Raw genomic sequence first — 60,948 nt, forward strand, 5'->3', positions numbered from 1 at the left:
TGATTCATCTGACGAGTCGTTTGAGAATCATTGAAAATGTGCAAATGTATATTATGAAACAGTTTTTTGACCTTTGATCATAGGCGTAATTCTATGGGGGGACAGGGGGACACGTCCCCCCCAATATTCAAAGAAGGACAATTTGTCCCCCCCAATATTTGATCATACTGTATGATTATGCGGGCAATATCGATGTGATTGCAAATATGTCTTTCTTTCCAGCTCCGAAAATATAAAATCCCGGCCGGTCCATTACCCAAATCCATTCGACTGGCCTTACACTATACAATAACAAAACCTATTTCTCCTGAAATCCATGTCATGTTTTCCCTATACCTTTAGTAGCTCGTGCACCGTCAGTGAGTTAGGAAAAACCAAACAGAAGAAGAGTTAGGAGCGCGAAATCTGACAGAGCAGGTGACGGCGGTGTCGTCTCACATGGTGAGATCTCATATGGCAGGTGACGGCGGTGTCCTCGCAGAGAAACCGAAGTACAGTTGTAAATGTATGTTTCCATTTATGGGTATTGCCAGAGTTTTTCCTGCATAAAGAATTATAAGGCGGCTGCCTCCGTCAAATTTCGTGCCGCCTCCGGCTCTCGACAAAACTCGGACAGACAGTCACATGGTCAGATACACTTTCCCCACCGTGATGGTTCTGTTGCAGTTATAAAAATATTTAAAATAATCTAATTTAATACAGTTATAATTTTTCAATGTAAATTATTTAATTTGATTGGTAACAGCCTAGTGTCTTATTATTTTAATTGGATATATTTATCAAATTTAAGAATTTGAAATGAAAGATGGAGCATACAGTTAATAAAATTAGGGGGGAAAATGCCCTTTATAAAGGTACAAAAAACTATTCTGAGTGTTTTCAAACAGTGATGTAATGAAAAATTGACAATTTTAAGTTTGAAGGGAGTAAAGCCTCTGTTTAGGCTATTAAGGAAATATAATTTTGCCAAAAGAAGAACTTTTATTTTAAATAAATGTTCATTTTAAATCAGCATGTCAGTGTGATATGTTACCATATTATCATGCTTAACACTAAGAATTTGAATAATTGTAATGTGATGATCAGATGCAGATATCTAAATCAGAGAATATCATAGGTTCGGGCGGTTTGCGGGTGGATTATTTATTTTTAACAGTGGATTCGGGTGACTCAAAGTGCACCAGATTAATGAATTTACCTTTAAAATGTACAAAATTTTCTTCCGGGGGAGCATGCCCCCGGACCCCCCTAGAGGTACCAAGTACACAGCTGTCCCCCCCAATGTGTGATTGACAATTTCGCCCTTGCCTTTGATGCATGTCAACCTGTTGTAGGAGACTCCAAAACAACATTAGGAAACTTTAAAATAGCATAATAGGGGCACTTTAAAACCACTTCAGCTCTGTATTACTAAAACCTATTCATTTGAGCCTTTGCAAAAGAAGAACATGATCCAAAGGATCAAATGCTCTGGATAAATCAAATATAAAGTGCAACGCATGATTTTATTTAAATTTTTTATCACCCATAAGATGAAACAACTCAAGGCAAGGCAAGGCAAGGCAAGTTTATTTATATAGCACATTTCATACACAATGGCAATTCAAAGTGGACATAGAAGAAATTAAAATAATTAAAAGAAACAAGAATAATTAAAACAGTTTAGAAAAATAAAATGAAATACAATACAGTACAGTCGGACGAACAGCAGCACAGTGCTCATTCAGTAAATTCATAGCTAAACAGAAGTGTTTTGAGTCTGGATTTGAATGTGACCACTGTAGGAGCACATCTGATCTCTTCTGGAAGCTGGTTCCAGCTGCGGCTGGCATAATAGCTAAAAGCAGACTCACCATGTTTAGAGTGCACCCTTGGTATTTCTAGCTGATATGATCCTAATGATCTGAGTGATCTGTTGGGTTTATATTCAGTGAGCATATCTGCAATGTATTGAGGTCCTAGGCCATTGAATGATTTATATACCAGTAATAATACTTTGAAATCAATCCTAAGTTTAACTGGGAGCCAGTGTAAAGACCTGAGGACTGGTGTGATATGTTCATATTTTCTGGTTCTGCTCAGAATCCTAGCGGCAGCGTTCTGTATGAGCTGCAACTATCTTATGGTCTTTTTGGGAAGGCCAGTGAGGAGTCCATTACAATAATCCACCCTGCTGGTGATGAAAGCATGCACAAGTTTCTCTAAGTCTTGTCTGGAAACAAAGCATCTAATTCTTGCAATATTTTTCAGATGATAGTATGCTGATTTAGTTATTGCTTTGACATGACTACTGAAACTAAGGTCTGACTCTAGTGTCACACCAAGATTCCTGACTTGATTTTTAGGTGTTTGACCCCTAGAGAGAAGGTATGCGTTCACCTTGAGAACCTCATCTTTGTTTCCAAACGCAATAACTTCAGTTTTGTCTTTGTTTAATTGAAGAAAGTTTTGACACATCCAACTGTTGACCTCATCAATGCATTGGCACAGGGAGTCAATGGGGCTGTAATCGTTAGGCGATAGGGCTAAGTACAGCTGTGTGTCGTCTGCATAGCTGTGGTAAGCAATTTGGTTGTTTCTCATTATTTGGCTCATTGGGAGCATATACAGGTTGAACAGGACCTGTATTTTGATCAAAATGTATTTAACTCAGCATTTTTTAGACTGTGATCTCACCTTTGTCTCAATAAAAGCAGATGTCTGATGATATGCATGTGCATTACTCATTGTGTGACCGCACATACTGCATCCACCCGCTGAAACGCACAGCACTCTGGTATGAGTGATTGCGTTACTGTTTTAGGTGTTGGTTCCGATTGCAAAATTTTTCATGTTGACTTCACTTGAATGTGGTCTGACGTCTCAGGGAGGGGCTGAAGAATGTCATATATAAAGCACAATAACCGTAGAACCTGAATCTAACAGCAAACGACAACACAGCAGTATCTCATGGACGGTAAGCTTCAGTTATTTTACTATTCATGGTTGTGTTTTTAAAGAATTTACTGCTTTAATATTTTCTATGCATGTCATTTAATTTGATCAGATTATGATATGCTGCTATCATTTTTAGATATATATATTTTTTAATAATAGTTGTTTATAAACAATTAATTGCTATTATCTATTGAAATTTCTAAATTTGAAATTTCTATGATCTACATAAACATTTTGTCTTAAGTAATTAGTTATTTTTAATTATTTCTATTTTTATATGAAAATTTTTCAGCTGCCTCACAAATAATTTGACATTTGCTAATTTTTGTAGAGTTGAAGCTTCAAATTGTCCACCTGCAGCAGGTCCAGAACAAGATCCAGCACAAGACTGATGGTCTGAGCTCCAGCACTCTGGTGCTGCGCAGAGGACAGCCCTTCACCATCCTCATCAACTATGATGGACGGCCATTTGATCCACTGAAGGATAAACTGTTCTTCCGGATTGTTCTAGGTTCGTTTTTGTGTTTGTGCGAGTGCTAAAAAAAACGTGCAGCCTCATCTCACTCTCTCTCTATTATTTATCAGTAAATAATCATATTTTCCAAATTCAGTTATCCAAATCGCTTAGAATCAGCATGAATCTGTGCATTGTGAAAGGAATTCAATGAACATATATATATACATATAAACCTGGATGAACGCATTCAGTTTATTAGTAGCCTACCATTAAATAAATCTTACCTGTTTCAGTATGACTGATAAATATGCATCACATTAGGTTTATTAGTTTGTTCATTTTAAGAGTGTGTAATTCATATAGATGGAAATTTTATATGCAAACCAAATGCATAAATCTTCAATTTAGGCCTAAATGTTTTTTTGAGTGAATCCTGCTTAATTGTGCTCATGAACAGAAAGCAAAAAAAGTGTTCGTAAGATGTACTATATATATATACAGTGGGTACGGAAAGTATTCAGACCCCCTTAAATTTTTCACTCTTTGTTTGCTAAAATCATTTAAGTTCTTTTTTATTTTTTATTATTATTGTACACACAGCACCCCATATTGACAGAAAAACACAGAATTGTTGACATTTTTGCACATTTATTAAAAAAGAAAAACTGAAATATCACATGGTATAAGTATTCAGACCCTTTGCTCAGTATTTAGTAGAAGCACCCTTTTGATCTAATACAGCCATGAGTCTTTTTGGGAAAGATGCAACAAGTTTTTCACACCTGGATTTGGGTATCCTCTGCCATTCCTCCTTGCAGATCCTCTCCAGTTCTGTCAGGTTGGATGGTAAACGTTGGTGGACAGCCATTTTCAGGTCTCTCCAGAGATGCTCAATTGGGTTTAAGTCAGGGCTCTGGCTGGGCCATTCAAGAACAGTCACGGAGTTGTTGTGAAGCCACTCCTTCGTTATTTTAGCTGTGTGCTTAGGGTCATTGTCTTGTTGGAAGGTGAACCTTCGGCCCAGTCTGAGGTCCAGAACACTCTGGAGAAGGTTTTCGTCCAGGATATCCCTGTACTTGGCCGCATTCATCTTTCCCTCGATTGCAACCAGTCGTCCTGTCCCTGCAGCTGAAAAACACCCCCACAGCATGATGCTGCCACCACCATGCTTCACTGTTGAGACTGTATTGGACAGGGGATGAGCAGTGCCTGGTTTTCTCCACACATACCGCTTAGAATTAAGGCCAAAATGTTCTATCTTGGTCTCATCAGACCAAAGAATCTTATTTATCACCATCTTGGAGTCCTTCAGGTGTTTTTTAGCAAACTCCATGCGGGCTTTCATGTGTCTTGCACTGAGGAGAGGCTTCCGTCGGGCCACTCTGCCATAAAGCCCTGACTGGTGGATGGCTGCAGTGATGGTTGACTTAGTACAACTTTCTCCCATCTCCCGACTGCATCTCTGGAGCTCAGCCACAGTGATCTTTGGGTTCTTCTTTACCTCTCTCACCAAGGCTCTTCTCCCCCGATAGCTCAGTTTGGCCGGACGGCCAGCTCTAGGAAGGGTTCTGGTCGTCCCAAATGTCATCCATTTAAGGAATATGGAGGCCACTGTGCTCTTAGGAACCTTAAGTGCAGCAGAATTTTTTTGTAAACTAGACCAGATCTGTGCCTTGCCACAATTCTGTCTCTGAGCTCTTCAGGCAGTTCCTTTGACCTCATGATTCTTATTTGCTCTGACATGCACTGTGAGCTGTAAGGTCTTATATAGACAGGTGTGTGGCTTTCCTAATCAAGTCCAATCAGTATAATCAAACACAGCTGGACTCAAATGAAGGTGTAGAACCATCTCAAGGATGATCAGAAGAAATGGACAGCACCTGAGTTAAATATATGAGTGTCACAGCAAAGGGTCTGAATACTTAGGATCATGTGATATTTCAGTTTTTCTTTTTTAATAAATGTGCAAAAATGTCAACAATGCTGTGTTTTTCTGTCAATGTGGGGTGCTGTGTGTACAATAATGATGAAAAAAAATGGATAAACTTAAATGATTTTAGCAAATGGCTGCAATATAACAAAGAGTGAAAAATGTAAGGGGGTCTGAATACTTTCCGTACCCACTGCATATATATATATATGAGGTAATTTATTCATCCCATAATAAAGCATTGCAACTGATGTAATGTTTTGCAAATAAAAAAAGTATTGGTAGAACTTTATTTTACAGTCCTGTTCCCCATGTACATACTATGCAATATGGGTAAAACTGCAATATGGGTAATAGGCTACTAATGTCACATTATATGTTTTGTCATCACCTGCCTACGTCACTCATTTGTTTTCACGGACACTAATCACGTTCAGCTGTACACTCATCAGTCACCATCATTAACACCTGTATATATGTTCAGTTCTGTTTCAGTTCAGTGTCCAGAATACAGGATTAGGGCATAGGATATAATGTATGGGGATTGTGATGCTTCTGCCCACCTTAAAGGTTGAGGAGCCCAGGGTGGAAGTTGATCAAGATATTCGCAATTTAACGTCGCAAAGGCCTTAAGATTACACTCACCAAATTTGAAGAGGATCAGATAAAAAAAACTGTAGGAGGAGTTCGTTAAAGTACAACATCAGGAAATGGCGAAAACTGCACAAAATCTGAGAGGAAGTTCAAAATAGCTGACTTCCTGTTGTGTTTAGGGCTATGCTCCAAGATACTTTTTTGTAGGTATTGGGTCATTACATGTATGTACCAAATTTCATACCTGTACGTGAAACGTAGAGCCGGGGCAAAATGTAGGGGCAATAATTGAGCCATTTTGCCCCACACAATTCTGAAACCCATATCACACGTACATTTTCACCACTTCTGAAGCGTGTGCAAAGTTTCATGAGTTTTCGGGCATGTTTAGGCCCTCTAAAAAGCGATTCACTCTGGAGATGAAGAAGAAGAATAAACGGAGCAAAAACAATAGGGTCCTCTCACCATCGGTGCTTGGGCCCTAATAATAAACGGAGCAGAAACAATAGGGACCTCTCACCATCGGTGCTCGGGCCCTAATAAAAGGAATATACAGATGCATCACCCATGTAGGCTGTACAGTAGGGGGTGGTAATACTCCTGAGGAGTGAGCGGCCAGTAACAAGAAGAACAAGAAGTTGTTCAGTGTCCGGTATTGTCTATGTTATGTGTGTTGCTATCCGTTTGCCGTTCTGTTGGATCTGTTGAGAATAAAGGCCATTGCACACTGACTCCGAAATTTTCGTATGCGTTTTTTCGTGTTCGTCAGCCTTAAAATTCGTCACGCACAGAAACCTTGCACACCGAGTCCGATGCGTATTTATTAAACCTTTGCGGAAAAAAACGCAAAAAATACAAAATGGATTCGTCAAGCAGTGAGGATGATTTTGTTGCCCTCTTTCTTCTTAAAAAGAGAAAAAGAAAGAGGAAATATTGGGTCCACCCAATACTGAGATTGCGCCGAGAGGAAGGAGAGTTTCACCTTATCAAGGAGTTGCGAAATTATCCAGAGCGATTCAAAATTTACCTCAGAATGTCAGTGGAACAGTTTGATGCTTTGCTAGCGATACTGGAGCCACATATTAAAAAGACCACCACCAATTTCCGTGAACCAATCGATCCTGAACAGAGACTGGCAGTATGTCGTATGGGCACACACACACACACACACACACACACACATTTTATATATTTATTTAAGTCCACTTAAAAGACATGATTTACAGGGACATAAATACTATAGATGCAGTCAAATGCATGTACATAATCATGGACCAGTGGCATACAGCAGATCTTTACAATATTTAGCATCACTCAATTGTTATGGATACAAGTAGCACCGTCTCCGCCAGATATGACGGCTACCTATAATAGCAGACAGAGCACACACACACACACACACACACACACACACGCAGACGGCCGGCGGAAGCGCTGGGCAGACAGAACAGCTGTATACAGGTTATATTTTATACCCAAATAATACATGATTAGTAATCGAATTGGCTGCTCAATCCATTGTGGATTTTGTCGTTCGCTTGTACGGTGGCTCTGAATTGTTAAAAAACCTCTCAAAATACTGGCTGTGGATGCGAAAAACGCAGAAAATCGAACCCTATCCGAATTTTTTTATTACGGACGAAAGTTTCGTAGACAGTGTGCAAGCGTGATTGACATAACGTGAGGTTGAATATTTTTTTTAACGTGCGAAAATTTCGGATGCGAATTTCGGACTTAAACCCTGCAATGGCCTTAAACCTTTTGAATTGAATCATATACGTCTTCCTCATCTGTCTGCCAGCAACCACCCGTGACAGAATACCAGACCTAACAAGTGAACGTTTTTGTAAGATTTCCTCTTTTCAGTTTTTCGTGTTCAGGGTCTTTGTTCCGTTTTCACCCCTGCTTGCACCATGGACTTTCCGGCAGTTAAACTCATATGCCTTGAGCAGGGAAAATGCTCTCTCAAGGAACATTTAGAAAAATGTATGGATCTTGCCCATCAGACCATCAGATTTCTAAATCTAAGTTATCTGGGGAGGTTCCTCGAGGGAGCTTTGCAACATATGTGGAGTGGGTGCTGGCGTCCTGCGGATCTGCGTTCACCGCCAAGGATGCCGACAGCCTCACTCCCCATCCAGTGCCCAGCCAGAACCACCCAGACTGCGAGGATCGTTGACCTGAGCCCACCGCAGGTAACGCGATGGAGACCGCTGCGATGAATGAGCCCACGCCCACAAAAGCGACCGAGGACCACATCGCCACGGAGCCTGAGCAGTGTATGCCTGACCAGGTGTGTGAGCCGGCCGAGCCATCCATCACCGAGGGAGTGCTGGTGGACATTGAGGGTTCGGAAGTGAGCCCTGCCCACCCCCCGCTACTGAGAGTGCGTTTCTGGCAAGAACACTTTTTGCTTTTGAGTTTGGAGAGGAGATTTGTCTAGCCCCTGTTTTGTTGCCCGAACCTGTCAATCCTAACCTGTCAGTCATTTGCCTGTCTCGTTAGCCTCGCCCAGCCTCCCTCTCCCACCACCTTTCCAAACTATCCCCAACACTTTTTTGAGACTTCAGTGTCTCCCCCAGTCTCCCCCAGCCATCTGTGCCACCCAGTCATCTGTCACCCTTCAGTCCCTCGGCACCACCTCTGCCTTTAAGTAGCGTGGTACCACCTCGGACCTGACGGGAGCATCTCCTCCTGGGCATGAGGAGCCCGAGGCTTTGCCTGCAGCCTCGGTGCGCTATGCTCTGCCTCGACCTGTCGCCCTGGCTCCCACACCTGCGCTCCTTCCACCCTCGACCTCGGCGTGGACCACTGGCCATTCGGTCTCGCCGGACTCCCTCGGCACGTCGGCTCCACCGATGTCAGACATCACTTCACCTCTGCTGCTGACTTGCGGACCGTCCGCTGCTCTCTGGTCCTCCACCCCTTCTGCTACGGCTTACTCCGCCCTGCCTCAGGCTCCAACTCACCCTCAGACCTTCGGATCCCCACCTCACTCTCGGGAGGTTGTCGCTGCGGCTCCATTCACCATTTCTCCACTACCTCGGCTCATCGGCTGCGCGGTGGGCTGCATCCTTGCTGTCGTCGTCTCTGGTCAGCCCCATGGCGGCCCTCATCAGTGTTCCTCCATGGCTCCTCCCTCCGTCAACACTGCCGTGGGGCACCAATCTGGCTGTGGCCTGGATGAACAGCCATCATCCCCTGGCTCACTCCACCTTCATCACCACCCGGACTTTGTTGTTCGTCCTCCTCCTGGTCGTCTGTCCAACCCCAGAACCATCATCTGCCTGTCTTTGCCATACCTTTGCCAGCCCCCTTAACCACCCCTTCGCCACCCCCTCATCCTCTTCATCAGCCTGTCTGTGCCACCCCTTCACCATCCCCTCATCCTCTTCATCTGCCTGTCTGTGCCACCCCTTCGCCATCCCCTCATCCTCTTCATCTGCCTGTCTGTACCACCCCTTCGCCATCCCCTCATCCTCTTCATCTTATTTTCATGGCGCAAGGACGCGTATACCTGGGAGGGGATGTTCTGTCACGTTCACATTCACACTCGTTATGTTTTGTCATCACCTGCCTACGTCACTTATTTGTTGTCACGGACACTAATCACGTTCAGCTGTGCACTCATCAGTCACCATCATTAACTCCTGTATATATGTTCAATTATTAGAAAATGGAAGAAGTTCAAGATGACGGTCAATCTCCCTCGGTCTGGGGCACCATGCAAGATTTCACCTCGTGGGGCCTCAATGATCATGAGGAAGGTGAGGGATCAGCCCAGAACTACACAGCAGGTCCTGGTCAATGACCTGAAGAGAGCTGGGACCACAGTCTCAAAGAAAACCATTAGTAACACACTACGCCGTCATGGATTAAAATCCTGCAGCGCACGCAAGGTCCACCTGCTCAAGCCAGCACATGTCCAGGCCCATCTGAAGTTTGCCAATGACCATCTGGATGATCCAGAGGAGGAATGGGAGAAGGTCATGTGGTCTGATGAGACAAAAATAGAGCTTTTTGGTCTAAACTCCACTCGCCGTGTTTGGAGGAAGAAGAAGGATGAGTAAAACCCCAAGAACACCATCCCAACCGTGAAGCATGGAGGTGGAAACATCATTCTTTGGGGATGCTTTTCTGCAAAGGGGACAGGACAACTGCACCGTATTGAGGGGAGGATGGATGGGGCCATGTATCACGAGATCTTGGCCAATAACCTCCTTCCCTCAGTAAGAGCATTGAAGATGGGTCGTGGCTGGGTCTTCCAGCATGACAATGACCTGAAACACACAGCCAGAGCAACTAAGGAGTGGCTCCGTAAAAGCATCTCAAGGTCCTGGAGTGGCCTAGCCAGTCTCCAGACCTGAACCCAAAAGAAAATCTTTGGAGGAGCTGAAAGTCCGTATTGCCCAGCGACAGCCCCAAAACCTGAAGGATCTGGAGAAGGTCTGTATGGAGGAGTGGGCCAAAATCCCTGCTGCAGTGTGTGCAAACCTGGTTTAGAACTACAGGAAAAGTATGATCTCTGTAATTGCAAACAAAGGTTTCTGTACCAAATATTAAGTTCTGCTTTTCTGACGTATCAAATACTTATGTCATGCAATAAAATGCAAATTAATTACTAAAAAATCATACAGTGTGATTCTCTGGATTTTTGTTTTAGATTCCATCACTCACAGTTGAAGAGTACCTATGATCAAAATTACAGACTTCTACATGCATTGTAAGTGGGAAAACCTGCAAAATCGGCAGTGTATCAAATACTTGTTCTCCCCACTGTATATAACCCTGTACTTTCTCAGGCAAGTATACATAAGTGCACATACTATAAAATAGTATTTTGAGTGTAGGACAGATTGTTGTATGGCTTCTATAGACGTATACACTATTGCTTAACAGCTCAGAACACATAGTAAATCAGTCTTGAAAGGTTATTGATAAAAATTAATTCCTTTATGGGGAAACTGAATATTATTTTTGTGTTCAAGTCTGAACCCCACTCCACCGTATTCACCGCAGGGCCGCTGTCTGTGGAGATGCCGGTCTCTGGGTCTGGACAACCTTCTCCGTCTCAGTGGAGTGCCATTCTGGAGGGGAGCGTACCAGGCCGTACGCAGACCGTATCACTGTATAGCCCTGCATCTTCCCCAGTAGGAGTCTATACACTTCACATGAGAGTCGAGACCCGCGGGAGCATCAAATCCCATGTGCTCGGACAGTTCACGCTCCTCTGCAACCCCTGGTGCCAAGGTGAGCAGGAGGAAGAACTGTAAATGAACAATAGTATGTACCTGTATGAATTTCTGTGTTCTGTTAAACACAAAAGAAGATATTTTGCTAAACAGTTGCTGGTCCCCATTGATTTCTATAGAATTTTTTTATTTTTTTATATGTACTATGGAAGTCAATGGGGTCCAGCAACTGTTTGGTTACTAACTTTTTTCAAATTATCTTTTGTGTTCAACATAACGAAAAAACATACACATTCAAGTCACTATGATATTCTGGTCTCTAGATAGGCTATCATAAGTCTGAAGGCTTAGAAATGTATCTCCTCAACAACACACATAATTTGAGAAATCATTCATGTTTGTAGAACTCGGCATAATCTTATGCTAAGATTTACATTGGACTTATTGTATATTTGAATATAAATGAATAATTTCTGCTTTAAAATCTGATTGGTTGAGCCTTGGTCAAAGTTAATATACACACTGTCAGCTAATAAACTAAATTACATGGTGGAAATATTATTTTTAAGAATATTACTTGATATACACTACAGTCTATAAGTTTGGTGTCTGTAAGATTTTATGTTTTTGTCTCTTATGTTAACTCTTATGCATTTATTTGATCAAAAGTACCGTAAAAACAGTCAAATATTATTACAATCTAAAATAGCTGTTTTTTATGTAAATGTAATTTATTCCTGTGATCAAAGCTGAATTTTCAGCTTCATTACTCCAGTCTTCAGTGTCACATGGTCCTTCAGAAATCATTAAAATATGATGATTATCTGCTCAAGAAACTGTCAGTGACTGTAATGAAAAAGGCAAAAAGATCCAATTGCGAGGGAACAATAATGTTTATTGACAAAGCAGAAACAGATAGAGAAGCTGGTCAGAGGCGTCGTGGGCAGAGATGGAGATGAACTCGGTAATGCAGGGACGCAATGGGCTGATAGAAGTCCCGGCAGAAACAGCAGATCCTCCAGGAAGCACAGGAGACGAGAACACACAAACCAGGAACAAAGTCTCAGGAAAAAGCACTGAAGGCACGGAAAGCTTCCCAGGAGAGCCTCAACGATCTGACAAAAGACAGGACGAAACCACAGACAATAAATAGGACGCCGACATGAACCCATGAGTAAGTGAACCCATGAACTGTAACAGTACCGGTCGTTTAGCAGACCTGATGTATTCAAGGTTCTTATGATCGGTCCAGACGATAAAGGGTTCCCTTTCTCCCTCTAACCAGTGGCACCTTTCCTCCAATGCTAACTTGACTGCTAATTTGACTGCTCTCTGTTACCAATATCGTAATTACGTTCGGCAGTCGATAAGCGATGAGAAAAAAAAACGTGCAAGGGTTTATCTTGTCGTCCGCAAAAGATCGCTGTGAAAGTACTGCGCCTACCCCCACCTCTGACGCGTCGACCTCCACCACAAACTGACATGAGGGATCAGGGGCTACAAGAATGGGAGCTGAAATGAAGCAGCTCTTGAATCTCCTGAACGCCGTTCCGGTGGAGATCAAGGCAGTCAGAGGAGCGGCTAGTTGGCTGAAATTACGAATAAAACGTCGGTAAAAATTGGCGCATCTCAGGAACCTCTGCAGGGCCTTACGGGAATCTGGAATCAGTAAGTCCAGTTTCGTGAAAAGAGACGCTCCCTGCAACCGCTCGAAGGCTGAAGACATCAGTGGCAAGGGATAAGTATTCTTTACCGTGATGTTGTTCAGCCCTTGGTAATCAATGCATGGTTGCAAAGAGCCATCCTTCTTCCCTACGAAAAAGAACTCCGCGCCCGTGGGAAACGAAGAAGAATGAATGATCCCGGCTGCCAGAGAATCAGAAATATATTTCTCCATGACCTCTCTTTCTGGGACAGAAAGCGAATATAATTTGCCCTTAGGCGGAGACGTACCTGGCAGTAAATCTATGGCACAGCCATAGGGACAGTGCGGAGGGAGAGAAGCAGCCCGGGACTTACTGAACACTTCCTTCAGGTCGAGATACTCCTGTGGCACGTTTGACAGGTTCACTGGTTCCTCCTGCTACACAGAACGAGAGACAGAGGAACAAGCAGACACAAGACACGAGGCATAACAATGATCACTCCATGCCGAGACAGAGTTCTGACCCCATCCTATCTTGGGCTCTGGAATTCTATGGAATAGTTGGAGACGGTTCTGTTGTCCTGGCGAAGGTCGGCGAGTTTGCGGGCCGCCTCGCAACCCACTACCGTGCGGTCAAACACTTATCTCATCTCCTCCCTGAGTGCATGGAACGAGGAACAGCGGGGATGTTGGTTCGCTCACACCGCCGTTCCCCACAGAGAGCAGAGCGTCCAGAAAGCAGAGTCATCACCAATGCCACTTTAGACTGCTCAGAAGCGAAGGTCACAGGCTGGAGAGAAAAGAAAATGGAACACTTGGTCAAAAAGGTTCTGCAGCGGTTCGGCTCGCCGGAATACCTCTCTGTTGTCGGAATGACACGGAGCCTGTATAGCCCGACCAGTAGCGACTATCTGTTCGTCCTGCAGGTCCATTCGAACACTGTTGTTATCGAGAAATTCCTGTAGATCGGGAGAACTCGTTGAATCCATCCTTGGTCAGATCGTTCTGTCAGTGACTGTAATTAAAAGGCAAAAAGATCCAATTGCGAGTGAACAATAATGTTTATTGACAAAGCAGAAACAGATAGAGAAGCTGGTCAGAGTCGTTGTGGGCAGAGATGGAGATGGACTCGGTAACGCAGGGCAGATAGAAGTCCTGGCAGAAACAGCAGATCCTCCAGGAAGCACAGGAGACGAGAACACACGAACCAGGAACGAAGTCTCAGGAAAAAGCACTGAAGGCACGGAAAGCTTCCCAGGAGAGCTTCAACGATCTGACAAAAGACAGGACGAAACCACAGACAATAGGACACCGACATGAGATTCAGCTCCGCTGATCAGCTCATCAGTAGCGGTAATGAGCCACGCCCACAAACACACTAACACACACGCAGAGAGAGGACGAGTCAGTGAACCCATGAACCGTGACAGAAACATTTCTGATTATTATCAATGTTGAAAACAGTCGTGCTGCTTCAGAGTTTTGTGGAAACTTGCATTTTCAGAATTTTTTGATGAATAGAAAGTTCAAAAGAACAGCTTTTATTTGAAATAGAAATCTTTTGCAACATTATTAATGTTTAATGTCACTTCTGATCAATTTAATGTGTCCTCGCTGAATAAAAGTATTCATTTATTGAACAGTAGTGTAATAATATGTTAAATAGTGATGTCTTTCATTTTATAGAACTTCACCTACATACGTACAAAACCCTTAGCTGTGATAAAATCACTGTAATGCACGGCTTATTGCTTTCATTTATTATCACAAGCTCACCCTCTTCTGTTATTCTGCAGCTGATTCCGTGTTCCTGCAGTCAGAGGATCTGAGGAATGAATACATCAGGAATGACTTCGGTCTGCTGTTTAAAGGCAGCCCCGGGAACGTCGACTCCAGACCCTGGTCTTTCGATCAGGTGAGACGTTTGACTGTTGAATCTGAAGGCACGGCACTGAAAAACTGCTTCTCATTAACACCTGACACACATGTATTTTCAGTATGAAAAAGGAATATTGGACATCTGTATGAAGTTGCTGCAGTTGAGTCCTCAATCTCAAGCGGACGCGAAGAAAGATCTTCTGAACCGCAGCAGTCCTGTGTACATCAGTCGTGTGATCTCAGCTATGGTGAGGAGGATCTCCTCTTATTCTCTGCTCTCCACTCACTCTCTCCATGTGCTCCACTCAGTCTCTCTGTCGTTCTCATCAGGTGAACTGTCAGGATGATAAAGGGGTGTTAATGGGGAACTGGTCAGGAAGGTACAATGATGGTGTAAACCCCTCCACGTGGTCCGGCAGCGCAGATATTCTCTGGAAGTGGTCAGAAACACAATTCAGCCCTGTGAAATACGGACAGTGCTGGGTGTTCGCTGCTGTCATGTGTACAGGTGCGACCAGTATGAGTTCTTACACTACCGTTAGAACGTTTGGGGTCAGATTATTATTTAAAAAAAGAAAAATAGAATATTTTTATTTAACAAGGATGCATTAAATTGATCAAAAGTGGCAGTATATTTATAATGTTTCAAATAAATGCTATTCTATTCATTTCATATTCTATTCTATTCTATATGAAGCGGCACAACTGTTTTCAACATTGATAATAATCAGAAATGTTTCTTGAACAGCAAATCAGCATATAAGAATGATATCTGAAGGATCATGTGACACTGAAGACTGGAGTAATGATGCTGAAAATTCAGCTTTGATCACAGGAATAAATTACATTTTACAATATATTCAAATAGAAAACAGCTATTTTAAATTGCAATAATATATCACTGTTTTTACTGTAATTTACGGTGATTTATACAGCCAAGCTCCAAAAGAGCCAATGGCTTTGTGTTTCTCAGATTGTGCTGAGTAAAATAATCTGTGTTTGGGGGTGTAATTGTTATGTTTTTGGGTGAAGTATTCCTTTAATGGGTCACTGGTAATTGAATTAGTGCTGTTGATGATCGATATATAAAATGCATTTGTTTGTGTCACAGTAATGAGAGCCCTCGGCATTCCAACTCGAGTGGTCACCAACTTTAACTCCGCTCACGACACAAACGAGAACATGGTGATTGAGGAATATTACTCGGAGAAGGGGGAAAAGCTGCCCATCGGTCAGGATAGCGTCTGGTGAGTTACGCCTTGAAAGCTAAAAAGTCTTCTTATTATAGTTATGTTGCTAAAACATTCACTACTTTTCAAAAGTCTGGGGTCGGAAAGATTTTAAAATGTTTTTGAAAGAAGTCTCTTCTGCTCACCAATGCTGCATTTATTTGATCAAAAATACAGTAAAAACAGTGAAATATTATTACAATTTAAAATTGCTGTTTTCTACTGTAATTTATTCCTGTGATCAAAGCTGAGTTTCCAGCATCATTACTCCAGTCTTCAGTGTCACATGATCCTTCAGAAATCACTCTAATTTAATGAAAACCGTGATAATTTGTTTTTATCGGCTGGAATAGAAATCTGTTGTAACATGTCTTTACTGTCACTTTTGATGCATCCTTGCTGATTAAAAGTATTAATTTCTTCCTCCAAAAAAATCTAAACTATGTACTTATTTTTTTATGTGTGAAGTCTTTTATTGTGTTTCTTTAGGCTCTGCTCCTTATCAGGATACAGTACCTTTACAAATAAACCTGAATTTTTTGTGGTTGAAATTAATTGTTCAGTGTTTTTAATCTGACAAAATGTGAGTTAAAAGTGTTTGGGCTTTTTCAGGAACTTCCATGTGTGGGTGGAGAGTTGGATGAAGAGGCCTGATCTAGATGGAGATTATGACGGCTGGCAGGTTCTTGACCCCACGCCGCAAGAGACAAGCGCCGGTCAGTCAATGCTAATGCATTTAGAAAAATGCTTTTTATCCCTGCATGCGGATAAGACCAATTGCTACCAATTGATATGATGCTGTTGATGCTAAAACATAAACTGAATCTGTCACAGGAATGTACCGCTGTGGTCCTGCTGCTGTGAAAGCCGTTTATGAGCAGAAGGTGAACGCGCCATACGATGTGCCGTTCGTTTACGCAGAAGTCAATGCAGATGTGCGTAGAATAATCATCAGAGATGGGAAGATATTAGCAACCAGCGTTGACAAAGACATAGTCGGAGCCCTGATCTGCACCAAACGTCCCGGTCCAGCCATGCTCATGCAGGACATCACGTCAGAATACAAAACTGAGATGGGTAAGAGAAACACTGAGAAAGAATAAGAAAAATACTTACTGTTCAATAGATTTTTATACAAAAAACAACAACAACTGATTTCTTTCACATTTAGATAAAATGCCATTTATGTTCAGAAATTCTTTATCTATCTTTCCATTTTTTTAAGATGAAGTGTGTAATTCATCTAGTATCAGCAGCATCAGCAAAATATAACAAAGAATGGTTGATGTTAAACAAGACTTTGAGGAAATATTTTAAAATAAACTCAACATCAACCAAAGTCTAGTTTAATAATATTTTTTGTGTTTTTTTAATGCTGAGAAAAGTAAAAAAGACAATAAATCAAATATTTTACACATTAACAGATATCAAGATGAGATCAGACAAACGTATTTCTTACTCTCTGAACACAATTGTGTATGATCACACCAAGATAAACAGAAATAAGAATAAAAAAGAAATATATGCAAATAAATACATATATTTTTTGTAATATTCTCTTCCAGATCGATGTGGTGGAAGTATTGCTTCAAGAACCGGTACGTTTTAGCATTTGGCATTTGGCTTTTCTTCCCACATTAATAATTTTGTCGGATAAATACCGTAACCAAGTTTTGTTCTTCCCTCATATTTAAAATTTGTATTAAATATTTTCTTCATATTTTGATGTTTTAATCAAGTGGGTCATTGTCTAGGTATGCAATTTTATATAGATATTTATTATTATTATTTTACATTTAAATATTTGTTGTTATCCAAATTCTTTGTTGTTTTCAATTCTGTTTGTTGTTTATTACCATAAAATTATGGTAAGTCATTTTATCTTTCCATTTTTTAAGATGAAGTGTGTAATTAATCTAGTATCAGCAGAATCAGCAAAATATAACAAAGAATGGTTGATGTTAAACAAGACTTTGAGGAAATATTTTAAAATAAACTCAACATCAATCAAAGTCTAGTTTAATAATATTTTTAGTGTTTTTTATGCTTTTTAACAAGAGAGATAAAAAAGTAAAAATAAAAGATAAATCAAATATTTTACACATTAACAGATATCAAGATGAGATCAGACAAACGTATTTCTTACTCTCTTAACACAATTGTGTATGCTCACACCAAGATAAACAGAAATAAGAATAAAAAAGAAATATATGCAAAAAAATACATATTTATTGTTTTTTATATTTAAATATTTTTGTAATATTCTCTTCCAGATCGATGTGGTGGAGGTATTGCTTTAAGAACCGGTACGTTTTAGCATTTGGCATTTCTTCCCACATTAATAATTTTGCAACGTTTTTTGCAATCGTAATTTTGCAACGTTTTAGCATTTGGCATTTCTTCCCACATTAATAATTTTGTCGGATAAATACCGTAACCAAGTTTTGTTCTTCCCTCATATTTAAAATGTATGAAATATTTTCCTCATATTTTGATGTTTTAATCAAGCGGGTCGTTGTCTAGGTATGCAATTTTATATAGGTATTTATTATTATTATTTTACATTTAAATATTTGTTGTTATCCATCTTCATTTAAAAAAATACTCTCCTCCAGCTGAAGTTGCTTATGGCATTTAGCATTAATTTTCTAAATGCCATTTTGCCATATTTAGCAAATATTTTTTGTAATATTCTCTTCCAGATCAATGTGGTGGAAGTATTGCTTCAAGAACCGGTACGTTTTAGCATTTGGCTTTTCTTCCCACATTAATAATTTTGTCGGATAAATACCGTAACCAAGCTTTGTTCTTCCCTCATATTTAAAAAGTATGAAATATTTTCCTCATATTTTGATGTTTTAATCAAGCGGGGCGTTGTCTAGGTATGCAATTTTATATAGATATTCATTATTATTATTTTACATTTAAATATTTGTGGTTATCCATCTTCATTTAAAAAAAAAATACTCTCTTCCAGCTGAAGGTGCTTATGGCATTTAGCATTTTAGCGTTTTAGCATTTGGTTTTTCTTCCCACATTAATAATGCTCTTTGATTGTTTGAGTGATATAACAGTGATTTTTCATGTCTTGCAGTTCTTCAGGGCATTGGAGTTTCTCTCCAGCTTCTGAAAGCACCTGTAGTCGGAGAAAACCTTTCTTTCATCGTCAAAATCATTAACAACATGGCAATTCCGAAACTGTTGAGACAACAGTTGAACGCTCAGAACAAAGAGTACAACCGCGATCCCATTAGAACCTTCTGGAAGGCTCGTGATGATCTGAAGATCGGCCCGTATGAAAGTAAGAAATCTGCAACCGATATTAAAGTGCTTAAACTGAGTTAAAATGTACTTAGGACTAGTTGTTTTCCACAGTTACTCTGCTGTAGGGGTGGGCGATTTGGCAGAAATATAAAACCACGATTGAAGTAATCGCAATATTTTACAAAATTACATTTAAAATTGAAAAACCCAACCTTTCTTATTTTTAAGTTGTTAACTGGACAGCACTCATGGTGTCATGTGACTAAAATGTAACATACTACTGTGTGACACGTTTTTCATAGAATTCACACTACATACTGTTAACTACATACTTTTTTTTTTTTAAAGAGGACCTATGATGCTTTTTTACATGTTCATCTTTCTTTAGTGTGTAATGTTGCAAGGCGCAAAGTCCCTCCAGCGGGAGTTCTTCTCTATATCAGTGTCAGTGTTTCTGAACTCCCTGAAATGCCTCCATTGTAGTCTTGAGTTTTTTCCGGGGAACAAACACATCACAATATTCCTGATTTAAATAATTAATATGCAGAATAAAGGGGCGTGGCCTGGTTGAGTTAGTTAGTAGTGTGTTGAAACTGGTGGTTATGTTAAGAGCGGGACATTTTCCCAAATACACTCGAAGCGCTCGACTAATCACAACACTGATCCAGCTGACCAATCAGAGCACAGTGTACTTTTTTAGAAGGAGGGGCTTCATAGAGACAAGAACTAAACAGAGCGTTACTGACAGACTGGGAAGAGTTAAGTCAAGTCATGTGACCTTTATTTATATAGCGCTTTACATGATACAGATTTTTTCAAAGCAGCTTTACAGTAAAAAAACTGAAATTATTTAATGATGTGAACAGAGTTCATTTCGGCTGTAAAGTGGCTTTAAAAAGAAAATAGTGTCATTGTTCAGCGGAAGTCGGTTAAGTGTTGATTCAGTTCCATTGTAAAGATCATCAGTTATTAATTGAGTTAATTTAATCTATAAAGCAGTTCTACAGAAAACAGCTGCTACAATGTCAAATATGTGAAAAATATATTTTTTTAACATTCAGGCATGAAAACCTATTCTAGTAGAGCCCAAAAACAAAATCAAAACTTTGTAAAAGGGCATAATGTGGCCTTCATAAATATGGCCTTAAAAAAATAAAAAAATAAAAAGACAGTAGACACTCTTCAGTAAACTGGGATCCCTTTCTGAACACAGTTAGCATATGCATAACAAATTTCTTAGAATCTAATAACACCCATCTGGATAGTATTGGACTACATGATTTTGACTACCACAAAAATGTGTTGAAATGATTCATTAGGAATTTCACAATCGTAAGGCTGGAAGCTTTCGCTGCTATTTTGAACCAATAATCGGAACAAAAGGCAGTTGAAGGATGACATGTATAATTCAAATATTTATCTGACTCCAATATAATAAATCTGACTCCATTAAAGTTGTTGTTATTCTTTAACCTCTTATTCTTTAAAGGTCTTATTTAGACCTGATTGGGAAACGTCTCTGGTTACTCACGTAACCGTAGTTCCCTGAGAGGAGGGAATGAGACATTGCGTATGGGAAATCCATTTTCCTCGAAATGCTGAAGCCTGATTTGAATAACTCTTTTGCTTGCAAATAGCCAATGGCGCCCGCGCCCTCACCTGATTGGCTGACAGCCTCCAATATAGGTGACATCGGGCGCAAAAAACCTCAGAATCTTTCGACTGAACGAGAGCTATTGAGGCTGAAGGCTTTTCACACGACAGTCTACGTAATGTCTCGTTCCCTCCTCTCAGGGAACTATGATTACGTGAGTAACCAGAGACATTCCCTTATCGAGTCGGTCCCTCGACATTATGTATGGAGAACATATAAAACCCCCGCCGTGTGGAAGTTGGCCCAGCTCGATCGAGCCCCTATAGAGCACAAGCACTAAGCACTCAAACTGATAGCGCTAGCTCTAGGCAAGGTACCGGACCTGGTTGGAACACCCAATGTATTCTGGCACAGGGACAACTCGGCGTCAACATCATCAGTATCTCCCCGAACCCAGTTAAGCAACACTGAACTGGTGTGATATGGGGGAAAAATGCAGCAAACATGTTGGTGCTTTGAGAACATTGCCGGCTTATGAACGCGGGCATATTAAAAGGGGTCACATAACAGTTAATGTGAATATTATCAACTGCAGCTATTACTGCAGTAACTTGTCGCTGTCTATACGACCTGGTTGAAACCATGGTAGAAACACGCGCCAACCGGGGCGTGTCCTCAGGCGACTTAGTCACCCAATGGCTGCTCAGCTCACTCCTCCTGCACTGACAGAACATGTGGTGCGAACGAGGGAATGTCCAGGTCATAAAATCTTGCAAACGTGTTATGAGATGACCAAGCCGCTGCAAGACAAATGTCCTGAATAGACATACCTTTTGCCCAAGCCCATGATGACGCCAAACTCCTAGTGGAGTGGGCGCGCACCCCTATCGGACAATCTGTTCCTCGGGAAGCATAAGCTAGTTGCACAGCTTCCACAATCCAGTGTGATAGCCTCTGCTTCGACAGCGCGCTGCCTTTCTTGGCGCCCGCATAGCAGACGAAAAGCTGCTTTGAAGCTCGAAACTGGCTAGTCCTGTTCACATAAGCACGTAGCGCGCGTTCTAGTTCAGTGGGACAAAACGCTTGAATTGTAATCACCTGGGCTCTAAACGGTGTTGAGAGCACCTTCGCTGTAGCCGCCTCGCCCCCCGGAGAAAGCTCGTTATCAGGGGGTGGTTCCCCACCGAATGGCCATCTAGCATGTCACGAAAAGCGGTGATAGCGGCTACGTAGACTTACGCTGTAGACAGGGAGCTGCCAGCGTCCAGACGTTACTGCAGGAAGGTCAGAATAATGGAAATATCACAACCCTTGGGGTCTTCCCATCTGCCAATACACCAGTTAGCGAACACCTTCCATTTCAGAGCATATAAGCACCTCGTGTAAGGAGCTCTAGCTTCTGCTATCGTCTGCAGCACTCGCTGTGATACTCCGCATTGATCTGCCACACATGTAGGTCCCACAGCTCTGGGCTGGGGTGCCATATGGTGCCCCTCGCCTGGGATAAAAGGTCCCTTCTCGGCGGGACTCGCCATGGGGGGAGCTGCGACATGTTCACTAATTCCGGGAACCATGGCTGGTTGGGCCACTTGGGCGCTACCAGAATCAACGCGCATCTCTCTTCCCTGATCTTTTTCACCACTAGGGGCATTAATTTGACCGGGGGAAAAGCGTACTTCCGCCCCTTGGGCCAGCGGTTCGACAGCGCGTCCCCTCCCAGGGGAGCTGTTGTCAGCGAGAAGTACAGCGGGCAGTGGGTGTTCTCCTCTGAAGCAAAGAGGTCGATCTCCGCTTTGCCAAAGAGATTCCAGATCATATTTATAGTTTGCGGGTGTAGCCTTCACTCTCCGTGTACAATGCCGTCCCTGGACAGCATGTCCGCGCCGCAATTCAAACTGCCCGCTACGTGTACTGCTCGGATCAAAAAAAGTATCCAATCCGTCCACAAGAGTAGTGGCTTAGTGGTTCATGTAGGCGCCTTGCATGGCTGACACCGCCGTCGGTGTATGAATGTGTGAGTGAATGGGTGAATGTGAGGCTATATGTAAAGCGCTTTGGTGGCCATAGGTCTGTGAAAGCGCTATATAAATGCAGTCAATTTACCATTTACCATTTTACAAGAGCAGCTGCCTCGCTAAGCACTGCAGGGACCGCGAACGCAACCCTCCCTGGCGATTGATGTACGCCACCACCACCATGTTGTCCATTCTGATGAGAACATGACGGTCCTTCATGAACAGGAGGAAGCTCTCAAGAGCTAAACGAACCGCTTCCATCTCCAAGTAGTTTATATGCCAGCACTTCTGGTCCCCCGCCCACGTACCAAACGCTGGTCTGCCATCGCAGAGGGCTCCCCCTGAAGCATGCTCTTCTGTATGTTCAAAGACAGTCCCAGGCATGTCAGATGGGCGAGGAGTCTGTGTCTGTGTTCCTCGAGAGCGCCTCTCGATTGAGCGATGTCTAGCCAGTCGTCGAGACAGTATTCGCATCCCACTGAGCTTCGGGTGCAAGCGCTGCATTCATGCACATTGTAAATACGCGGGGGCCAGAGCCAGCCCAAACGGCAACACTTTGAATTGGTATGCGACACCTTAGAATGCAAAACGCAGAAAGCGCCTGTGATGCGGGGCTATCTGAATGTGAAAGTATGCATCCTTCAGATCTACTGCGTTGAAGTAATCCTCGGGCTGAATATGCGCGAGGATTTGCTTCACCGTAATCATCTTGAACGCGCGTTTCGCGAGCGCTTTGTTCAGTAATATCAGGTCTAAGATGGGGCGCATACCTCCATCCTTTTTCGGGACTAGAAAATAGTGGCTGTAAAACCTGCAATTTCTCTGTTCCCTGGGCACTATCTCTACTGCTTGTTTGGCCAGGAGAGAGGAGATTTCTGCCCGTAGCAGCAGGGCGCTCTGTTCTGATACTTCTGACATAATCACGCCGCCGAAACGGGGTGGTCTGCGAGCGATCTGAAGCGTATAGCCGTGTTTTACAGTGTTGATTACCAAATCTGACGCTGCTGGGAGCGTCGACCACGCGCTCAGGTGGCTCGATAGAGGGGGCATTAACGCTAACCCGCCGGCGAAGCATTGACAGCTATATGAGTGGCCGGTGACTCGTCCTCGGCTCTTTGCACGGGGACACACGAAATCACATCCTCGGGTTGCCGAGAGAGGCTTCGCTTATGTCGCGGGTAATAGTCAAGGGAGGAAAAGAGCTCTTTTGCTGAGACATGTAATGTTTTATGTTTATTGAAACAGAACACAGCAGTTTCATAACATTGACAACAACATTCTCGGGCTTCACTGTAGGTTGCCGAGGGAACTCTGTTGTCGTGCACGGCCCGCGCTCTCTTCCTCCTGGCATGAACATCAGGAACGCTGCCCCTTCTTGTCCGCCGGCCGCCCTTGGCTGCTAGAGGTCGGTTTCGTGCCGAAACGGGGCTTCCTGAATTGCCTCTGGCGAAGCGGCGGTTCAGGCTCGTGTCGCTCTCTCGCGCTCTGGGATGCGCGCCTGGCGGCCTTCCTCGTCCAGGGACCCCAAGAGTCGAGTTTGGAAGACCTGCAGAATTGCCATCGTGTGGAGGGCAGATGCTGCATGTTCAGCTGAGATATATGCCTTCTCAGCGATGTGGGCAGTGGCTCCACATGGCCTGGAAGGCAATGAGGCGGTTTTCCATCCAGGAGAAGGACACAGGTGGGCCGTGACAGCGTCCTCGACGGGAGGCGGTCGCGTGAAACCCAATTTCTCCGCCCCTTCCACTGTTGTCAGCAGCTGGGTACCCTGTGCATGGGCTCAGGCTGAGTGAGGGGAGTGCCATGAACGGGTGAGCTCCCCGTGGAGCTCAGGGAAAAAGGGCGCGGGTCTCTGAGGGGCGTCCGCCTGACGGCCCGCGTCGAGGAAGGACCCGTCCATCCACTTCCTAGATGGCTGTTCTTTGGGGGCTGCCCAGTCTAGCTCCAAGTCCGCTACTGCCCCCGTAAGAATAGCCATGAGCTCTGCGTCCAGCGAGGGTGGGGTGGCTTCTGAAGGAGCCTCAGACCACGCTTCCGGGTCGGAGGTGCTCGTGGACATGGCGTCGTCCTCACTATACCCGCGCTTCCTTCGGAGGGCGGTAACTGGCCTCAGCGTAGGTGAGAGGTTCCGATACGTGAGGGCGGCGTTGGCGTCGGCGTGGGCGACACCAACTCCTCGACAGAGTCCATAGACGGAGCTCTCTGCAGTCTCCCGGCCCGCGGCTCGACGGGTAACGGCCAGCCTTGAACGAAGGATCTTGATAGGGAGTTCCTCACAGGCTCGACAACCTGATCCTTCGAGTGCCGCCTCCGCGTGTGCTCGACACAGCACACACTGCTCGTATGCGTCCGGGAAGTCGATAGGACCACCACACGTGCGGCAAAGAGAAATTTCTTCGTTTTAGAGCAAAAATCCGCCGGAACGCGAGAGGGGATAATCCACTTTGTCCACTCTGATTGCGTGAATCCATGGTGAAACCAGGCTCCAGGTGAAGAAGAAAGATTCTGAGGTTTTTGGCGCCCGATGTCATCTATACTGCAGGCTGTCAGCCAATCAGATGAGGGCGCGGGCGCCATTGGCTATTTGCAAGCAAAAGGGTTATTCAAATCAGGCTTCAGCATTTCGAGGAAAATGGATTTCCCCATACGTAATGTCGAGGGACCGAGTCGATAAGGGAACATAGGATTTAACCTGAACGTTTAGATAACGAAAGTTATAAACTTGACTGCAATACCAAAACCGAAACCGACTGGCTGAAAACCAAAAGATGAGGCAAATGGGTGGAGATACAGAGGGGGAGAAGAACATTAACATCTTCTCCTCAATGCATGTTTAACCAATAGTACCTAGATTGTACATTAGGATACTTTAATATCTCTAAATAAATTTACCACCATTCATTTCAGTTTATAGGCTGTCAGATGAGACCAAACATGACATATGGCGCTTTTCCACTGCATGGTACGGTACGGCTCGGTTCAGTACGGCTCACTTATGACGCATTTCCACTGCATGGTACGGTACGGTTCGGCTCGCTTCGGCTCGCTTTAAATGGTACCACCTCTGTTGAGGTTCCAAGCGTACCGTACCGATACTAAAATGTGACGTGAAAACACTGCAGAACACTGATTGGTCAGACAGAATCATCAATACCAGCATCATTGTATTTACAACACGAGACACTAAACCCGCTAGATTTAAATAGCCAGTAGACAACAGCCAACACTGTAGCGCCTGTTTTAAAAGTATTTGCTTAAAAAAAAAAAAAGAGTATAAACTTAAAAAAAAAAGAAATGGCTGAATCGTGGTCAGTGGACGAGGTGCAGACGTGGTGTACTTGAGCGGATGGGGAAACACGGAATGAAAAATTCGCATTTAATATGATGATGTCATGGCAGTAGAGACGGCAACTATAACGATCAGTCCCACCCACTTTGAAGCGGTACTAACTGCAGTGGAAAAGCAACCAAGCTAAAGCGAACCGAACCGTGCCGTACCGAGTCGAGTCGTACCACGCAGTGGAAAAGCGAAGCGAGCCGAACCGTTCCGCGCCGAGTCGAACCGTACCGAGCCGAACCGAGCCGTACCATGCAGTGGAAAAGCGCCAATAGTGACATATTAGAACACACTAGTAAATAAACAGTAGAAAGCAGATGTCATGTAAAGTCTTCAGTCAGCATATTGATGAAATCCCTTGCACTAGATAGGCATTAGCATACTGTGATGATTAAAGGGATAGTTCAGGATTTTAGACATGAATCTCTATAGCTTCCCCATAAGCAGTGTGGTGCATTGACCATGACTTACCCCCGACAGCGTCCTGTGAGCCGAGCTCCGGTCCAGTTTTGGTCAAGATGAAATTAGTCCGGCAAGATTGCTGGGGTCACGGCAATAAAGCTTTTTTCTTCTCAAATCAATATGTGTTCAAAAGAGTGATATATTTGCGTCACTAAAACGTTGTCTATGGAGAGGTCAGACCTCGTAATGGCTTGGCACTATTTTCTCCCCTGTCATATCACTGCGCGCTGCCGCTACCTACAGCCAGCTGCGAGCTGCGCAGGCGCACACCACTTTTTCAGTTGTTCGGCAGTGTTTACAGCAGTGTTTACGTGCTCAGAACAGCTACACGAACGAGCTAACATAGCTACTCACCAAGAGCGATCAGTTTGTACAAGCTTTGTAGAAAATGGTGCGGACTTGTGACTATCCGGACTGTACAAACAAAGATGTGGCGCTTTCTCCTCACACATTTCAAAGATTTCCTGTGGCAGATGTTGCTCTGAGGCGACTTTGGCTCATTGCTCTGGGCTTCAATGTGAACACCAAACTGGCGAAGATAAAGAAGATATCCTTTTGGCTGTGTGTCGAAGTCAATGTTGTCATCGTCGCTGCTGTAGTCAGACATGTTATCGTTCTCTTTACGAGCTGTAAACAAAGTGACACGTGCGCGGCTCCCAGCTGGCTGTAGGTAGCGGCAGCGCGCAGTGATATGACGGGGAAGAAAATAGTGCCAAGCCATTACGAGGTCTGACCTCTCCATAGACAGCGGTTTTGTGCTGCAAATATATCACTCTTTTGAACACATATTGATTTGAGAAGAAAAAAACTTTATTGCCGTGACCCCAGCAAACTTGCCGGACTAATTTCATCTTGACCAAAACTGGACCGGAGCTCGGCTCACAGGACGCTGTCGGGGGTAAGTCATGGTCAATGCACCACACTGCTTATGGGGAAGCTATAGAGATTCATGTCTAAAATCCTGAACTATCCCTTTAAGGCCATTGTGCCACGTTTAATTCACTATGAATTAAGATTCAATATGTATACCTTTTTAAATGGATTTTTGAAGTCCTATGTCAGTAAAGAGTTCTGCCCATATTTGCTCAGCCCTACACAATCAACACAATCAACAAGCCCTGTTTGTTGTACTCCACCAGCTGTGACTGTAGAACACGAGATCTCCTTCAACAATTACATGCTGAATGAGGCTATGGAGGATTGCCTGGTTAACCTGGCTGTGGTTATAGAGGACGTGAAGTCTCAGAAGAGAGTGCTGGCTTCAGTAGAGTTTAACATCAGCAGCCCTGCCCTCAATATACAGGTATTGGTGGCCCATCATAGACATTCCTTTTTTTCAATTTAAAAGAATTATCGGTATTGGGGAAAATGTTCATATCAGTGATTCCATATATATATATATATGTGTGTATATTATATTATATTATATTATATTATATTATAGCCTATATATATACGGGTGCTGGTCATAAAATTTGAATATTATCAAAAAGTTGATTTATTTCAAGAATTCAACTTAACAGGTGAAACTAATATATTATATAGACTCCCCAGCGGCCACCTTGACGTCAATTTTACATCAACAAATTGTCAAGATTTTGACCACCATGGTCAAATGAATATGCATATTTTCATTATATTTTGTAATTATTTCCTTGTGGTTGTAAAGATGCCTAACAAAGGTATCAATCTGACATGTTTTTTTCTGGTCCCTACATCTCAGGTCAATATCATTGACATTAAATCGATGTTGATTTGATGTCAGGAAACAAGACGTCAAATTTATGTGAAATTTATGTCAAAACAATGTTGGAAATGTCGGAAAAAAGTATATTTATTACTCATTGTAAATCAATGTGACTCATTTTCAACATCTAAAAGACCTAGCCTGAATGATCTTGAAAGTTGTAGACCTAGGTCTATGTATTTTGCATGTGTGTTTTTATTTATTTAAATCCTAGCATATTTACATTTAGTTCACGTTTAAAATGACAGCAGACACTATAATTGCATATACTATAAAAGGTCAATTTAATCTGATATTGGAGCTTGATATTGAATGATATCAAAATAGCATTAAAATGACATCAACATCATGGCATCCTGACGTCAAATAGATGCCCAGCAGGCACAGGATATAGACTACAGCGTCGGTCAGACGTTGGATTTTGGTTGAAAATGAAAGTCGGATTGACATCTAAATCCAATGTTTGTTTGACGTCAAGCTCCAACATTGGGCAATCGTTCAATTTTGGCTGGAATACACCAAACAAAAAGGTGAAATGCATGGCCGTACACTAGGGCTGGGCGATTTAAATCGCCCAGCCCTACCGTACACTTATTACCAGCTTCACTTAAAACTAACCAGATTTACTTTATTTAATTTCCGGTTTAAAGAAATGATATTTTGTATTTTTAAATCACCATGATGGTGGTTAGCGTTTGCTTTAGTTGTTCTCTTGACCCTTGACTCTGTAATATAAACTTTTCTCTGGCTGTTATAATTGAGTGTTTATAAAGCACAGTTGTTGTAGCTAAAAGCGCCATGAGAAAATGAGATTGGGTAATGTTGGCTGTTTATTGATGATGATGATGATGATGATGATGATGATGATATCATCATGTAATTGCTTGAATCCCTGATCTTATTTAGTGTCTGATGCTTTGATTATATAGGACTTGTGGTTTTAACATTGTTTTATTCATAATAGAAGTCATTTGATTCTACAGCAAGTCTAGCAGTGTTGTTTATCAAAAAATATACTTGATTTTTTAAAACTATTTAGTGCACAAAAACCTTTCATCTATGGCAGTACTCAGACACACACAGACATCAAGAAACAGCATATGAATCTCAACAATGGTGACAATCAAACAAAATATCCAGATAATCAGATCAACTCCAGCTGCATAATTTATTAAAGCCGCAATGCATGCTGGGATATATGGGTGAGTTTTGATTAGTGGTACCCAGCATGCACTGCAGCTGAAACATTTCACTGATTGTCACCATTGTTGAGAGTCATACACTGATTCTTGATGGCTAAGTAATAATGTAGAGGAAAAAGTTTAATGCACTAAATGTTTTGAAAATCATTTATATTAATTAAGCAACATTGCTCTCATGCTGTAAAATCAATTGTCTTCTATTGTAAAAAAACATTAAAAACACAAGTCCTATATAATCTAAACATTAGACACTGAATAAGATCAGGGATTCAGGCAATTACATGATGATATCATCATCATCATCAATAAACAGCCAACATCACCTGATCTAAACTTCCTCATGGCTTTTTTTGCCACAACAAATGTGATTTATAAACACACATTTATAGCAGCCAGAGAAAAATTTATACTAAAAAGTCAAGAGTCCAACTAAAGCAAACGCTAACCACCATCATGGTGACTTTAAAATACAACTATTGATTAAAGCGGAAATTAAATAAAGTAAATCTGGTTAGTTTTAAGTGAAGCTGGTAATAAGTGTACGGCCATGCATTTCACCTTTTTGTTTGGTTTATTCCAACCAAAATTCAACGACTGCCCAACATTGGAGCCTGACGTCAAACAAACATTGGATTTAGACATCAAACCGACTTTCATTTTCAACCATAATCCAAAGTCTGACCGACGTTGTAGTCTATATCCTGTGCCTGCTGGGATCAACATCATGACATCTTGACATCAAATAAATGTTGAATTGACACCAAAATAAATCAGCAAAACACCATGTCAAAATGACATCAGCAGAGGTCAAAATCTTGACATCAAATTGACATCGACACTTTGACGTCAATATGACTTTCATTTTTGACCTATTTCGTGACGTAATTTTGACATCAATGTTTGATGTCATATTGATGTTAAATTGACATCAAATGCCCACTGGGTCATTACATGCAAAGTGAGATATTTCAAGCCTTTATTTGTTATAATTTTGATGATTATGGCTTACAGCTTATGAAACCCACGAAATCAAAATCCCAGAAAATTAGAATATTACATGAAATCACACAGTAATTACAGAGTAATACCATGGTCATTGAACCAGGTTATGGTTCTTTTGGCAGTGTGGGCAGGGGCAAATCCTGCTTGAAAATGAAGGAAGCATGAAGTGCTCTGAAAATGTCCTGGTAGACGGCTGCGCTGACTCTGGATTTAATAAAGCACAGTGGACCAAAGTCCTCTTTTCTGATGAGAGCAAATTTTGCATCTCATTTGGAAACCAAGGTCCCAGAGTCTGGAGGAAGAATGGAGAGGCACACAATCCAAGATGCTTGAAGTCCAGTGTGAAGTTTTCACAGTCTGTGTTGGTTTGGGAGCCATGTCATCGGCTGGTGTTGGTCCACTGTGCTGTCCACTCAACGCAGCGTCTACCAGGACATTTCCAGAGCACTTCATGCTTCCTTCAGCAGACAAGCTTTATGGAGATGCGGACTTCATTTTCCAGCGGGATTTGCACCTGCCCACACTGCCAAAAGAACCAAAACCTGGTTCAATGACCATGGCATCACTGTGTAATTACTGTGTGATTTCATGTAATATTCTTATTTTCTGGGATTTTGATTTCGTGGGTTTCATAAGCTTTAAGCCATAATCATCAAAATTATAACAAATAAAGGCTTGAAATATCTCACTTTGCATGTAATGAGTCTATATAATATATTAGTTTCACCTGTTAAGTTGAATTCTTGAAATAAATCAACTTTTTGATGATATTCTAATTTTATGACCAGCACCTGTATATATTAGGAATCACCGATATGAAAATTTTGCCCGATACCGATAATTCTTTCAAATTTCTAAGCCGATAACTGGTATATTGGCCGATAAATCAAAATTTTTATATAATTTTTGAGAGCATGATTACAAAAACAAAAGTCTCACCATTAAAAGCAATGTCCCAAGCACACAATTATAATTTTTCTCATTATAATTTTATGTAGCCGATATGCCAGACTTGCGCTGCACATGTTGCACTTTACTGTATTTTCCTTATTTGTAATGATTCTAGTCATATTTAAAGCAATTCTAAACCATCATGGCGAACAGTGCACATCTGAAGTGTCTCAGCTGTAGGAAATAATCCATTATTTATCGGCTTTAATATATCTGCCATCTTAATAACAGGACGAAAATAATAACCCTAATAATTTGACATATATATCTGCCGATACTGATATGGTGGCTGATATATCGTCCATCCCTAATATGGGTGGTGGTGGCGCAATGGATAAGACGCATGCCTTTGGTGTGAGAGACCCAGGTTCGAATCCACTGTGAGACACCAATGTGTCCCTGAGCAAGACACTTAACCCCTAGTTGCTCCAGAGGCGTGCGACCTCTGACATATATTGCAATTGTAAGTCGCTTTGGATAAAAGCGTCAGCTAAATGAATAAATGTAAAATGTAAATGTAATATACAGTGGGTATGAAAAGTATTCAGACCCCCTTAAATTTTTCACTCTTTGTTATATTGCAGCCATTTGCTAAAATTATTTAAGTTCATTTTGTTCCTCATTATTGTACACACAGCACCCCATATTGACAGAAAAACACAGAATTGTTGACATTTTTGCATATTTATTAAAAAAGAAAAACTGAAATATCACATGGTCCTAAGCAGGGATGTAGTGGAGGCTAAACGCACGTAAACGCCGTTTACGCACCTCCCAAAATTTGGAAATAGCGTTTGCCCACCTCCAAAGTGCGTTTATCCACCTCTACATTGCGTTTATCCACCTCTAAATTTCACATTATTTGAGCGGACTTTGCTTTTCCAGTGCGTGATCGCCGATCGGCACATGATTCGAGCATTTGGGCCGTTAACTACAGAGCAGAACGCGTAGCGCGCAAACACGGAGCAGAGAGCGCAGCGCGCCGAGACACACACACACACACACACACACACACACACGGAACAAAGAGACCGGCGCACACACGTAGCAGAAAACACACGCTCGTGAAGCTGCGCGAGAATGAAACTTGATCGCAGCCGCAACAGGAAATCATTAAAACGATGCAGAATTGAAAAACGTTTTATTTTTATTTTATTACAGGCAGCTGGTTTAATGTAGGGAGCATATGTCAAAACCCAACTGTACAAGAGATTCAGAGGGAATCAAGCCTGCACCAGGTTAAAGACTTTTCCCTCTACAGGGAAACACTGATCCACATTTTCTGATAGACCAAACAACTAATCAATTAATCGAGGAAATATTCAACAGATTAATCAACTATGAAAATAATCCCAAATCCCTAATTATTATGCACAAGTGCATTGCATTGGAAGCCCTGGATATAAGCCTCCCTCTCGATCTCTCTTAAATATTTTTGTTCTCTCTGTTTTGTCATTTAGTAAACTTTATAGATTTCAACCATATTATTCCTTTTTGAGTCTCTTTAACAAGAACTTAGATTAATGTATGAATTGAATAGTGATTGTGTGACCTATGATGAGGGAACAACCAGTGATACCCTTGGTAGTACCATCAAATGATAGCCTATAGCGATGTCATCAGGATACACATACACCGGTAGGCAGTGGCCCACCTTGCCGGGTGATTAAGTTGTGGTCCACCAGAATTTATAGTTTACCAACCTTACTACACCACTGGTCCTAAGTATTCAGACCCTTTGCTCGGTATTTAGTAGAAGCACCCTTTTGATCTAATACAGCCATGAGTCTTTTTGGGAAAGATGCAACAAGTTTTTCACACCTGGATTTGGGTATCCTCTGCCATTCCTCCTTGCAGATCCTCTCCAGTTCTGTCAGGTTGGATGGTAAACGTTGGTGGACAGCCATTTTCAGGTCTCTCCAGAGATGCTCAATTGGGTTTAAGTCAGGGCTCTGGCTGGGCCATTCAAGAACAGTCACGGAGTTGTTGTGAAGCCACTCCTTCGTTATTTTAGCTGTGTGCTTGGGGTCATTGTCTTGTTGGAAGGTGAACCTTCGGCCCAGTCTGAGGTCCAGAGCACTCTGGAGAAGGTTTTCGTCCAGGATATCCCTGTACTTGGCCGCATTCATTTTTCCCTCGATTGCAACCAGTCGTCCTGTCCCTGCAGCTGAAAAACACCCCCACAGCATGATGCTGCCACCACCATGCTTCACTGTTGAGACTGTATTGGACAGGTGATGAGCAGTGCCTGGTTTTCTCCACACATACCGCTTAGAATTAAGGCCAAAAAGTTCTATTTTGGTCTCATCAGACCAGAGAATCTTAATTATCACCATCTTGGAGTCCTTCAGGTGTGCTTTCATGTGTCTTGCACTGAGAGGCTTCCGTCGGGCCACTCTGCCATAAAGCCCCGACTGGTGGATGGCTGCAGTGATGGTTGACTTAATACAACTTTCTCCCATCTCCCGACTGCATCTCTGGAGCTCAGCCACAGTGATCTTTAGGTTCTTCTTTACCTCTCTCACCAAGGCTCTTCTCCCCCGATAGCTCAGTTTGGCCGGACGGCCAGCTCTAGGAAGGGTTCTGGTCGTCCCAAACGTCTTCCATTTAAGGATTATGGAGGCCACTGTGCTCTTAGGAACCTTAAGTGCAGCAGAATTTTTTTTGTAACCTTGGCCAGATCTGTGCCTTGTCACAATTCTGTCTCTGAGCTCTTCAGGCAGTTCCTTTGACCTCATGATTCTCATTTGCTCTGGCATGCACTGTGAGCTGTAAGGTCTTATATAGCTGTGTGCTTGGGGATATTTTGGGGATATTTAATTTAATTTTATCAATCAATAAATTCCTCTTGAAACAAACTTTGTTGTATTATTTTAATTTAATACTGTGAAGCTGCTTTGATACAATCTGTATTGTGAAAAGTGCTATACAAATAAACTTGACTTGACTTGACTTGACTTGACTTATATAGACAGGTGTGTGGCTTTCCTAATCAAGTCCAATCAGTATAATCAAACACAGCTGGACTCAAATGAAGGTGTAGAACCATCTCAAGGATGATCAGAAGAAATGGACAGCACCTGAGTTAAATATATATGTGTCACAGCAAAGGGTCTGAATACTTAGGACCATGTGATATTTCAGTTTTTCTTTTTTAATAAATGTGCAAAAATGTCAACAATTCTGTGTTTTTCTGTCAATATGGGGTGCTGTGTGTACAATAATGAGGAAAAAAAATGAACTTAAATGATTTTAGCAAATGGCTGCAATATAACAAAGAGTGAAAAATGTAAGGGGGTCTGAATACTTTCCGTACCCACTGTATATATATATTGAGCTCCTTTCATGGACAAAAAAGAGCCCCATTATATAATGGGTTGCAAATGCAGTTTCATGTTGACTTTAAGAAACAACACAATGTTTGTTTTGTTACTAAATTAAAGTGTTTTCAGATTATTTTTTGTAAACACGTGCATCACTCCAAGATCATAGGATATTATAAAAATAGATTTTTGGCATAATTGAATTCACAAGTAATAAAAAAAATAAAGCAATTTAATAAGAACCCTGTGTTTTCTTCCAGATTCAAAACGAGTCCTCGGTCATTATTAACACACAGCAAGTTGCCACGGTAACCTTTACCAACCCGTTCAGTATTGCAGTGAGCGGTGACCTCATCGTAGCGGGTTCAGGACTCTTGGAGGAGAAGGTTCAGATGAGGTACGTGAAGTGTTTCATTTCAGTTTTTGGAGCGATCGATCACCAAATAAATGCACATAAATAACCATGTAATTCAGTTAAATTAATGATTCGAAAAGGTTTCTCAAACACACCCCTGTCTGCCATTGGTCAGGCAAACAGATAGCTCCGCCCCAAACACACACCATTGGTTGATACGGTGTGTTGGGCTGATGCTCAAACATGTAAAACATGTAATTGTAAAAATGTACCATGGTGACCATAATACCATAGTGACTTTACTTAGATAAATAATACAATAATCATTAAAGTAATTAAAATTACAGAAACATTCTTACACTGTTTAAAAAGATCCCATATTCATCTATTTTGATTTAATAGTCACTGTGTATAGTAACGTTGGTATTTTAGCACACACATGATTCCCATGGTAAATTTAGCTCACATACCTGACTCTGAAGGGCGTCTAACAGTCGAGTACATACAGTAATATCTGTAAAGTGGGTGGGGTTGTTCCTGACATTTTTGACATCTTTATCTTGTTTATCTGTGACATCAGTTTCACTGCAGCTGTGTCTATTAAAAGTGTCAGTACCTGCACCGGCCTGCATTTCAGAAGCACTAAAATCACTGTTTATTTCAGTTTCTCTGTGTGTATTGTGTAATCATATGCATAACAGAAACAGTGTACATTAATTTGTGTGTTAAACTTGCAGATTTGCCCCATAGTACAAATATAAACTCTGAGACTTAAAGTAGTGGACCAACAGAATTAAAGTTAATCTATCTTAAATGTAAATTAAAGCCAGGATCAAAATTATGCTTTAAATGCAAGTTTTTTTGTTTGCTGCAACAGAATTATTATATAAGCCTTGATTTAATCTAGATTTAAGATGAATCCTTATTGTTTTTTTGTGTAAATCACTAACCCTAAACATGAGCAGTAGTAATAGTGATTTCCTTGTCTTGAAATGTCCTGTTCTTTATATCTCAGGCTTACGATCCTGCCTCGAGAAACCATGAGGAGGCCCATCCGTTTCATTCCCAGGATGACGGGAGCCAAGATGCTTCACGCTAGTTTAGACTTGACATATCGCTCCACCGTCCTCCGTGGATTCAAGACCGTCACTGTTCAAGCAGCTTAGAGGGAAACACCTTTACAGATGATTGTGAACACTCAGAGATGATAGCCCAGGTGAAAAGGAAATGTATTTAAATTGTGCTTTTTTGGACATACTTAATCTGGGGTTCTTCATTTGGGAGCCACACTCAGGACCTTCGCAGTCAAAAGTGAAATTGATTTTTCCCCAGTAAAATCAATGTAAAAGTTTTGTTCAATAATATTTTTTCTTTTTCTTTTTTGTATTTTGAGAGAGTATTTTATTGTAATAATTAATATTTATGCAATAATTATGATCTATTTTTTCCCATTGAACAAAATGATAATATATATAATATATATATAATTTTCATTATTTATCAATTAATGCTGTATTTCAGGTTAAAATAGAGACTAGGCCTTTAAAATCTAATTTTTGTCAGATTGGTGCCATCTGGTGAGAGCAGTGAGCATGAGTATCATAGTGTAAGTGTAGTGTAGTGTACTAGATGGATGTACAGTTCTCTGTAGAAAGGCTTGTGAATTACATTGTTGTTTTTTTCAGGTTGTGGATTTGAATATATATTAAAGGGATAGTTCACTTTGAAATACATTTTTGGTCAGTCATATAATGCAGGTCTATGGTCATTATCTCAAAGAGCATGCAAGCTTTAAGATGTCGCCTTAAAGACATTCGTTCAGTGAACTGCCGTAGACAAGGCGACATCTAGTGTATATATCTATGCACCAGTCTGCATACACGTCAGATCAGATCACTTGGACATGGCTGTGTATAAATGGTAAAAACGATATAAATACTGTTCATTTTCTCACACAAACCGCTCGTTTCGTGTCTTAGGCCATCAATGTGTACTTACGATGGGGAATTGTTTTAATTTGGACTCTGTGCATGCTGTTTGAGGTGGTGACCATAGACCTGCATTATATGACTGACAGACAAGAACGGTTTGACCTAAAAATATCAAAATTGAAACTACTGCGGAAAAAAAGACACCTACATCTTGGATGCCCTTGAGGTAAGCTAAAACATACCAAAAATGAATTTCAAAGTGAACTATCCCTTTAAGAGATTCTCAAAGACTACTTTTGTCAAGTTTGTTTGTTTGTTTGGTTTGGTTTAAATGGTAATTTGAAGTGCCAGTTTTACTTTATAATACAGTCAAACCTGAACATTGCGTTGGAAAGAGAAGAAATGGAAAGCATTTTGTTACCCATTGTTTTAATTCTAATTTAATAAAAATGCAATTCATTCAGTCATAACATTTTTTAAAACCTTTTATAATAAACGTTTTCATTAAATCTATTTTTTTGTACCATTCAATGAACAGTAACTCATCTTCAAAAGGCAACAGCAATTATGAACAAAAAACTAAAATAACAGCAAAAGTATAATTATTAGTCAATGGAAAATAGAGAAAAAAATAATAAAATAAGTGTTTTAAATATCATCCTAACTATATTTACATATTATGTGCATATTATTTACATACTAACTGTAATTAGTGTTTGTTGCACATGTCACAGATCACAACTGAGTGTCTCTTGCAATTTGGATGATTGCACTTTGTGCAAATGATGCTTGTTTTTACATCCCTTGGCAAGGGGGACACGAACGCTCTTCCTAGCTCCTCCAGAAAATGCCTCCTCCTGTAGCTATCCCCCTGTCTCCAAGTGGGATTTATTTCCCTCCAGATCACAAAAGCATTGTAGGCCGAGACATCAATCATGTTGAGGAATACAGCCATGGGCCAGCGAGCCGTCTTCCTCCCACAGGTGTATGATTCAACAATCTGGAATATCACACACAAGCATACACACACATTTAGTATTACTGCTGTCATCTAGTGACAGTTCAATTCACTTTACGTGCCATTTAGCTTAGAATAGCAGTTATTAACAATGTGTTTATTAAAGTGATTATTAAATATTATAATATACTATTTTATACACACACAAACACATATATATATATATATATATATATATATGTGGGTGTGTGTATAAAATAGTATATCATAATATTAAATAATATTAAATTCATAATAGATTATCCTTTGGCCCGCCATCTAGTGGTAAAATGTTTTTGTGGCCCGATGCTAAACTTACTTGCTGACCCCTGACCTGGGGTATTTCCAATGAACGTGTCTATTGTGGTCATGCTAACATGCACTCTCTTCACCTCTGTTGCAAAGATTTAAGGAAATTAGAAGGTGTGCAAAATATTGTATGTCAGGACAACTAGGACAAGTGACTTGCAGCTTTACCAAAAAACAATTCAATAAACAGATTTTTACGTGAATGACTCAAAGGAAGCACAAATAGACGGCTGAAATGGACACGTTGCTAACATTTTCCTACCAAGACTGACCGAATCACCTTTCAATAGGCCTGATTCAAAAATCTTACTACTCTCTTCTTATATATATAAGGCATACAAGGCTAATATATTATACATACATGCATACATACATACATACATACATACATACATACATACAAGGCAAATTATGATGAATGATTTTTTTTTTTTTTTAAGAATGTCAGTACGCTGAGTACAATGTACCTGGTGGGTAATATAATCAAAACCCTTCACAGCCTCAGCTGTTTCAGATGTATGCTCTCTTATAAGCATCCTTTTTAACAATTTAATCTTTGTATTTATCTGTAATTAGAAATATATATTAGAAAGTAATCAAAAAGGCAATATGGTTGACAAGCTTGAACAAATATAAACACCAATCAACAAACACTACCATAATTGGCTGGTCAGCTCAAGACATAGTAACTTTATGTTCAAAACATACATTTTCAAAGATAATCTACATCATAACATTGTTCAGGAAATCAGAAATAAATACACCGCTTCATTTTGCAAATAAAAAGTAATGTTGTATTGTACATGTTATAATGACTAATTGTGTATTTTACAGATGCATTGGACCATGTTTTATAGTTGTTTTAAGACAGGCAAATGTCTCCACATAGATTTTAAACAGATTTACCAAAGACTTTAGACTTTGACTATATACCCAGTGCTGAAGTTGCTAGAAATCAGTGTCAGCATCATGTTACAGTGGTTAACATCAGTATTCCACGTGTAAGTCATATTAGTAAATGCATAGCAGACCTCCACCTAAGAAAAAACTAAACAGTGAGCAAATTATTTATGCAAACAGCAATTAAGACAACTTAACCAGTAACTTCTGAGGGCAGTATCTTAAGTTAACTCTGCTTCGACTTCGACTTGAAAAGCTTGGCTCTGATTGGTCAAATTGAATGTAGCTGAACTGAAAAAGACGTGCTACTGTCAAAAATACGACTGGCACAGATTAATGCAATACAAATCTTACCTAGAATCACGGAATAACGAGGTTCCAAATGTCACACGCCATGCAAACTTGAAGAAGCTGGGTAAAAATAAAAACACTACGATTTCTGTTAAATAGTCCCTCCCTCAAAAAAAAGAAAGAGTAAATAAGTAATAATTGTTTAATGTTTATGTGCATTAATATGTAGGTTAATTTATTCGACTTGAAGAAGTGTTTAAATGTGTATCGCTTATGTCATGTGAAGTTATGTTAACATAAGCTTTTCAGCATTGTTTATACTGACTGAGGTAACATCATAAAAGGGTTTTTATAAATGGCTATTTGTAATGTTGTTATATATTGTTATATATACAATATATTGTTTAATGTGGCCTTCGGCTTATGTTTGGGTTCGTAAGAGCTAATTGTATGTTATTTATCTGTCCTGTAGCTCTTACGGTGTTTCAAGAAGAAAAAGGTGTAAGAAAATAAAGGCTTTTTGAAATATCAGTACGCTTCACCATTGTCTGGCTGGGGTTTTGCTACAGTAAGAGCTTTACCCGCATCAATACTGACGACGTGTTGTCTACGACGGGCTACGGAGGGTCTTCACGGCGCCGGCTACAGCTTCTGCTACATCGTGTCAGCATGGACTCATCAAGCTGCATCTTCACGCCTCGCGCCTGACCTACGTTGGACAGCGGTCTCACAGATTCGGTTCAATGGTCAAGTACAGCCTCATTCACGGACATTGATGCAGGACTGTGAGTATTAACCCACTATTATACAGTCTAAGAGTACAGCAATAAGGCGAACAACGGATGAACGGCTTCTCGGACTGAACATTTAATATTTACAGTTCATAACGAGGGCTTTATTATATCTGCTAAGGGGTCTTCTTCTGCCATTAGAGTTTAAAATTTGTAGGTGATAATGTCAGAGTCAGGTAATGAGATAGAGGTGGAGGAGCAGATGGGTGGTTATCAGCATGAAGATTTACAAGGTGAAGCCCACATAATGGTAGACTCCTCAGAGAGACCGTGTCTGAAAGAAACAAATGAAGCTAAACAACAAAGTCTAACTGATCTCCAAGGCAAGCTTAATAAGGATGATAATGCTCTTGAAGGTCCAAGACGCTCTGAACGCACACGCCACCCTACCGAGAAGATGCGCGCACATCAATATGAAGAGGCCAAGAAAAAAGAGAAAAGGCTGTTTGCCATGTACGAGCAGTGGAAGCTCCACACACGGAAGGCAAGAGATCAGCTAAAGACTTATATGTCAGAGAGTCAGCTCTGGCCTCTCATTGAAGAGCTTAAGAAAGACAAAGAAGATGTAATGAACATTTATTATGAAATTCGAAATCTCACCACACCCTCCACCGACATAAGAAGAAGAGTTGATACATGTGAATCGGTGACCACAGAAATCATCAACATTGCCTACAGCAGAGCTATAGATGATGAAAGTGGGTTTAATGAGCAGCAGGAAAGACACCGCCTTCATGAACTGCTCCGCCATGACTATGCAAAGTCTGTCTATGGATCCGCAGCTTCTTTGATAAGTCACAGCCAGTCTGACCACTACTCCATAACTTCAGTCATGACAGCAAAACGCGCAGATGCTGCAGCTGAACTAGCAGTGAAAGAAGCAAATTATCAGATGCTGCTAGAGGAAGAAAGGCAAAAAGAATCCATAAGAGAGTTAGAGGAACAACAACGCAAGGCTCTAGAGGCACAAAGGCGTGAGTTGGAGCGATTGCAGGCAGAGAAAGAGATACGGGCAGCTCAAGCCAAGTTGAAGATTTACGAAAAGGAGACAGAACACAAGGATGCTAACTATGTTAAAAAGGAAAGGAACATGGAAGCAAAGAATGTGCCTGGATCTACCGTGCCCCTCTCTCAAGTTGCATCGCCCCGTTATACAGACATTCCCTCTCTCGCTCAGATCCTTCAAGACAACATAGTCTTAAATAGGCTTCCTGTTCCTGAGCCATTTGTCTTCAATGGCGATCCCATACAATTCATTGAATGGAAGGCAGCATTCACCTCACTCATTGACCAAAGAGTGATCACATCAGCTGAAAAACTATACTACCTGAAAAAATACGTTGGTGGCCCAGCACGGCAGGTTTTAGATGGAAATTTCTACCGAAATGACAATGAAGCATACCAAGACGCATGGGACAAACTGAATCGTCGCTTTGGCCAGCCATTCACAATTCAGAAAGCATTCAGAGAGAAGCTCACCAACTGGCCGAGAATTCCATCAAGGGATGCTGAAGGACTGAGACGCTTCTCAGATTTTCTGAATGCTTGTCAAGATGCCATGCCTTATGTCAAGGGTCTCGACATATTAAATGACTGGGAGGAGAATCGGAAGCTGGTTCACAAATTACCAGACTGGGCAGCTTTAAGCTGGAACCGACAAGTCACGCAAAGCCTAAATGAAAATCAAGAATTCCCAAGTTTCAAGGAGTTTGCTAGATTCACGTCAAATGAAGCTGAGATTGCTTGCAATCCCATTACGTCCTTTCATGCCCTTCGTTCATCAGATTCTATCACTGAGAAGAGACATCTCAGAGATGTGAAGAAAAACAAGGCTGGTGTTCTTACCACTCAAACAGTCACTGACAATGAGAACCACAAGCCAGAACAGAGGAAGGTTAAGACTTCATGTATCCTTTGTCAAGATAATAGACACCAGCTTCATGCATGCTCCAAGTTCACTGAGATGGTGTTGGTTGAGCGACGCAACTACATAAAGGAGAAGAAACTCTGCTATGGATGCCTGAAACCCGGCCACAGTGTGAAAGACTGTCGTCATCGTCATTTGTGTGACCACTGTAAGGGAAAGCATCCTACAGCCCTGCATGATGACAACTATAAAAGAGAAAGGTCTACAGCAGAACCAGAGACAAATCGAGGCGCTGCTGCAACATCACTCAGTGTAGCAGGTGAAGGCTCATCCAACACATCAATGGTGATACCAGTCTGGGTTTCATCTAAAAATGATCCAACGACTGAGAAACTTGTCTATGCACTACTTGACACTCAAAGCGACACTACGTTTATTGACCAAGAAGTGAGTGATGGTCTTAATGTTGACAAGTATCCAGTGAAACTGAAGTTGACGACTATGAGTGGTAAGGATACAGTGCTCACAAGCGAAGGTGTTTCTGGACTTCGTGTTAGAGGATATAGTTCCGCAGTTCAAGTTGATCTTCCGGTCGCCTATACAAAGGACTGCATACCTGTTAACCGCTCTCACATTCCCACTTGTGAGACGGCTAAACAATGGAGTCATCTTGCAGAAATAGTGGATGAAATCCAACCACTGAAGGACTGTGTAGTAGGTCTTTTGATCGGCTACAACTGCTCAAGAGCTATGGCACCAAGGCAAGTCCTTTTAGGAGAAGATGAGGAACCCTATGCTGTAAGGACGGATTTAGGATGGAGTATTGTAGGGCGCTCACTACAAACCCATGATGCGTTGAGCACACATCATCTGTGTCACAGAATTACAGTTAAGGAGCTACCTCCGATAACTCCTACCGACGTCATTCGCATTTTAGAGTCTGACTTCAAAGATGGCAGTGACGACAGCAAAATTGTGTCACAAGACGACATCACATTCCTCGACATACTGGATGAGGGAATAAGGAAAAATATACATGGCCATTATGAAATGCCTCTGCCCTTCAAAACCAGACCCAGCTTGCCTGACAACAAAGGCTCAGCTATGACACGCCTCCTTCACCTTAAAAGGAAATTGCAACGGGATGAAAGGTATAAGAAGCATTATGTTGAGTTCATGGAGGAGGTCATCGGAAAGGGAGATGCTGAGCAGGTCAAGGACAGTGGGAGTGAAGGGGAGAGATGGTACATTCCCCATCATGGTGTGCATCATGCGAAGAAGCCGGATAAACTTAGTGTAGTGTTCGATTGCTCAGCCAGATACAAAGGAACAAGCTTGAATGATCACCTCCTCTCTGGGCCTGACATGTTGAACAACTTGAGTGGAGTTCTCATCCACTTCCGACAGCACCCCGTTGCATTGATGTGCGACATTCAGAAGATGTTTCATCAGTTTCATGTGTACGAAGCTGATCGCAACTTCCTGCGCTTTCTTTGGTGGAAGCAAGGAGACTTGAACTCACAGCCCAGCGAGTTTCGCATGAAAGTGCATCTGTTCGGTGCAGCTTCCTCTCCGGGATGTGCAAATTATGGGATGAAACATCTAGCTAAGGAGAATCGGGACATCTACACTCAAGGCTCGAGATTTGTCATGAGGGACTTTTATGTAGATGATGGGCTTGCAAGTGTCGAAAACACTGAAGATGCTATTCAGCTTGCCAGGGAAGCTCGTGAACTCTGCGCCATGGGTGGTCTCCGTCTGCATAAGTTTGTGTCTAATGATAGAAAGGTATTAGAGAGTATACCACCCTCTGAACGAGCAACCAACGTGAAGGATATGGATCTTGCATTTGATGATTTGCCACTTGAGAGAGCTCTCAGGATTCAATGGGATGTGGAGTCCGACCGCTTCAGGCTTAATGTCAGCCTCAAGGAACAGCCTGCAACTCGACGCGGCATTTTATCTACAGTGGCTTCTCTGTACGATCCTCTTGGGTTTGTGGCGCCAGTCGTCCTCAAAGCGAAGATCATTCTTCAGGAGATGTGCAGACGGGGCACTGGCTGGGACGATCCTCTCACTGACGAGCTTCGCCCAAAATGGGAACAATGGAGAAGTGATCTAGCCCACTTAGATAATTTCACCATATCCCGTACCTACTCTCCTGCTGGATTTGGAAGGGTCTCAAAGACAGATCTGCATCACTTTTCTGATGCCAGTATGAAGGGCTACGGCCAGTGTTCATACCTGCGACTCCAAAACGAAGAGGGAGATATTCATTGTGCCTTAGTTGTAGGAAAATCACGTGTCTCTCCAACCAAGGTCACAACCATCCCAAGATTAGAATTAACAGCAGCAGTTGTTTCCGTGAAGATAAGCAACATGCTTAAGGAGGAATTGGGATGTATTAATGTAGAGGAGTTCTTCTGGACCGACTCTAAAGTGGTCTTAGGTTATATAAGAAACGAAGCATGACGATTTCACACGTTTGTGGCTAACCGGGTTCAGAAGATTCAGCTCAGCTCAGCCCCACAACAGTGGCGATATGTCCCAACAAATGAGAATCCTGCTGACCATGCTTCTCGGGGCTTAACTGCCAGTGAGCTTTTGTCATCTACCTGGCTCACTGGGCCCAAGTTCCTATGGAACAAGGAAATAAAGCTGGCTACAGATGAAGTACCAGAGTTAACAGTCGGAGATCCAGAGGTCAGGAGTGTTCTAGCGCTCAGTACCAAAACTACTGAATGCGTGAGCCTCGTTGATCGCTTGTCTAAGTTCTCATCATGGTCGCTAGCTACGCGAGCGGTTGCACGCATTCTCAGGCGCATAAGCAAGAATAGATCAAACAGTCTCACCACTGTAACTGAACGAGAAGAGGCAGAACATTGCTTAATCAAAGATCTGCAGAAAAATGTGTATCAAGAAGAGTTGAAACTGCTGAGCAAAGGGATCCCTCTACCACATCACAATCCGTTACATGCTCTTGACGCTTTTCTCCACGACGACGGTGTCCTCAGGGTGGGAGGGAGGCTGTGCAACTCCTCTCTTCCCAACTTCATCAAGCACCCTGCAATCATTCCCAAAGATCATCACATCACGAGGATGATTATTGCCTATCACCATGAGAAGATGAAACATCAAGGTAAAGGTCTTACCATTAATGAAATAAGGCGCAGCGGCTACTGGATTACAGGAATCAACCGGGCAGTTGCATCCTACATTCGTCAATGTGTCACCTGTAGACGGCAACGCAAACTTATGGAAGAGCAAAGGATGGCCGATCTACCCCCTGAACGGTTGGAGCCATCACCTCCCTTCACTTTCTGCGGCATGGACTGCTTCGGGCCATTCCTTACAAAACAAGGAAGAAAAGAGAACAAGAGGTACGGTCTTCTTTTCACTTGCCTTAGCTCCCGTGCTGTTCATATTGAGAGTCTTGAAGACATGTCGACAGATGCCTTCATAAATGGCCTTCGATGTTTCATCGCCATACGTGGTGCTGTTCGTCAGATCAAGTCTGATCAAGGAAGCAACTTCGTTGGAGCCAAAAATGAGTTCAGAGAAGCTCTAAAGACTTCCTGCTCAGCTCAGCTACCGTTCGGACGCTCTTGCTTACTGCTCCGCGCTTTGCTCTATCGCTTTTATATTTTATCTTCTATATTTTTATATTTTAGCTCCTTTTATCACCTAATTTTAACTTCAGCAAATCAGCACAGTGCTCAAACGACAAAGTTTGGATTACCACAAAAACGCAGAATTCTTCTACCCGACCAGCTTACATTCCGGGGAAAGGAAAACACAACTGCCTACAAGGATAAGAGAGAAAATGCATCTTCTGGAATCTACTTGCTGCACTAACTGCCACAGACTTTTACAAAGGATTGCAGTTCTTGAAACAAAGTTATTTACGGGACCACCAAACCAGACGGAACACACAACAGAGCTTCGTCATGGACACCCTCAGCATATAGCCGGTGAGTCCCATGAAACTAGTGCTCCTCGACAGGTAGAGAAACAAGCCGATCGACTTACAAATCGATGGCACAAACAGGGAGCGAGACCCAAAGGCACTCGAGACATCAGATTGTCACGAGCCCCACATATTGCCGCAGTAGCATCCTCTACCCCAGATACAGCTCTGACAAGGATTGCAAACACTGGTCTCCCACCAACACCTATACATCTTGAGAACAGATTTGAAGTACTAATGAATGTAAATGAGGAATCCCCAAACGTGATGAATGTGATCGAACACAGACTGTATCAGCCAGTAGCTAACACTGATGCTAACTGGCGCTCAAGGTCGAGCAGACAGCGGCACTCAGCTCCGAGCACAGCCGAGCCCAGGACTCTGATAGTGGGGGACTCCATAATCAGAAACATTAGCAGCAGGGATACAACTACATGCTGCCTTCCAAAGGCAACAACTTCTGATATAAACAGGGAACTTCAGAACATTCTGATGAAACATAAGACTGCAAATCGACTCATAATTCATGTAGGGAAGAATGATATTCATAAAGAGCAGTCAGAACTCCTTAAGAAGGATTTCAATGAACTTTTTGAAACACTTAAAAGACTGAAAGTTCAAACATTCATCAGTGGACCACTCCCAGCAAGAGGAACAAACAGGTTTTCTCGGCTGCTTGGGATTAATACATGGCTGCAAAAAACCTGCAATATAAAAGGAGTAAACTTCATTGACAACTTCAATCTTTTCTGGAGTCAGAGACAACTATTTCATCGGTATGGCCATGCTGGAACCAGACTATCCCACTCTTTTGCTGCAAGCCCCCAGATACCAACCAAAAATCGTCAGGCACCTCAAACACCGAAGCCTGCGCGCCGAGCTCGCCCGCCCCCTCCTGTGAGAGCTCTTCGGCCTCTTCGGCCAAAACGCCAGGGCCCACACCCTCCTCCATCTGCTCGAGGTGAACCAAAAACAACTGATACCAGCTCTCAGTGATGTATGTCGGGTCCCCGCTTTGATAACAGTAACTTTCTCAAATGTTTACAGAACAAGCGGGAACCCAGTGTGCCTGTATCTTTCTCTATTGCTGTTCTATTACAAGATAGAAAGTCTAAGGCCTTCAATAGCCGTATAGCAAACCCAACTAATCTGGTGCCTATTACATGTCAAACTAAGATTGCTGTGGGGACAAAAAGTAAGACTGTTAAGTTAGCACTTTTAAACATTCGCTCACTTAAAAATAAATCACTTCTAGTCAACGACTTAATAACCACAAACAACCTGGACTTTATGTTTCTAAATGAAACCTGGCTAGAAGACAGCTGCAGTGCAACAATCCTCAATGAAACAGCCCCTCCTAACTTTACTTTTATGAGTGTCTGCAGAGCTGTTAAGAGAGGTGGGGGTCTAGCTGCTCTTTTTAAAGATATCTATCAATGTAAGCAAATATCATTTGGGAATTACACGTCTTTCGAATATCTGGGTACTGTGTTAAAAGGTGCTCCTCGCATTTTACTTATCATTATTTACAGGCCTCCAAAATATTCTCCAGCCTTTGCTGAGGACTTTACAGAACTGTTATCAACAATTACCTCAGAGTTTGACTGTTTTGCCATTGCTGGAGATTTTAACATTCACATAGATAATGCAGAAAACAATATGGCAAAAGAAATCAAAACTGTTTTAAAAACTTTTGATCTGACTCAGCATGTACATGGACCCACACACAATCATGGACACACTCTAGATTTACTTATCAGTAAGGGTCTAAACATTTCATCGATTTTTATTAAGGATGTAGCACTGTCTGATAATTTCTGTATTTTCTTTGATATATTGATCTCTCCTGCCACTGAAGCTGGATCTGTGTCTGTCAAGAAGAGATGCTTAAATGAGAACACTAGTGTACTATTTATGAAGGCTATATCCTTAACACCAAGCATATCTGCTGACTCTGTTGATTTTCTCCTTGATTCTTTTAACTCAAAAGTTAAAAATATAATTGATGATATTGCTCCTGTTAAAGTCAGGAAGAAGAGTGGAAGACAAAAAGCACCTTGGAGAAACTCAACAGCAGTGCAACATATGAAAAGACAATGCAGAAAAGCAGAGCGCATGTGGCGGAAGACAAAACTTGTAGTCCATTATAACATCTACAAAGACAGCCTGCATGCTTTCAATATGGAACTAGGCAAAGCTAGACAGACTTTCTTCTCAAATATTATAAACAGCAATTTAAACAACACACGCACTCTTTTTGCTACTGTAGAGAGACTGACAAACCCCCCAAGCCAGATTCCTAGTGAAATGCTCTCAAACAGCAAGTGCAGTGAGTTTGCTTCTTTCTTCTCTGAGAAAATCAATAATATCAGAAAGGTGATCAGCACATCCTTGAGTTGCACTGGGGTCAGACAGATCAGACCACCTGAGAAAGTAGTTACTATGTCTGACTTCAAAGAAATTGATGGCAAAATTTTGGAAGAAACCGTACAACACCTTAAAACATCAACATGCGCCCTTGACACACTTCCCACATCTTTTTTCAAAAGTGTGCTAAACAGTTTAGAAGCAGATCTTCTAGAAGTGGTATATGCCTCACTTCTCTCTGGGAGTTTTCCAAACTCCCTGAAAACTGCAGTTGTCAAGCCCCTCCTGAAAAAGAGCAATCTGGATAAGACCATATTAAGCAACTATAGACCGATCTCAAATCTTCCTTTCAAAGGCAAGATCATTGAAAAAGTTGTCTTCAATCAGCTGAAAAAATTCTTAAGCTCGAATGGATACTTTGACAATTTTCAATCTGGTTTCCGACCGCACCACAGCACAGAGACAGCGCTCATAAAGATAATAAACGATATTCGCTTAAATACTGATTCAGGAAAATTATCAGTGCTGGTACTACTCGACCTCAGTGCTGCATTTGACACTGTCGATCATAACATACTTCTTGACAGGCTGGAAAACTGGGTGGGGCTTTCTGGGATAGTCCTAAAATGGTTCAGGTCATACTTAGATGGGAGAGGTTATTATGTGAGTATAGGAGACCATAAGTCTGAGTGGACATCCATGACATGCGGAGTCCCTCAAGGCTCAATTCTTGCGCCACTCCTGTTCAACCTGTATATGCTCCCAATGAGCCAAATAATGAGAAATAACCAAATTGCTTACCACAGCTATGCAGACGACACACAGCTGTACTTAGCCCTATCGCCTAACGATTACAGCCCCATTGACTCCCTGTGCCGATGCATTGACGAAGTCAACAGTTGGATGTGTCAAAACTTTCTTCAATTAAACAAAGACAAAACTGAAGTTATTGCGTTTGGAAACAAAGATGAAGTTCTCAAAGTGAACGCATACCTTCACTCTAGGGGTCAAACAACTAAACATCAAGTCAGGAATCTTGGTGTGACACTAGAGTCAGACCTCAGTTTCAGTAGTCATGTCAAAGCAATAACTAAATCAGCATACTATCATCTGAAAAATATTGCAAGAATTAGATGCTTTGTTTCCAGACAAGACTTAGAGAAACTTGTGCATGCTTGTATATCCAAGATGGCGCCGCGGATGGCTGCCTCGGTGTGGAGCTCTCCAGTTATTGTGTTGTTTTTGTTGGTTTGTTCTGCGTTTAGTCATTCTTTTCCTATCAGTTTCACCAAAGACGAACTACTGGACATTAGGAAACACACACCAGACAACTTTTTCACAGATTTTGATTACTCAGACGTTTTACTGGACATTCTCGTCGGAGGGGCAGCGGTGTTGTTCAAACGCGCGGTCAGACGCAAACGCGGGAAGCGCGCTGGCGCGCTGGTTAAACTCCGCGAGCGCGGCCTCCGCACTGCACTCCCTAGTATTCATCTTGCGAATCTCCGATCTCTTCCTAACAAAATGGACGAACTTCTTCTCCTCACCCGCACTAACAAGGACTTTTTAAACTCCGCTGCTCTGTGCTTCACTGAAACCTGGCTGAGTGAAGCCATACCGGACAACGCACTACATCTGCCGGGCTTTCAGCTGTTCCGAGCGGATCGCATCGCGGAACTAACGGGGAAAACGAGAGGTGGTGGATTGTGTTTCTACATTAACGAAAGTTGGTGTTCAGATGTAACAACACTGAAGAAGATGTGCTCTCCTAATTTAGAGGCACATTTCATAAACTGTAAACCTTTCTACTCGCCGCGGGAGTTTTCCTCATTCATTCTCGCGAATGTTTACATTCCTCCAGACGCGTGTGTGAGCGCGGCGATACAACAGCTGGCTGAACATATAGCTGAAATGGAACAAAGGTACCCAGACTCTCTTTTAATCATTCTTGGGGATTTTAACAAAGCAAATCTCTCCCGTGAACTGCCAAAATACAGACAGCATGTTACATGTCCTACCAGAGACAGTAATATATTGGACCACTGTTACACCACGATAAAGAATGCGTATCACTCCGTCCCACGGGCAGCTTTGGGGCTCTCTGATCATTGTTTGGTTCATCTTATACCGACCTACAGGCAGAAACTGAAATCAGCTAAACCTGTAATAAGGACTGTAAAAAGATGGACCAACGAAGCAGAGCAGGATCTACAGGCCTGCTTCGATTGCACTGATTGGACTGTTTTTGAAGCTGCAGCCACCGATCTGGATGAGCTCACAGATACTGTAACATCATATATCAGTTTCTGTGAGGATACATGCATTCCTACCAGGACATTCTTATCATTCACTAATGATAAACCATGGTTTACTGGGAAACTCAAACAGCTTCGTCATGCCAAAGAGGATGCTTACAGAAGTGGGGATAAAATCTTGTATAACCAGGCCAGAAACAGACTGACAAAGGAGATCAGAGTTGCTAAAAGAAGCTACTCTGAAAAGCTGAAAACCCAGTTTTCAGCCAACGACCCGGCATCAGTCTGGAGAGGCCTGAGGAACATCACCAACTACAAATCACCATCCCCCCGATCTGTGGAGAATCAACAACTGGCTGACACTCTCAATGCATTCTATTGCAGGTTTGAGAAGCCCAGACTCACACCTCACACCCGCTCTGATGTGCACTTCACACATCCACCATCACCTCCTGCAACCCCTCTCCTCCCCCCTTCTGCCATCCAACCTGAGCTTAAGGTCTGTGTGGAGGACGTGAGCCGAGTCTTCAAAAAACAGAAGACTAGGAAAGCTTCAGGCCCAGACGGCATCTCATCTGCTTGTCTAAAAGCCTGCGCTGACCAACTGGCCCCAGTCTTCACGCAGATCTTCAACAGATCATTGGAGCAGTGTGAAGTTCCCTGCTGCTTCAAACGCTCCACTATCATTCCGGTTCCCAAAAAACCTAAAATCACTGGACTTAATGACTACAGACCTGTCGCTCTCACGTCTGTGGTCATGAAGTCGTTTGAAAGACTGGTGTTGGCCTATCTGAAGGACATCACTGGACCCCTTCTGGATCCCTTTCAGTTTGCTTACAGAGCAAACAGGTCTGTGGATGATGCAGTCAACATGGGACTGCACTATATCCTGCAACATCTTGACAGACCTGGGACTTATGCACGGATCTTATTTGTGGACTTCAGTTCGGCCTTCAATACCATCATCCCTGATCTTCTCACAGCCAAACTGACTCAGCTCTCCATGCCATCCTCAATCTGTCAGTGGATCTCCAGCTTCCTGACCGACCGGCAGCAGCGAGTGAGACTGGGGAAGCTCACATCCAGGACCCTCACCATCAGCACTGGCGCCCCCCAAGGGTGCGTTCTCTCCCCACTGCTCTTCTCCCTGTACACTAATGACTGCACTTCTAAAGACCCCTCTGTCAAGCTCCTGAAATTTGCAGACGACACCACCGTCATCGGTCTCATCCAAAATGGTGACGAGTCTGCTTACAGACTGGGGGTTGAACAGCTGGCTGTCTGGTGCAGCTATAACAACCTTGAGCTGAACACGCTCAAAACAGTGGAGATGATTGTGGATTTCAGGAGAAAATCCCCAGCACTCCCCCCTCTCACCATCATGAACAGCACTGTGGAAGCAGTGGAGTCATTCAGGTTCCTGGGCTCTACCATCTCTCAGGACCTGAAGTGGGCAAATCACATTGACTCCATTGTGAAAAAGGCCCAGCAGAGACTGTACTTCCTTCGCCAGCTGAAGAAGTTCAATCTGCCACAGGAGCTGCTGATCCAGTTCTACTCAGCCGTCATTGAGTCTGTTTTAAGCACTTCCATCACTGTCTGGTTTGGTTCAGCTACCAAATCGGACATCAGGAGACTACAACGGACAGTCCGGACAGCAGAGAGGATTATTGGTGCCCCCCTGCCAACCCCCCAGGACCTGTACTCTTCCAGAGTGAGGAAGAGAGCAGGTAAAATCATCACAGACTCCACTCACCCTGGACACCCCCTGTTTGAACTGTTACCATCAGGACGGCGACACAGATCACTGGCCACAAGAACATCCAGGCACAGGAACAGTTTCTTTCCACAGGCCATTTCCCTTCTGAACACTTAACATGCCCCCCAAGGCATATGCCTGTAAGTGCAATACTCCCACTGTCTAGTGCAATATTCTCTTAACTCAGGTGATATTTATATTTATATTATTCATACTACTCAAAATACTGTAAATATGTTCATAATCTGTAACATGCACTAGACTCCCACTGTCTAGTGTAATATTCTTTAACTCAGGTGATATTTATATTTATATTATTCATACTTCTCAAAATACTGTAAATATGTTCATAATCTGTAAATGTTTATTCAGACTAAACCCAACTGTGACCCCTTTTTTTTTTTACTTTTTATACTATTTTTATTTTATTTTTTTTAAATATATTTTATTCTTAGAATTTGTATTACTATGTTTCTTGTTGTATTTGTATTTGTATTTGTATATGTGCACTGGAAGCTTCAGTACCAAGAAAAATTCCTTGTGGGTGCAAGCACACTTGGCAATAAAGCTCTTTCTGATTCTGATTCTGATTCTGATTCTTTCATCACCAGCAGGGTGGATTATTGTAATGGACTCCTCACTGGCCTTCCCAAAAAGACCATAAGACAGTTGCAGCTCATACAGAACGCTGCTGCCAGGATTCTGAGCAGAACCAGAAAATATGAACATATCACACCAGTCCTCAGGTCTTTACACTGGCTCCCAGTTAGATTTAGGATTGATTTTAAAGTATTATTACTGGTATATAAATCATTCAATGGCCTAGGACCTCAATACATTGCAGATATGCTCACTGAATATAAACCCAACAGATCACTCAGATCATTAGGATCATATCAGCTAGAAATACCAAGGGTTCATTCTAAACATGGTGAGTCTGCTTTTAGCTATTATGCCAGCCACAGCTGGAACCAGCTTCCAGAAGAGATCAGATGTGCTCCTACAGTGGTCACATTCAAATCCAGACTCAAAACACTTCTGTTTAGCTGTGCATTTACTGAATGAGCACTGTGCCGCTGTTCGTCCGACTGTTTGTACTGTACTGTATTTTACTCTATTTTTCTAAACTGTTTTAATTATTCTTATTTCTTTTAATTATTTTAATTTCTCCTATGTCAGCAGGGCATTTAGCCCGAAACTGTAAATGCCCACTCAGAAGGTGATAATGTGAAAGTGACGTGTATTAATGTGGGTTTGAAAGTAGAACAGTATTTAAATGACGATATTAAAGTTTTCGTCTGAGAAAGAATGTGAACGCAGTGCTAAAGTGCTAAAGAAAGTGAAAAGAACGTGTGAGTAAATGAGGGAGAAAGAAAAGAAAGTTAAAGGAAAGTTGATAGATGGAAGTCGTAAGAAGATTGAAGGTTAAAAGAAGGTTGAAAGATTTAAGTCTTAAGGGAATCCTTTGAAAGAAAGATCTATAATAATATTCTTTTTTTATTTTTTAAAAGTACTGTATTTTATTTTATTTTATTTTTCTAAACTGTTTTAATTATTCTTATTTCTTTTCATTATTTTAATTTCTTCTATGTAAAGCACTTTGAATTGCCATTGTGTATGAAATGTGCTATATAAATAAACTTGCCTTGCCTTGCCTAAAGGAAGTCGATGCAGACCGTCTGGCTGTATTTCTTGCAGAAAAGCAGTGTGATTTTAGCATGAATACACCCCATTCTAGCCATGCAGGAGGGGTGTGGGAAAGACAAATAAGGACAGTGAGAAGCGTTCTAAGGTCCACTCTTGCCCTTTCCTCTGGTAGACTAAATCAGGGGTTTTCAAACTTTTTGTGTGTGTGGACCACTATTTGTAATCAAGAATTTTCGCGGACCACCTCATAATACACATAATAAAATATGTCTACACAGAGTCCTACCTGAATTAATCTGCACCTCTAAATAGGCTTACTAGCTCTAAAACTATCATTGGTCATCACATCAGTACAACAGGCTTGTTAAAAGAAAGTTTACTGCACACAATGGCTGCCACATATTTTATTTATTTATTTACTCAAGCGCCCGAGGGCATAATCAGGTTCATTTGAACAACAGGCTTATTTCCATAGCAATGGAGTATGAAATCTATACAGAACACTGGAATATAGTCAACATTTCAAAACCTTTGGCGATTTTAGGGAATTATTAATCTTCAGAGTTTTAGTTTTACAAGTCCTCAAAAAGTACCTGGGCTTGAGTTTGTCCACTTAACAGCACATCTGGAAAACATTTCAGAAACGCGAGATCAAGAAACTAACTGGAAATTAAAATAATAACAGGCCTTATTCATTCCATTTATAAACATTTCGTTACTGCCTATGCCTAACCGTGCGTTCACACCGGACGCGAATAGCGCGTCAAATTCAAAAAGGGATCATATGTCAAATTCGCGCCTACCGCGTCTAGTGATACGCTTGACCACTTTGTATCAATTCGCGTGTCGAGAGCGAAATTGACGCGCGTAAAAACAAAAGTTTGAAGCGAAATTTCGTCCGGTGTGAACGCACCATTAAAGGCTATGCGTGTGATGTGATAATGAGAACATATTTGCCTCTGCCCTTTTCTCTTCAGAGAACCTGTTGCTATCCACCGAACCAATGTTGTGGTTCTAACGGCACTGAACTTGAATGTCAAGGCCGAACACCACTAGGCTATTTTAGTAATCACACAATAACTTGACAATTTAATTAATATGTTATATCAATATAGGCCTAAATATTATTCTTTTATTTTTTTTTTATGGGAATTTCCTGGTAAAATTAAGGTAAAAAAAAATATTATTTTATATTTTATTTTGCCTTTCCACGGATCACCTGCAGTACCCTCACGGACCACAGTTTGGGAAAAGCTGGACTAAATGATGCTTCGCTATGGGCCTTTTTCTATGAGGCTATGGCTATAGTCAACAGTCGTCCTCTGACTGTTGACAATCTCAGTGACCCCCATAGCCTCGAACCACTCACCCCTAATCATCTTCTGACGATGAAATCTGTCCAGGCCTTGCCTCCCCCTGGTGAATTCGTCAGAGAAGATGTGTATGGCAAGAAAAGGTGGAGACATGTTCAATACCTCGCAGAACAGTTTTGGAGTCGATGGCGAAAGGAATACCTTGCCAACATTGCTCTCAGACAGCGCTGGCATGCTCCAAGAAGAAATTTACAAGTTGGAGATGTTGTAATCATAAAAGGAGAGGATGTGCACAAGAACGAGTGGAGATTGGGTAGAGTTTCAGAAACCACTACTGACAAGGATGGACTTGTACGGAGAGTTAAAATCCAACTTGGTGACCGTAAGCTTGGCAAGAAAGGGGAGCGTCTTCACAAGGTGTCCGAAGTTGAGCGCCCAGTCAGAAGCTTGTTCTGCTGCTGGAGACTAACTAAATCTGCTCCTTCCCTCCATAGCGCATAATATTACATAGTTATAGTTAAGTTTCCAACTTTGGCTTAAGTTGTCTTTGTTCTTAAACGGGCTCAGGGAAGGCAATTTTCTGTTAAAATCATTCGCGCCTAATGCAGTCTGTGTACCGTTCCATTATTCACTCATGATTGGTGGGAGTGTAACTAACTCTAAGGAAAGAGTAAATAAGTAATAATTACTTTTGAGTTTTATTTATTAGTCTCCTCTGTTAATGTAATGAGTCCTTTATTTCCGCCTCCATAGTGGAACGTTAATTTCGCATCTAGAAAGGTGGGACTGGTTAGTGAGATGCACACACGGAAGAAAAGGAAAAAAATCTCATGTCGCTCTAAAAACACTCTGAAATCGAAAAGTTCTAAAGAAAAGGAGGGGATAATTAAGCACCTAGCTGGAACGGGAACAAGGTATTGTGTTTGGTTTGTTTAATGTTTATGTGCATTAATATGTAGGTTAATTTATTCGACTTGAAGAAGTGTTTAAATGTGTATCGCTTATGTCATGTGAAGTTATGTTAACATAAGCTTTTCAGCATTGTTTATACTGACTGAGGTAACGTCATAAAAGGGTTTTTATAAATGGCTATTTGTAATGTTGTTATATATTGTTATATATACAATATATTGTTTAAAGGTCCCATGACATGAAATTTTCACTTTCTGAGGTTTTTTAACATTAATATGAGTTCCCCTAGCCTATATATGGTCCCCAAGTTTCTAAAAATTTCAATCGGTGTAAATCGAGCTTTTGCTATCTTTCTCTGCCTTTGAGAAAATGGAGGCTCATACGCGCTGATCTTGAATCTCCTCCTTATGACGTCATAACGAGGAAATGTTACCTCCCCTTTCTCTGCTTTGCCTGCCCAGAGAATATTTTCCGCCCATGAGAAAATGCGCTAGGAAGTAGGAACGCGCGCGCGCGCGATTTTAGTTTGTCCACGAGAGATATCATGGCTTTTGAGCGAGCGAAGCATAATAATTGCTCAATAATTGGATGTACAAATGAACACCGAAGGGTCAATACAGAGCTGGGCTTGCTGAACGTCTGAAACTAAAGTCTGGATCACTCTCTTTGGCTCAGCTACACACCTCAGACAAGTAAGTCAACTAATGATATATAAGTGTGTTGCTTTACTGTTTATGGTTACCTAGATTTTACACGTAGAATGTGGCTGTAACATTAGCTATGCAGTTTATGTGTGTGAATACACACACTGTAACGCGAGTGTTGTACACGTCTTTGTTATTTGGATAACCGTTTTCCTGTTGGTTATATGGCGCGCGCGATATCCGCATTTCAAGATAGCAGAGCTTGATGTAATTGTAATAAGATAAATACAGACGTTACAGATCTCTCATGAAAAGGCAACAGTAGGTTAGCGTTAGCTACATGATAATAACTGTAAACCATCCGAATAAAGTACCGTATCCAGACATAATATTTTAAACTAACCATTCCAAAACGTCCTGCTGGAGCCGCTGAGTTGCAACTTCTTCATCCGTTGCTTCTCCATCTGGATCAGATTCTGGGTCAAACTGAAATGCTTGAAAGACTGCGTGTCTTCGTGCCATTGCTATATCCAACGTAAACATGCACGCCACGTTACCGTTGCGCAAGATGGTCAAGGCCACACCCACCCTCCACCTTGTGCCGCCTTTCTCCTCCTCATTAGTATTTAAAGCTACAGACACCGAAACGGCCTGTCTGAAGGAAGCTCATTCTGGGACTGGCTTGTAGTAGCTATAATTCTGCACCGAGGCAGAATTTTTGGAAAGAGATTTCAGATACAGTACTAAGGACCACTAAGGACTATATTAAAGCCTACAAAAAGTAGCATGTCATGGGACCTTTAATGTGGCCTTCGGCTTATGTTTGGGTTCGTAAGAGCTAATTGTATGTTATTTATCTGTCCTGTAGCTCTTACGGTGTTTCAAGAAGAAAAAGGTGTAAGAAAATAAAGGCTTTTTGAAATATCAGTACGCTTCACCATTGTCTGGCTGGGGTTTTGCTACAATGCCACCTGGGCATTAGACAATAGATACATCATGCTTATTTAAATGATGTATACAGTTGTACATAATAATACATAATGTTCCATTTGAACTAAGATTACAATTTTAACACATAATGAAAATGTGCATGAGTTTCAGATGAATTTACAGGTTTCAATATTCATACTATGTTTGCATATGACTTAATGAATCATAATGTGATCGTATTATTCAACGCACTATTATTATGTTTGAGATATCAACCACTGGTCGATGACCATAATGTTTGTATAAACTGTAGGTAACAACTGGTAAAATGTACATCTAGGTCATAAAAACCGTAACATTTTCTTCTCAGCCATGTCAACAATTATCAGTGAGCGAAATCTCCTCCCATCCGTTGCCTGATTTGCCTTTCGCAAGGATTCCTGGGTAGTTAAAGTGTGTGGAGCCTGTATCTATGCGGGCTTCGCGGAAGACCGCTTCAAGGGTACAAAGGGGGCGCTGCTGAGCACACTTCAGAGCGTTAAAATGCTGAATGGGACGGCCTACGGACTCGTAGACTCGGCGAGCACGCGCAATTTAAGTCCACGAGACCGAAAGTCCACATGAAGTGCGCCATTTGGGACAGGGCCTACTTACACCTCAGGCAGCTCCATATATCACAATGCAACACGATTGTGACGTCAACGCATATTGCGTTTAATTTACCCCACCACAAACAACTCTATGATATATTAATTATAGTCGCATCCTCAGTAGATAATTTGCTAAAAACGTACAATTCTGTCATCATCTTCACACCCTCAAAACTCCTGTGGCTGTGTGTGTGATGCATTACCAATGCTGGCGTGATTTCATCATGAAATAAAAAGTTATACGCAAATATATGAGTACACACTCACACACGCTCAAACAATGCATATGCTGTGTAATGGTGCTGTCATGATTTTGTGCTATATTTACCATCCTGTAACACACAGGACGTATTGACAGAACACACATTGGATCAGAACAAACTTTCCCCCTTGCCTTTACTGAAACTCCTGCATCGCTGATAGGTAAATTCTTGAGAATTCAGTATTTTGTCAATTTCTTGGCTGTGGCCTGACAGTTGTTATACATGGCTTTAATTTACATTTAAGATAGAACTTTAATTCTGTTGGTCCACTATTTTAAGTCTGAGAGTTTATATTGTATAATCGGGCAAATCTGCAGGTTTAACACACAGATTAATGTACACTAAAGTTTCTGTGTTATGCATATGATTACACAATACACACAGAGAAACTGAAATAACCAGTGATTTTAGTGTTTCTGAAATGCAGGCCGACAAGTGTGTACTGACACTTTTAATAGACACAGCTGAAGTGAAACTGATGTCAAAGATAAACAAGATAAAGATGTCAAAATGTCAGGAACAAACCCACCCACTTTTACAGATATTACTGTATGCACTAGACTGTTAGACGCCCTTCAGAGTCAGGTATGTGAGCTAAATTTACCATGGGAATCATGTGTGTGCTAAAATACCAAAGTTACTATACACAGTGACTATTAAATCAAAATAGATGAATATGGGATCTTTTTAATTAAACAGTGTAAGAATGTTTCTGTTATTTTTTGCCACGTTATTCACTGTTATTTACTCTTTAGAGTGTCTTCCAGCACCCTTCGACACTGCCCAGACCACGGCATACCTCCTGATGAACCACATCTTCTCCAGGTTCGGACTGCCACTGAGAGTCAACTCAGACAGAGGCACTCACTTTACAGCTGATATCATGCAGCAGACCTGGAAACTCCTGGGGGTCAGACCCCGAAGCCGCCGCCATTTGCGCCATTTAGAATTTCAGCCGCCGCCAGCCAATAATTTCGTAAGCCAAATTGAGCCGCCATCTGATAAAGTTTGGCTGAGCCGGCTAGAATTATTTGCATCAAATAATAATTCTATCACATAGAGACATACACACACGAAATATATAAACAATACACAAGATCTATTTTCCCACTGGATTCATAACAGCACAGTCTTGTGCTCGTTGCTACGATACACAGACTCACAGTGAATTGACGACCAATTAAAATTGCTCGTTTTCCGTACAGAAGAAGCGATGCATTTTTTTCTCGCACTGAGGTGAAATGGCGGAAAGAAGCAAGCAAGGTAATTTTTATCTCACTTCTCACATACTTTCCTAATTCCTACTTACTTTTTTTTTTTTACTTAGGCCTACCCAGACTTTTGTTAAATCTTCAGGGCACGGTTGCACAAACACCTGAATCTAAGATTGATGTTATGAACCAAATATTCTGGAACGGAGAGATTTATAGCACTGAACGTGATATTACTGCAGTAACAAACCACCGTTTCCACATTGCTAATTCACGACGCATGCTTCAGTGTACATTGAAGTGAAATGTGCGAAACTTTGTCCAAAATAATACAGTGTGTGTTTATATTAAGGCGAGACACGGCAGGCAAAAACATAGTTTTTTTTTTTACTGGTCAATTTTGAGATTTTTAGATATTTGTCTTCAATAACATGTCTTCTTTCAGACTTGTGTACACATTTAGGTCTTTATTTTACTACACTTCATCTGTTTGCGTCTGTAGATTTCTCATAAATTCAACAAAAGTTTGCGTTCTTAACTTAGCTTAACAGCTTAACAACACACTTCTCCGCGATGTCACAGTGTCTGGTTTGTGTTCCCTGGGTCACCACTAGATGTCCTCCTTCCCCACGGTGTCTGTCACATTCTCGAACTGCATTCCCCACAGTCCTTGTCTGTACCCATCACTGTCTCATTGCACTCAGCTGTTCCCCATCATCATTGCACTCAGCTGTTCCCCATTATCATTGTTAGTTCTGTTATATATACCCTGCCTGTTTAGTGTTTGTTACGGAGTCCTTGTTGTATTTTCACGCCACTTCCGAGTTCTG

The 60,948-nt window shown here is 41.7% G+C and overlaps 2 protein-coding genes across 5 annotated transcripts; both read left to right on the forward strand.

The window, feature by feature from the left end:
* The first annotated feature begins 2,830 nt into the window (after positions 1–2,830).
* On the forward strand, positions 2,831–36,557 carry LOC309473892 (protein-glutamine gamma-glutamyltransferase 5-like). Of its 4 annotated transcripts, XM_082136138.1 has the most exons (16): positions 2,831–2,956; positions 3,269–3,448; positions 10,938–11,168; positions 14,552–14,670; positions 14,753–14,881; positions 14,964–15,141; positions 15,745–15,880; positions 16,475–16,578; positions 16,697–16,939; positions 17,428–17,460; positions 18,136–18,168; positions 18,565–18,597; positions 18,957–19,163; positions 27,674–27,837; positions 35,020–35,156; positions 36,130–36,557. In XM_082136138.1, exons 1-16 carry the CDS (start codon positions 2,950–2,952, stop codon positions 36,278–36,280), a joined length of 2,085 nt encoding a protein of 694 aa, XP_081992264.1. In that variant the 5' UTR covers positions 2,831–2,949; the 3' UTR covers positions 36,281–36,557. The 4 variants fall into 4 exon arrangements, with proteins under 4 accessions (XP_081992264.1, XP_081992265.1, XP_081992266.1 ...); XM_082136139.1 differs by lacking the exon at positions 18,136–18,168; XM_082136140.1 differs by lacking the exons at positions 18,136–18,168; positions 18,565–18,597.
* Positions 36,558–40,423: 3,866 nt separating this feature from the next.
* Positions 40,424–44,683, forward strand: LOC309473873 (uncharacterized protein). The gene is made up of 2 exons (XM_082136111.1): positions 40,424–42,399; positions 42,469–44,683. Exons 1-2 carry the CDS (start codon positions 40,497–40,499, stop codon positions 44,670–44,672), a joined length of 4,107 nt encoding a protein of 1,368 aa, XP_081992237.1. The 5' UTR covers positions 40,424–40,496; the 3' UTR covers positions 44,673–44,683.
* The last annotated feature ends 16,265 nt before the right edge of the window (positions 44,684–60,948 follow it).

This window comes from Leuciscus leuciscus (assembly GCF_965113295.1).
Source record: "Leuciscus leuciscus genome assembly, chromosome: 14".
In the NCBI taxonomy this organism is placed as follows: Eukaryota; Metazoa; Chordata; class Actinopteri; order Cypriniformes; family Leuciscidae; genus Leuciscus; species Leuciscus leuciscus.

What these genes read in the sequence shown, in the direction of transcription:
- LOC309473892 (XM_082136138.1), top strand. An exon ending in AGAATACAAAACTGAGATGG is followed by an intron (nt 16,940 to 17,427) that starts GTAAGAGAAACA and finishes ATTCTCTTCCAG; the next exon opens with ATCGATGTGGTGGAAGTATT. An exon ending in GAAGATCGGCCCGTATGAAA is followed by an intron (nt 19,164 to 27,673) that starts GTAAGAAATCTG and finishes GTACTCCACCAG; the next exon opens with CTGTGACTGTAGAACACGAG.
- LOC309473873 (XM_082136111.1), top strand. Translation starts at nt 40,497, where the DNA reads ATGTCAGAGTCAGGTAATGAGATAGAGGTGGAGGAGCAGATGGGTGGT. An exon ending in CTGTCGTCATCGTCATTTGT is followed by an intron (nt 42,400 to 42,468) that starts GTGACCACTGTA and finishes AAAGGTCTACAG; the next exon opens with CAGAACCAGAGACAAATCGA.